At 35.8% G+C, this 72,089-nt stretch overlaps 2 protein-coding genes across 11 annotated transcripts; both read right to left on the bottom strand.

Annotated features, from left to right (window-relative positions):
- Positions 1 to 44,340: 44,340 nt before the first annotated feature.
- On the bottom strand, positions 44,341 to 52,463 carry LOC114284794 (OVARIAN TUMOR DOMAIN-containing deubiquitinating enzyme 6). Of its 10 annotated transcripts, none has more exons than XM_028227745.2 (9): positions 52,126 to 52,463; positions 50,934 to 51,905; positions 50,128 to 50,289; positions 47,892 to 47,969; positions 46,141 to 46,219; positions 45,891 to 46,036; positions 45,628 to 45,693; positions 45,365 to 45,521; positions 44,341 to 44,721 (listed from the first exon to the last, which is right to left on the bottom strand). In XM_028227745.2, exons 2-9 carry the CDS (start codon positions 51,603 to 51,605, stop codon positions 44,501 to 44,503), a joined length of 1,581 nt encoding a protein of 526 aa, XP_028083546.2. In that variant the 5' UTR covers positions 51,606 to 51,905; positions 52,126 to 52,463; the 3' UTR covers positions 44,341 to 44,500. The 10 variants fall into 10 exon arrangements, with proteins under 10 accessions (XP_028083546.2, XP_028083545.2, XP_082753612.1 ...); XM_028227744.2 differs by having other exon boundaries at positions 45,825 to 46,036; positions 50,934 to 51,796; positions 52,126 to 52,377; XM_082897486.1 differs by having other exon boundaries at positions 50,934 to 51,796; positions 52,126 to 52,377.
- Positions 52,464 to 54,371: 1,908 nt separating this feature from the next.
- On the bottom strand, positions 54,372 to 67,617 carry LOC114284793 (mitochondrial fission protein ELM1). The gene is made up of 10 exons (XM_028227739.2): positions 67,236 to 67,617; positions 61,164 to 61,402; positions 59,730 to 59,826; positions 58,959 to 59,108; positions 58,695 to 58,821; positions 57,361 to 57,473; positions 57,202 to 57,265; positions 57,017 to 57,110; positions 56,808 to 56,916; positions 54,372 to 54,797 (listed from the first exon to the last, which is right to left on the bottom strand). The coding sequence occupies exons 1-10, from the start codon at positions 67,419 to 67,421 to the stop codon at positions 54,696 to 54,698; spliced, it is 1,281 nt and encodes a 426-aa protein (XP_028083540.2). The 5' UTR covers positions 67,422 to 67,617; the 3' UTR covers positions 54,372 to 54,695.
- Between the last annotated feature and the right edge of the window lie 4,472 nt (positions 67,618 to 72,089).

Raw genomic sequence — 72,089 nt, 5'->3', positions numbered from 1 at the left:
CCTCGAAAGAATCTTCATGCATTGATTAGCCACATTTATCTGTGATAACCCTGTTTCGTATATGCTAATTGGTCTTTATTACGAATATGATTATGTGTTTGATATGTTTATGTGTACCATTTATGTGAAAATATGTAATTTTGAATTTCTATCTATTCACCGTAGGAATATCTGTTTGATTATTTGCTTTGGAAATTAAATAGAAGGCCTTATCGGTCACGAAACCCGAAATTGACTACGCCATTGTGATTAGCGTAATATTTAGAGCCTATGGTGAAATTTAATTAAAAATTTATTTGGATCAAAATAATTAGATTCAGAACAATTAATTAAGTGCCATTAATTGGCTATAATCAAATTTGATTAGGAGGGGCTATATAAGGGCCTATTTACACTTAAGACCCTCATTTGGTGAACTCAAAATCTGAATTTGCTCTCTAGAGAGAGAGTGTGTGTCGATTCTAGAGAGAGAAAGAGGGAGAATTGTGCATTTTGATTCAAAGATTGTGGATTGGGAAGCTACACTCAAGATTAACAAGAATTTATGAAGTTTGAAGCCCTTGTAGCATGGTACACATCTTCCATGCCCACGAAGATAGTACAAGATGTCCGTCGTCTAGAAGAAGCTCAAGGGTATAGCTCGTTATTCTTAGCCCATAAGGCAAAACTTTGCTTTTTTGACTGGCTTGATATTGTCAACAACTCCCAATCTCCTCCTTCTTTCGGGATGGAAGCTTCTACACCTCCTCTTCCGCAAAACCCCCACTGGATGGAGGAACTGAGAAATACTCTCTTTGAGGACCAGTTTCTCCCGTCCTGCTCATACTGAATATCAGCGACAGCAAGCCCAACTTTTGCGTGTGGCCTTTTCTCACTTGTCTTTCAATGTTCTTAAGGACGATATTCCTCTCAAGAACTTTTGATGGGCTTGTGATGTTATGACTCAAGGTCATGTCCTCAACCCTATCGCCCAAGCAGAGCTCCAGATGTTTTTAGACCAACTCCCATTGCTTCTTCATTGGCATCACATTTATGTGGCCTCCACTCTATCCTGGGATCAAATCTCAGCCCGTCGAGTTCATACTAAGTATGAAGCAGAAGGCCTCATCGATGAATATGATGATTTCAAGAATAAAGACTCTGCATACTGGGATGACTTGGACATGGATGAAATAGAACAAGGGTTGAATGAAACAGAGTTTGAAATAAAGGCCGAAAAACTTTTTTATCAAGTAAGAGCATATCAACTTCAGCAGCCTAGCCTGGAGAGGATAGAAGATAGAATAAAGAAAGAATAGAAGTTCATTGACCATAGTTGGAACAAATTCCATGACCTTGTCATTTATTCTATTCCTTATTTTTATGAACTTGAATATGTAGCCAATGAAGGCCTTTGACGTAATTGCTTTTGTCTTAATAAAGCTAAGATGTTTTCTCTATATTTGGCATGGTCTGATTTTACCCCATTTGTCAAAAACAAACAAACTTAAGGCTTTGAATTCGACAATTTCATCTTTCATATCTCGATTCGATCATATCCAATGAAATACTGGAAACCCAATTTGAACTTTTCCAACTTTATGGAGTATAATTGACAACTTTTGCCGGTTTCCTTTCAGAATTAGAGTTTCGAATTCACCAATTTTATCCTTCGAAACTTGATTTGATCATATCAAATTCCCCAACATATGGTTAATACAATCGAGTAATTTCAAATCAACTAATTTTGCTTTGAACAAACAATCTATATTTTCCAAAATATGGAAACCTCTTTTAAGGACTGCACTGTTTTATTCTAAAAAAGTGATTTCTTTTGCATATTACCAAACCAACTATTGGTTTGAAACGTAGAACAAACAATTTTTAACCGTAAGGTATTTCAAATTCTGCTTCGAAGGATTTTACTTTCATCAAGAAACCTAAAACCAACAGGTCTTTAATCCTTTTGAAGTAAACAAATACCTGGACATTCCTACACCCTTAGGTGGGGAATGTGCTTCAAAGTTGACTTCTTGTTTTTGAAGCTGATTGTCACTTGATTTTGGTGCCAAAACTTGGCTTTAAAGCCAAAAGTTTGATTTCAAAGCCAACATTAGTATTTGAGATACATTTCCCTCCCAAATTATCACCATTGAGGGGAAGCTTTTGTATATGTACTTTTAACACTTTTTTATGAATTCAACCCACTTAAAATGATTGGGCATATTTTTCAAACATAAAGATTTAAAAACCCTTTTTATTTTGTGCTTTGAATTCACTCATTTGCCTAACACACAAACCTTTCATCTTTACTGACCCTCTCTTTCTTGCTGCTCGTTGCCAATGAAGTCTTCTTCCTTGAAAGTACCAACTGGCGAATGTATAATCCCAATAATGGCTTTGAAAAGATGTATTAAGGAAGAAATTGCTAAATTTAAAGTTGGTGGATCGAGTGCCATAGATTGACGTCTCTTTGTCCCTCGCCACAGCGAAAAACAAGAATATGTCCTAGGTCCTATCTTTCGAGAGGTTCCCACCCAACTTCCCACTTTGTACCCTCGTTTGGAGGACTGCTTTCTTCTCTTTGAAGGGGGACTTGACTAGGATAATTGGAGGATGAACCGACCTTATCGTTGCTAGCCAACATTGAGGGTTGAGTGGGAGGAGTGGTATGACAGAGTTATGCCTGCAAGAGAATGGGACCTACAAGAGCTCTGTATTCTCGATGCCCTTTGTCTTTCCAGGTTTATCATTCCTAAAGACCCTTTTTTGATTCCTGCCGCTTTTTGTTTTTGGAATATGGCCTTTAACTTTTTTCAGTTTCGGTGTGGTATGATGGCTCCTACCGTTCTTGATATCTGCCATCTCTTAGGGCTTTCACCCCTCGGTACTCCCTTTTTACCCAGCTATCCAGACCTTTCGGTTAAATTTTCTCTTCCACATTTGAATTCTTCCTTCAGTGACTTTGTAATGGCTGAGAATAAAAATAAGGGCCCTGTGAGTGATCGAGAACTTTTCTCCTTTATTTTATATTGGATGTGTAAATTTCTCTTTTGTATATCATCTCAATGAATCATGCCTGAGTTTGCCCCACTTGCAAAGGCCCTTGTTTTGAAGAAGCGAATAGCCTTGGCCCCTTATCTTTTAGGCCATGTCTATAGAACCTGCTCCCAATTCTGTGAGAAACCTCTTGATATCAACCAATGAGGTCCTCTTTGGGTGCTTTAACTCTGGCTTTTTGCATACTTCACTTATTTACATCCCAAGTGCTTGAAGTTCTTAGTTCAAGACCCTAGCACTTTTGGAGAAAAGTATGCTAGAATTGCTCGTTATCCTGCTTCTTTCATCTATTATCTTATTTTTTTTTATCAGCTTCCTATTTCCCCAGCTGCTACCTTCTTTTACCCCTTCGATGCCAATAAAGGACCAACTTGGCTAAAAACATTCTTGGTTGATAGAGAGTATTCCATCCCATCGCATGAAGATATGTAGGCCTCTATTTTGTTGTCGAGGGAACTTTTTATTGGTACTTTAAATCCTCAAGCTTATAAGTGCATATCTGAGGTATACTGCCACTCCCAGTTTGCCAGGCAATTTGGGCTAACCCAAGGAATTCCCATTCCACTTTGCAGTCTCTCGAATATCCATTTCACAGCCAGAGACCTGAGAGTATCCAAATCCAAACTAGAGGAGGCAACATTTAAACTATTGAAAGACTTGAGTGAGTTTAAATTTACCCCCTTCCTCCCCTCAAAAAGATTTCAAAATTGGTGGACAGTTAATATGGAGGTGCATCTAGCAATACATCCTCATGATTTACTAATAGGGCTAGGTGTGCCTTCTAAGACTAAACCAAAAGAAACAGGGACCATCCCCTCTCCTTCTACAGCTACCAAGACTATTCTTGCAGTCTCACTCCCTCCTTCCAGAGTTACCAGAGCTGCTTCGAAAAAAGGTATGCATTTTTACGTTTCCTTTTTTTCAGAATTTTCTGTTTGTTTTCTTCATATTCATACTACTTAGTGTAGGGTCTCCACAAGAAGAATCTTCCAAGAGAGCTGAAGCTCTGGCTATTTTCAAGGATAAACATCAGCAGAGAAAGAAAAGAAAACTAATACTCACTCCTGAGGAGTCTGAGCCCCAGATTGAAGAGAAAGAGACAGAGAAAGAGCAGGAAATACCACTGCAGAGAAAAAAGAGAAAGAAAATAACCGTCTCTCCTTCTGACTTGGTCGAAGACCCTACTCATGAGGCATTTGTCAAAGCAGTAGAGAAAGAACACTCTAAAGAAATAATTATTTTCCAGAGGGCTGAAAAAAGGCGACAGCAGCAACTACTAAGGGATAAAGCAGCTGCTGCTGGTACAATCCAAAAGGAAACTGTGAGAATGCAACACACTGCTGAGCATTATTCCCTTTGTAGTTCTCCCATCATTGCCACTACCTCTGAAACCAGTAATTTCCTTTCATGTCTCCTCTTTCCTTTCTCAAATTCTTGATACTGAGACTTAACATTATTTTGTATTTCTTTTTTTGCAGCAACAATTACTTTGTTTTCTCCTTCAATAAGGATTCCTTTAGTTTCATCTGAAGTTGAACAACCTCAAATTGTAGAGCCAATTCAAATAATATTCCCACTCCCTGCTCCTACATTTTTCATACCTTTCTTGAGGCAAAGTATTCCTGCATCCCTATCCTTTGGCTTGACTCCATACTTTCCTCACCTATCTTTCAACTCTATTGAATTTGCTCTCCCTTTAAGCCTTGTTGTTCCTTTCTCTTCTAAGGAAATTCCAGCTATTACTTCAGTTATTACTTCATCTCCAGTGATAGCTGATTCCCGTAGAGAAGACATTGGTAGCTCACCAATTCCTTGTCCATTATCTCTACCTAGCTCCAGTCCCTCTTCTCTTGACCTACTGGTAGCTAAGACTATAGATACTGGTAGGGATACTTCATCTTCTCTTCCTATCCATATGCAGCCATCTCTTACTCATATCAGAGCCCTTTCTGTGCCAACCATGTCAATAGAAGAAATGGACATTTTTGAAGCTAGGCTAGCTCACCTTTTTGATGTGCCTCCCACCACTTCAACAACTAGCAATGAAACTGAGCCATTAGTCCTAGCGGACTCTCTCTTAGAAATTTTTGAGAGCTCTTCCTTCACTAGTAAGACTTATTTGCCTTCATTGGACTTGGACAGTTGTTTGGAATTGTTGACATCCTTCTCGAGGATCCCCTTCAAAGCTTTGCAAAAGCCTATTATCAAGAATGGCTTCCTCCAGTGCTGCAAAGTTGTTGAGCAATCCAGCATGACTATTTCAAGTCGTTTATCTCAGGTGGTAGCCACCATTGACTTTTATATCAACATCTGCCATGTCGCCAAGGCTGCAAAAGAGAAACTACTGAGGGATCAGAGTTTTGTTTCCAAAATACATGCTGAAGTGTCAAAATTGAAAGAGCAACATTCCTCTGTCTCCCAATTTCGACCTTAACTATTGGAGAAGAAAGCTCAGCTTGAAGAAGAGTTATCAGCAGTCAACCAAGCTTTAGATCGAACTGCCACCAAGCTGCAAATCACTAACCAAGGACTGGTTGATTGAAAGGAGGAGATGACTACAGTCATTCAGTTGTTCCCATCTCTTAGGAGTAGAGAGTCTATTGTAAAGGAACAACTAAAACATTGTACTGACTTTTGGGCCAAGCTATGGCTGCATGTATTCAACTCATTGTGAAATAAAATCCTTATTTATCATTTGAGTGTTTTGATGTTCTCTTCATTTAGCACTTATTATATTCCTTGTGTTTCTCACACGGTTAGATAATAAGGCTTCAAATATCTGCTATTAATCTTTTGGGATGTACATATCCATTCAAAATTTTCAAATGATATGCTCTTGAAGGCAAGACTTTATGAATTTGATATGGTCCTTCCCAGTTAGGTGACCATTTTCCAAACTTGTGGCTTTTAATCTCTATTGGGAGTACTGTCTTCCATACCAAATCACCTTCATCAAAACTAATGTGCTTGACCTTTTTATTATAGTTTTTGGTTGCTTTCTTCTTTTGGAAAAGAATGCTATTTAATGTCAAAATTCTAACTTCATCTATGTTCTCTAATTCCAAGCACATGCTCTAATAGTGCTGCTCAGGAACTAACTGGTCTTGACCTCTCACCCTTAAGGACTTAATGTTAATTTCTACAGGTAACACTGCATCATGCCCATATACTAAGGCATAATGAGTAACTCCTGTACTTGATCTTGGAGAAGTCCTGTAAGCCCATAATACATCCAACAGTAAGTTATGCCAATCCCTGGGATTGTCCTCCACAACTTTCTGTATTCCTTTCTTCAAAGATTTATTGGATGATTTTGCTTGATCATTGGCTTGTGCATAATAGGGGGTAGAATTAACAAAGCTAATTTCAAACTCTGCCACAAAAGACTTTACCATCTTCCCATCAAATACAATCCCATTATCAACAGTTATAGTCTGTGGGATGCCAAATCTGTGGATCAGATCTTTAATGAATCCAATAACTTCGGTCTGGTCTACAGCCTTATACAGCTTAGCTTCGACCCACTTAGTGAAGTAATCTGTGGCCACTAAGATGAAATAATGATGCTTCGAGAGGTTGGGTGTATTTTTCTTATCATATCCATAGCTCATTCTCTAAATGGCTAAGGCTTCACAACCGCATGCAGATCAGTTATGGGTACATGCCTTATTGTGCCATGCTTTGGGCATGCCTGGCAACCTCTAGCATATTCTATGCAATCTTTGGATGGTTGGCCAATAGTAGGAATGTCTTCGAAGCAGCCATCTCATCTTCACACTAGGCTGATGAGCACCACAGATGCCTTTATAAACCTCAGCCATGGCTGTCAATGCTTCCTTTAGACCTAAGCACTCCAATAATAACCCATCTGCCCCCATTTTGTATAGAGCATTACCATACATTATGTATTGCATAGATTGCAATTTGATTTTTCTGCTAGTTCTTGAAAATGGGCCAGCTAGATACTACATTATTGGATGCCTCCAATCTTGTTCTTGTAAGTCACTATGATTGACTTCTAAGATCACATTCCTTTTATTTAAGGGTGGTATTACCTTTTGATATGTTGTTTAGCTTATATTCATTTGAGTGTTATCCCTTCTCTTGAAATTTGAAACTTTCTGAGCCACATCATTAACTTTATTATTCAAGAATCTTGGGACATAAGTTATATTTGCTATTTGAAACTGAGAAAGCAAATGTAATGTAACAACATAGTATGGCAACATGCTTACACTTTGACATTTGAAAATTCCTTTCACCTGGTTAACCACCAATTGAGAATCTCCAAATATATCAACTGCATGAGCTTGTAATCCAATAAGTATTTCCAGTCCCATTATTAAAGTTTCATATTCAGCTTGATTATTGGAACAAGTAATTTTATCAACTCTGAAACTATGTGTGGTTTCTACCCCTTACGGTGACTTAATCACCACACCAATTCCAGTTAGACCATTGGCTTTTGATCCATCGAACCACATTTGCCATGGTTCAACACTAACCATACCAAGTTCCATTATCTTTTGGCTTTCTGTTTGACATGGATGGTCTGTCAAGAAATTAGCCAAAACTTGTCCTTTTACTGCCTTTTGAGGGACATATTCTAGATGAAATTCTGATAAAGTTAGTATCGATTTGCCAATTCTTCCTTTCAACATAGGTCTAGATAACATATATTTAACCAAATCTATGGTTGCAATTACCAAGCAAAAAATAGTATCTTAATTTCATTACAGCAAAATACAATGCAAGGCACAACTTTTCTACAGCTGAATATTTACATCCACACGAATTTAGAAACTTACTAAGGTAATAAACTGCTTGCTCTTTGCCTTCTTCATTGTCCTGGGCTAAGAAAACTTCCAGTGAATCTTCTGCTGCAGCTATATACAACTTCAAGGGTTTATCACCCTTTGGTGGCATCAGCACTAGAGGGTTGACCAAGTAGGCTTTGATTCCTTCGAAAGCACTTTGATGCTTTGTTGTCCACACAAATTCCTCTTCATCTTTCAACCTTAATCAGGAAGAAAATACTTTAGTTTTCCCTGCAGTATTAGAGATAAATCTTCGAAGAAAATTAACCTGCCCAAGAAATTTTTGTAATTCTTTCTTACTTGATGGAGGTCTAGCTTCGATGATAGCTTTGGCTTTATTCTAATCAATTTGTATTCCTTTCTTGTGCTCAGGAATAGCAGATGGCAAACACTATAACTTAAGCGCACCAATGCAAATGTAAATGCAAAGAAACACATAAGTTTAAATAAAACAACATATCATGAGTTCGAGTCAAGTTCTCTAAGTCCCCAGTAGAGTCGCCAGAAACTGTAGACTCGACTTTCTTCGCGCCCCCCTTTCGGAGAAGCTCGAATTGGTCCTACAATTTGGACTCCTATCACGGTTCTGAATCTAGTTTCACAAGTGCAATGTGAAACTGATAAACACCAAAGAGTCCAATCCAACAAATCATTTTGGAAAATCGATTTTGAATCAAATGATGCCAAAACTGGACTTTTTTGCCAGATTACAGAGTCGCAACCTAAATATTTTGTTTTTGAGAAATTTAGAAAACCTTAACTTGTGCCAAATGCTATGTGTCCGTCATCACCAAAGTTGTCTCGGCTCGGGAACTTAGGTACGAAAGGGGAAGGTTCTCAAATGAGCATCCCCGCTCGCCCGATTAAAGATCGGCCTCTACTAAACATGGTATGTTGTTTTATAAACACATGTGTTCTTATTCCAGTTATTAGCTAACTTCACTATATGGCGCACACACAAGTATAAACTAAGTCGCAAGACTTGGAACAAATCAACTTATGTTTGTTTTCGAAAATGGTTTGAAAGTGCCACCCTCAAGTGGGCTTAAAACATGATGATTTGCCACTTCGCAAAGTGGGCTTAAAACATACATTTGATGAATTGTCCCAATTCAAGCAACAAAGCCTTCATTCACAGGCATTCATGCAGTTTATCAAATAAAAACATAGCCTCATGGCAAGCATGCAAAACATAACATCACTTACACTCATGCAAGGATGCTAAAGCGTAAAACTTACAGAGTACTCCAAGCCAAAACAAAAGCTAGTTAGAAATATGCATGATCATAACTATGCCAGATGCCTAATGCAACACATGCAATAATACAATTAAATAGGCTCGACTATTTAAGAAGGCATATGAATGCAACAATTTGATACATATATTCAACGAAGTATTGAAATACAATGCAATTTGAATGATGTGCCGAGCCTCGGTGCATGCAAGACAAATGAATGATGCACGCATGCGAGCATAAGGTATGCTAATTGAAAATGTCCATAATTTAACCATCGAAAACGGTTAAATAAAAGGGAGAAAGAAGTGGGGTTGGAAGACATGCACACATGCACGCACACTTATTACAACATTGCGCCCTTTCGAAGGAGGGTCCAAATGAATAAGCTAAGCTAAGCTACACTAAGTTAAGCTAATTATTACAAAATAACTAATTAACTATTCTAGCTAATTAATTATTACAACACAATTGAATAACTAGCTATGCTAAGCTAATTAAAACATTACAAAACAAATTGAATGATTAATTACAACACAGGTAATAATCAACTACAACTAGCTAATAAAGCAATGAAGTGGCCTCGCGGGCAAGGGAGACATGCATGCTCGGTTGGCTTCCTCCCGAAAATCCATCGCATTGCCACTGGTTGCCTCTGTTTGCACTTACTTGGATCACAGAACATTGAACCAACCTCCAAACTGCTTCTGCTCTAACACAGGAACTCTTTTGCACAAAAAAGGACTGGTGGTCGGCCGGCCACCTTAATTGGCCGGTCGACTAGTTTAGGTGGCCAGTCGGCCACCTGCTTTTCCAAGCTTCTGGTTTTGTTGCAACAGAGAGCAACAGAGGCAAAGAAATGCATTTGCAAGGAAATGTGTGTACTGCCACCCTCCTTATCATGTCTCAAGCTCAAAGAAGTATGGCACTTGGCTCTCAAGCCACCAATCAAGCATTTTCATGCATGATAGCCAAAGAACCAAGCTTGTACAAGCTTAATAAATGCACAAATAAGATTCGAAGGGCCACCACCCTATCATGCATGATTAAGGATGATGGCGACCAAGAAACGTGACACGTTTCATCACTTTGAGTACGAAACGTCTCACATTTCTTGTGTTTAGATTAACGTCCGATCCAAGCACATGCAATGCAACACACATGTTTATCTTGCTCAAGTTTTACTTGATTCATTTTGTTTACACATTTTAATTACTGATTAATCCTTTAACCGATTAAGTCCAATGTGAGAGTCCTCTAATGAGAGAGAGGGTTAACCAAAGGATGGTTTAAGACATGAGAGAGTTCATGCCTTTGGCTAGGAGGAACCCTCAATGAGAGTTAAAGCCACTGAGCACAAGCTCTATCTCAAGCTTAAACACAATCATAAGGTTAACCAAACCTCAAAACAAATAGAAAAATGAAGAAATGAGGGAGGTTACAAACTTTTTAGTGCTGAAATGGCATGCAAAATAATACGATAACATGCAAGCAACATATGCACAACATCTTAAGAGCCAAAAGCATTAAAACTAGTGAAGAGCATTACACTAGAGGCATGCAATACTAAGCTCAAATGACCAAACCAACTCAAAAAAGAGCTAAAACATGCCAAAATAGTGGCTAAAACATGCTGAAATTTAGGCACAAAAGGCAAGAAAATCATGCGCACATGTTGGCTCGCAAGCAAGACATAAACCACAACTCTCAAAAGCAATGAAAGAGTGAAGTATGTGAGAGTGTGACAGAGATATATGCACTGAGATCACATGCTAAATGATGCTACAACATGCAAACAACTCAAATAAAACATGGTAGAGACCTTAAAACACAAAACTAGTGAAGCTAATTACACTATAGCTATGTGAAGCATGAGTCATATGACCAAGACCACTCAAAACAGAGTTACATCATGGCAAATCAGTAGCTAAAACATGCTGAGATCAAGTCACGAAAAGGTAGAAAAACATGCTCACTTGCTAGACCATCTACACTTGCAAACAAGGCATAAGGAGGGGAGGCCACCCCCTTGTATTTTAGACCTCAAAACAAACTTTTTACCACTGAAATTCCCCTGAAATTCAGTGGTTAAAAGGCCAAGAAAAGAGTGTTTCAAAAGCCTTGAAAGATGGCTCAAAAGGCTTTACAAGCCAAAGAGCAAAGGGAGGACACCACCCCCTAACTAAACAAGACTCAAACCATCATTTTAAAAAAAAACAGAGTTTTTTAGAGGTTAAAACCAGCCTCAAAATAGCATGCAAAGGTGGCCAAACAAGTAACTAAAGCGAAGTTTAAAAGGGGTGAGGCTTTACCTTTGAAGCACAACAACAAAACAGCAAAGATTCTGAGCTAAAACCACTTTGAGAAGCTCAAACAAGGCCTCCAAGAACCTCAGCTCCAAGGTAAAGGTGTTTGTTCAAGGGTCTTAGAACAAATGTGTAGAGAAAACTCATTTTCAAGCACAAAACAAGAAGAGAGAGAGGATTTTAGAGAGAGAGAGGGAAAATTTGCTCTTCAAATTTCTAACCCCTCAAACGGGGGAGAGACCTCCCCTTATATAGAAATACAAGCCTAAGACTTGTATTCATCCCTCCATACATGTGTATGGAGATGGCCTTCAGTGATCAACAGCTGGCACAACTGGCAAAGAAAATACCTAAAAAATAAGAAAAATGGCCGTCGGCCACTTTAGGTGGCCGACCGGCCACCTCCCCTAGCCGACCAACCACTTTAAGTGGCCGACAAGGAGGAAAAGTGGCCGACAAGGCCTTCCTCCCTTCCAGGCAAGAGGCATCAAGGTTTGGTCTAAAAGCAAGCACAAAAAAAGAAGGGTTTAGAGGCCCAAAGACACGGCGTCCCGCCGAGAACTTCAGGTACTCAAAACGAGCACAAACATGCACAATCATCGAGTGCACAAACGATGACGTCTGAGTCTTAAGTTCAGTAAAAAATGGGATGTCTACAGTGTACTACATAGCCCAAGAAGTTTCTAGCTGATACGCCAAAAGCACATTTGAGAGGATTAAGTTTCAACTTGAACTTTCTCATTCTTTCAAAAGCTGCTTCCAAGTGAAACAAATGTTTCTCCATGGATTGGGACTTTACTACAATATCATCAATGTAACACTCTAAATATCCTCCAATGAGATCATGAAAGATAGTGTTCATAGCCCTTTGATACGTAGCCCCAGCATTCTTCAGGCCAAATGGCATTTTAACCCATTCGAAGGTGCCAATGTTCCCAGGATATCTGAATGCTGTCTTATGAATATCCTCTTCTGCAATGCAGATTTGGTTACAACCAAAGTGCCCATCCATCATTGATAAAATCTTATACCCTGCTGAACTATTCACCAATAAATCTACTACGGGCATGGGGTACTCACCTTTTGGAGTTGCTAAATCTAGGTTTCTGAAATCGATGCATACCCTTATTTTACCATTCTTCTTAACTACAGGCACAATATTGGATAGCCATTTATAGGGCTGGGCATAGGGTCATCCGACCCGCCCAAACCGCCATACCCAATCCGAACCGCGCATGTATGGGCGGTTTTGCAAGCACATTAGGGTAGGGTGCGGTTTGGATTTTATCTAATTTTCAAGTTGTGGGCGGGTTGCGGGTTTGACTAGCACCCGCCCAACCCGCCCGCATAAAACTTTTTTTTTTTTTTAAATCTGACTGTTCAAAAAAACCCTTTTATTTTTATTTATTTTTTTGCATTTTGGATGAATGTAAGTTAATGAAGAATAATTTTTATTTTATTTTATTTATTTTTTGTATTTGGGTTAGGAATGATGAATGTAGGATTTTTTAATTTGGGTTAGGAATAATGAATGGAGGATGAATGCAAGTTAATGATGAATGTAGATTTTGAATGATTTGTTTATGTTACGAATTGAAATGAATGCAAGTTAATGATGAAGGTAAATTTTGAATGATTTGTTTAGGTTACGAATTGATTTTGTTGTGTTTTTTATTTTATAAGTTTTTTATAAGTTTTAATTCATTAATTATTAATGTTAGAGTATTTTAGAAAATGGGAGGAAAAAGGTCTAAAAGAAATATTGATAAAAAATGTGAAAAAAAAGGGTTTAACAAAAAAAAATTGAAAAAAAGTTCAATCCGCAAACCACCCGCAACCACCCGCGCAATTGCGAACCCTATCCGCACAAACCTTAAACCGCATTGCGGGCGGTTGCGGGTTGACTTTTTCTCAAACCGCATATATGTGGGCGGGTCCAAACCGAACCGCAAACCTTCCCAAACCGAACCGCGGACACCCCTAGCCATTCAGCATACCTAGCTGTCCTAATAAAGTCTGCCTTAAGCAGCCTAAGAATTTCTTCCTTAACTTTCTGAATCACTTCAGGACTCATCCTTCTTGGTATTTGTTTGTATGGCTTGAAATTAGGCTTCATGGGGAGCCTATGTTCTACTAATGACCTGTCCAACCCTGGTAGTTCATTGTAAGACCATACAAAAAAATCTTTATATCTCTTTAAGACCACCAACAACTGGTCCTTGTCAAGAGTACTTAACTAAGCACTAATGTAGGTCGGTTGCTGTGTAGAACCTTCCCCTAAGTTAACTTCTTCCAAGGGGTCTTGTATCTGAGAACTTATTGATGCTCCTTTTTTGATTTCTTTTGTCTTTGAAGCAATTTCCTTGCTTTGTCCTGTTCTCAATTTCTTTGATTCAACATCTTTACCCTCCTCCACATAGACAAAGTCTGTCCATAAGGCTTCTTCTTCCTGTATCTCCTAGACTTTTGTTTCAATGTCCAAAGCACAGTATTTACCAAAGGCCAAAAACCTGACCTGTCACTGCTCCTGCCTACAGCCAATTACCATGGCTTCTTTCTCTTGCTCTTACATCCTTTGGACTATTGATTTTATGTCCAATACTGAGAACTTAATTAAAGCCAAAGATCTGCCCTCCTGGGTTCCATTTTTTTGCCTACAACCAGGCATCATTGTCATCTTTGACGACAAAATCTTCATCAACACTTTCCTGGACTGAGTGCTTTAGGTGTGCTAATTCCTCATCAGCCGTCACTTCGGCTGATCCATCAGGTTTTCTCAGTATAATGAGTGGTGTCACTTCTTCAGTATACAATTTGGCCTCTGCAAAATCTGCATAACTATGAAGGGTTTAGGGTCTGCATTGATCTCCTCTGTCTCTCCATTGCCCAAGGCCATCATTATCTTCTGATGCAGAGAGGAAGGCACACATTTGTTAGTGTGAATCCAATTCCTACCAAGTAGAACATTATACTTAGCATTACTGTCGATAACGAAGAATGCCGTTATGCAGTCCCTGGTTCTCATACTCAGGTTGATGGGTAATATGCCCTGAGCCATCTGTTTGTCTCCAGCGAAACCAGCAATGGTTATGCTGGTTGGGATTAATCTGGGGTTCTTCTTTCCTAATTTCTTCAAAGAAGATTTCGGAAGCAGGTTTACTGCTACTCCATTATCCACCAATACCCGGTTCATTTGTATCCTATCGAAGAAGGCCTTGATATACAAGGGTTTGACATGTTGTGTCATGGATGTCGTGGGATACTCAAAAAGGTATGAGAGGTTGATACGCACCTTTTCCTCACTCTCATCTTCAGTTTCCATTGGTGTGGCTACTTTGGATTCGTCTTACACCATACTCACTTGTGAGTCTTCACTAGAAATTGGAATTGGGGCAATCTCCTGACCTTCTTGGTTTTTATCTTCAGCTTGGAACTCCTGTGGTAGCATATGCACCATATTCACTGATACTGGAAGAAACGAGCCAAATTGGACGACTGATTGTATCTGTTTCTTTTCCTGGCCAACTTGTTCAGTTACCTCAGAAGTATCTTCCATGCTGCATTCTGGCACTTCAGTACTAGTAACTTTCTTCGAATGGTCTGTTTTTGTTGGTTTTTTGACCAAAAATGTCTATTCAGCCATGGAGGCTTCGAACATTTCCTCCTCAACCATTTCTTTCCTTTGGCCTAGGCCAACTTCTCCCCCTGTCTCACTATTACTTTTCATCAAAGCCCTTTCAAATCCTGCTAAACTAGATCTTTCTTTGGCTTTTAGTTCGAAGTGAACTTTGGCCAACTGCTCTCTGCTGCAATTCATTTTGTCTTGAGGAGTCGATTTTGGACTATGATCTAACTTTGGACTTTTCTTTCCCTCTATCTGGCCCTTTGGCTGGACCAATGAAGAGCTTTCTCCACTTTCTTTCAGGTCCTTCTGGTACTGAGTGTACCTTCGTTGGATCTTCCTTCTTTGGGACCTATAAATCACTGGGACCATATTTGGTTCATTTGTTTTTGGATGCTTTAGTAACACCCAATTATTTGGAGTTATCAAGGGAGGTTTGACCATCCTACCTTGGTCTCCAATAACATTTCTTTGAGTAGGTATTTCCTTAGGTTTGTTCTGCATAACAAACCAATCTGGAACTCCAGATACCCATGAGCCTACTGACTCAGTTGTTGAACTGTTCATTTCCTCCTTCGAAGGTAATTTCGAAGCTGCCTGTGAAGGCCACTACTTAGCCCTGACTATCTATTTTGGGCCCAATTCAGGCCTTCCATGAAGGTGGCTACTTTCCATCCTGTGTGAGGCTGGTCTAGGGAGCCAATCTCTGGCTTTGATCCCATAACTTGAACTCCCTTCAGGTCCCCTTTTAGGATAATTGCTCTCAATTCTGTAATAGTTGGGTAGTCTGAATTCATGTAGAGGTCTCTTGCCCTTAGAGTGCACTCTAGTGGCTGCTGACCTAGCCACGAATGGCTGCTGCCTAGGGCCAGCTAGATATGGCCTTTTGTTATAGGCACTGGTTGGTTTAGGACGCCTTTGCACATTTTTGTAATATTGTTTCCCATCAATCGGAAGCCCTTTCAACCACTTGCAGCTCAATCTGCACCTGGGACACATTCTTTGCATGACAGCTGCTTTTAAAGAATCATCATCCAGTGTCTCTTCATCAAAGTCTTCCCTCTGGTCTGGAAAGCCCTGTCCAACAGTTGGTGAACTTCTAGCATCTTTTTTTTAGTAGTCTGACTGGCAACATGCATTTGCACATTGACCTCTTCTAATTCCTTCAAGGATAAGTTCTGGAAGTCTGGCACAATAACATGGGTTGCGACTTCTTCAATTTCTGGGAATGGATTAGTGTCAATCCCCATAGCCTTTTCTGCTTTAGCTGTGAATTTTAAACTCCCTTTCCGAATCTATTCTTGGATCCTATCCCGAAAAATAATACAGTTTTTAGTTGAGTGGGACCAAGAATTATGCCATTTACAATACACTTTTCCTTTAAGTTTCTCTGGAGATGGAATTTTGAATCCTTTTGGTAACTTCAGGAAGTTTGCCGTAAGCAAATGATCAAAAATGTCACCTGCCTTTGTTAAATCGAAAGAGTATTTCCTATGAAGGTCTTTCTTTTTAAATTGCTGGTCTATTGTTGTGTCTTTATGAATTAATGCCTCACAGATCACATGTTCTTTTCCTACAATCTTTGCTACATCAATCTCATAATTAGGATATCTATAATACGTCTTGTATGATGCATTAGTTCGATCTTGTTCTTCCTCTAGTAATGTTTCATACCTAGACACCTTATAGGTTAGTTCCACTAAGTCTTTAAACTCAGTTGAGTCAAACTTCTTTCGAAGCCTAAACTCTAAACCATTTTGAGCCAATCTCACAAATTTAGGCTCTGGTAAGATGATCCTACATTTGTTTCGTGCTCTTTTGAATCTGGTAATAAATTGAGCGGCCTTCTTATCAGGCCTTTGACTCAACCTTGCCAAGTCTGCCATGGAAACTTCCAGCTCCGTTTGGAAGAATTGGGCATGAAATGCCTCCTCCATTTGCTACCAAGTTTGGATAGAGTCAAATGTAAGGTTAATATACCATACAAAGGCTGCCCCAGTTAGAGAATTTGGGAACAGTCTTAACTTCATGTAATCATTATTGGTAAATTCACCACATTGAACAACGAATCTAGCAATATGCTCCATTGTTGACTGGTTTCCATTCCCATAAAAAAGAGTAAAGTCTGGTATCCTAAATCATCTTGGGTACTCATATATCCTATCTACCCATTCTGGATATGGTTTCCTGTACACAAGAGTTTAAACCCCCCGAGCCATTGGTCCACACATCTCTCTAATAATATCAATAATTTGGTCCATAGAAACCATATTTTGTGCTTGTTGAACCACTACTGGAGGAACAAACATAGGATTTGGTGGATAACCTTGTGCCTGAGGCCCTCTTGGTCCATAGGGCGGTATATTTGGGATTGGTTGTCCCTGTGGTGCTGGCTGCTGTTGAGTGTATGGGTGACCCCTCTGAGCCTGTCCTGCGAAAGGTTCTAGAACAGGTGCTGTGTCTTTTTCAGTCGCAGAAAACCCTTCCAACACCCCAGGTACAAATTTGAATAAAGGATTAATGAACCCCCTTGTGCCAGGTATGGCTTCGAACATGGGATTTAGAAGCATCCCTATGCCATTTTCTTATGTTGGCCAGGATCCACCAATTTGCATGGTTTCATTATTAAGTAATGAGGCATTTTGATTTGCCACAAGCCTCGAAAGAGGCTCATACCAAGACTGAGGTGATGGTCTTTCATAGTTTTGGTTACTAGTCTGACCATTAGTATGTCTATTACTCTGCATAGGCTGTTTATCTCTAGTCAATCTTTGCTAAGGGACATTTGAAATTTTCTCTATGTGCCTTGCATTAGTTGGTTGATGAGTATTCATTCGATCCAAAAAGGATGTTGCCCATCTTTCCATTGTGTTCATTAACTGCTGTCCCATGGCATCTACTAAGCCTCCCCAAGGATTCATTGGCTGAGTAGATGGAACAGTGGATGGTCCAATTCCTTGGCTGCGTCCAATATTTTGAACATGTGGTACTTGCTCCGAAGTGCTGGTCTGTTCGACCATAGGTTCTGATAAATCAGGTACTTCCACAGGATGCATTATCACATTATCCTCTAGATTATGTATTTCTACCTCTCCTTCCACGCATCCTTCAAAGTGTTCATTTTCTCCTTGTCTCCTACGTCTAGCCATTTTAATTAGTCCCACCGGGCGTGCCAAAAATATATGTTGGCTTTTTTACTTTCGAAGGTTATTATTGTAATTTTAAGTGTGCCAACAAGGATCAATCAGTCCTTACAAAATATTAATTGCCAACCAATTATCAGATGATTGTGTTTTAGTTCTTTCAGCCTCAATGAAGAGGATTTTTACTGGTGGCTTTGTTTAGGAGAATTAAGCAAACAACGATTAAATGAAGAACTATTGTAGCATTTCATTAAGTATAATGGAAGATTTACAACGATCCAAATCAGCCTTGTAGAGGTTTACAACAACAAACTACTTGAAACTACTCCTATGAATGAAGTGCAGTGCAGGAATTTGAAGTACAGAAGTGTAAAGAACAAGAAATGTAAAAACTGAAAGGAAAATAAAGTAGATAAAACTCGTTTTTTGGATCTGAGTTTGGGGGCTTTTTCTAAGGCCTTCTCTGCTATTTATACTTCTCAATGACAACCGTCGAAATGAACTTCTAACTGTCGAACCATCCTTCCATGATCGCTGATGTTTCCTTACAGTTAGCTCCATTATGCCATATCTGCAGTTAGGTGTCCCTCCTGATTTTGAATTTAAATATATGTATAACCGTTAAAGCCACGTCATCTTGCATCTCCTTGTTGATCTAGTGCTATGCAGATCTACAATAACCAATACTAACTGCCACGTGTGTGATTATAATTGAAGTTTTGAATTGTCTACCCGTATTACCCTCATTCTGCCACGTGTTGAATTGTGATTTGGCTTGTACAAAATATGTAGCCAACAATCACAATGCGAATTTATCTAAAATACAATTAGACTTCATAACTTGCTTTTGCAGTACAAAGAAGAAATGACTAATATCAGTTGTGGCCACAACACTTTGTCAAATAACATTTCTTTAGCCATGATTAATTTCTTTGTTTACTGCAACCCTTAATTCCAATCTCAATATGAAATATAAATATCGCTGTATAAATACATTTACATCTTATTTGTCTTATCCAGTATTGGTGACTACGTCGACAATTACCAAGTGTCTTTTATCCATGAAATATTTTAATTCATATAATATTTCATTACGGATCAGTCACCACACCAATTTTAGTCATTATTCCAAAGAATAGTTAGAATTCTTCTTACGTCGAAACACATAGGTTCACATTTTTATCAACACTTTGATAAATAATTGATATCCATTTATAATACACTACATACCAAATTGATATTAATTGTCAACTCTACAACATATGTAGACATGGACAAGATTAACAAGTCAATCATACTGCATAATTTTCCTATTAATCTCCCTCCCTCACATTTGTGATAATACATAAATTAGCACAAACAACGTGATTCATTTCCAGACAAGTGACACAATCACAAATAATAAATCATAATATATATATATATATATATATATGGGACAAAAATGGAATGATCTCTTTTAATTCAAAAGATAAACTCCCACATTAAGAACATGATTCATGGTTAAACCAAGTTTACCACACAAGTGAAATAAAGATTGAAGACATCCTATCTCACAAAATTTAAAGTTACTTTAAAAATAACTTTCAATTGATTATTAAAAAATAATAATCAATACAAAAGATGCCTCAAACTACTTCCAATTAAATTGTGCTTGTATTTGTTTTGAATCATAAATTGACCAATCAATATAAAATTTTCATTCAAATACAAATTACATAAATTAGAAATTCTAATTTATTTATTCAGAAAATTTACCAAGTATATAACATATACTCTATATTTTCTCAACTTCAAGAGATCACAAACCAAAAATAATAACTTGACTTTTATAATTTGATTTTAAAATACATTCTTGAAACTTTCCCAAATAATAGATGCTAACTCTTGTGGGTCTTTTCTTAAATGCAAAACAAGGATTTTAAATTAAATAAACATAACAGTGGGGCCAACCCATAAGGCTTTAAACCGGGGAAAAAATTAAACCAAAAAATTCAGATTCAAAAATTAAACCAAAAAGTCAAAGTTGGACCAAAAAATTAAATTGTACCAATTCAACCATAAGTTGGCCCATAGATATAACAAGGCATATATTTGGGCCCATTTGCAGTTAAGTTTTTTTTAAACGAAATCTAGTTGCTTGCCAGGTTAACGTTATTGCCAAACAATACGTTGGTCTTTGACAGCACAAGCGTCCAAACAAGACCATGCACAACAAATAGTTGATTGAAATTACTAATAATGACAACTAAAATTAGAGATTTCAATTCAACAGCATTCAAAACTCATGGGAGTCATATAAAAATAAGATTCAGATTTTCAAAATAAGAAAATTTCCTTAATTTTCTATTCTAACTTCAGAGTCATATTAAGAAAAGATCATGCAAATCAAGTTAGATATATGTACACAAACATATAGATTAACTATATAACCAATTTAATAAAACTTTCAAACGAATCATATTAACAATATTCTACAAAACTTAAAAGTTTAATGTAAATTGATAATATGTAAATAAAATAACATAATCATTTGTTTCACAGATAACATGTAAAATGTTACAGAAATAAAAGTTGACTCAAGTTCAGTCACCAAACACTGAAAGTTGCTAAGATTTTACTTTCTGAATTACTCATTGATTGTAAACATATACTAACAAAAATTATTTCTATTATGCAATAAAGAAAGCAAAACTTAAAGTGTATAACAGTTTCTTTTATGGCATAAATTCAAAATTCATCAATAACAAAATAATTTCAAAACATAAAATACTAGGTGCCGTTTGGTAACACTTACGTTTTCAGTTTTCTGTTTATATTTACAAAAATTTTAAAAACTCAAATAAAAACTTGTTTGGTAAAATTTTTGATTTATAAATCAATGGTCTCAGTTTATAAATTTGGCCAAAAAATGAAAACACAAAAAATGTGTTTTCGTTTGGAGTTTTGAGTTTTTTTTTTTACCACCCAACACTAGCCACCACTCGCCACCATTTTTCACCACCGTCTTCCGCCACCACCACCACCACCCACCACCCGCCACCCACTCACCACCACCACCCACCCCTCGCCACCACCATCACCACCACCTACCACCCACCTGTCATCCACCTACCATCACCCACCACCCGCCACTACCATCCACCGCCCACTACCACCACCCGCCACCTACTTGCCACCACCACTTACCACCTACCTGCCACAACTAGCCACCTACCACCAGCAGCCACCTGCCACCCACTCGCTACCACCAACCACCACCCACCACCACCACCACCACCACCACCACCACCATCACCCACCACCCACCCGTCACCCACCTGCCACCACCCACCACCACCACCACCACCACCACCCACTCGCTACCACCCGCCACCGTCACCCACCCACCCACCACCACCACCACTCGTCATCCGCCACCCACCTGCCACCACCACCTACCACCCGCCACCGTCACCCACCCACCCACCATCACTACCCACCACCACCCGCCATCCGCCACCCGCCTACCACCACCACCCGCTACCACCACCACCACCACCCACTCGCTCGCTACCACCCACCACCCGCCACCGTCACCCACCACCACCACCCGCCACCACCAACCACCACCCGCCATCTGCCACCCACCATCCACCTATCACCACCACCACCCACTCGCTACTACCCACCACCCGCCACCGTCACCCACCACCACCACCTGTCACCTACCCGTCACCACCACTCATCACTACCCGCCATCCGCCATCCACCTGCCACCACTACCACCACCTACCACCCGCCATCACCACCACCACCACCACCACCACCACCACCCACTCGCTATTATCCACCACCCGCCACCGTCACCCACCCACCCACCCACCCGCCATCGTCATCACTTTCTACCACCGTCTTCCGCCGCCACTTGTCGCACTTGCCATTTCTCACTTTTTTTATATTTTTAAATTTTTTAAAACATTTTGTCAATTACCAAACGCGTTTGTAGTTTATGTTTTTCTAAAATAAACAAAAAATAAACAAAAACTAATTTATAAATTTTTTATAAATATAAACTGAAAACGTAAACGTTATCAAACACACCCCTAATATCTGACAATTTGACTTTCAGCAAATGCATATATATATATATATATATATCTTGTTTCATGTTGATTAAAATTTAATACTTTTATATTAAATCACCAAGTCAAACCCCCTCACCACTAACAGTTACAAAAGCAAACCGTTGCGTCCTCTTATTAAAAATCAAGAATTTGAATTCAGCCCAACCTCCCTGTTCATTTGATAAAACATAGTGACGATTCGCAATCGCCTACTCCGGCACTAATCCGTACCCACGGCAGGTGTGACAACCCTCACTTCTAATTAGTGCTAATTTATGATTAAGCATGATAAGTAACTGATAAGAATGAAATTCTGAACTGATTGTATGAGTGTATTGTTTTGAATGCATTTCTATCTGTTTGATTTCTGAGTGAAGCTGTTCATGTTTTAACTTTGAACTGTGAATTGAAAGTCTTATCGGCGACCGAACCAGAAATTGATTAGTGTTTTATGCTAATTAGAATTTATGTGATTTTATGGCACGTTTAATTAAAATTTAATTTGGAATGATTAAATTAGATTAAATAATGTTAAATCACATTAGTTGGATTTATTACCACTTTTGCCACTAAGTGGCCTAATCCTAGACCAACACTCCTTACACTTTACATATGTTGATGCACCACTTCTCTTCCTTTTCCCCAGAAAAAACCGTGGGAGATAGAGAGAGAGACTTGGTAGGAATTTGATTTTAACAAGAATTGGCTTGGAGAGTTAGGAGAATTGAAAGGAATTTGCATAATTGAACTTCCATACTTTAATTCAAGACCTAAGGTAGGGAGTTCATCCTCTTATTCATGTGTTTAAATTGTTTCTTGCATGATTCATGGAAATTTGGTGACTAGAGTCAAGAATTGAGTTAAAGAGTTGATTTGAGTAGCTAATCCATGCATGCATGTACATATTTTTGAATTTTGAGGTTGTTCTTCATGAATTTCCACATGCATGTCCACAATTTGGGTTGTAGTCCATGAATTCATCATGTTTTGGAGTTCAAACTTGCATTTGGTTATGTTTTGGAGCATTGGAATTCATTAGAACTCATGCATGTTAAGTTCTTGTATTGTTCATGAAAGTTCCTTTGAATTTGTGTTCAATTGACTTACCTATGGGCTTTGTTTACAAATTGATCTTTGAAACATGTTATACTATGAGTTTCCAAGACTTTTCTAGAAAATTAGCCTAAGGGGATCGAATTTGAAGCTTTAAAAGTTGAATTTCATGCTTGAGGTTCAATCTGAAAATTCCAAATTTTAGACCCACGCTCGAGTGTAGGACTTCACGCCCGAGCGTGCACTCTGAGTACATACACTTCCGCTCGAGCGTGGAAAGTCACACTCGAGCGTGAAATCCATATGCCCAGAAGTTCATGTGTTTTACAGTCCGCTCAAGCGAGAAAGTTCACGCTCGAGTGAGGACCTGAGTCTCACGCTCGAGCGGGGGTCGAGCGTCCGTCGAGCGTGAATTGCATGCATCCAGCACTTTTCATGAAGTTTGCAATCCGCTCGAGCATAGGAAGTCACGCTCGAGCAGAGCTCTTTTGTCTACATGTCCGCTCGAGCGTAGAAGCCACGCTCAAGCGTAGACCCCTGTTTCAGTAAATTTTGAAAAGTGTTTTAAAGTGCATCCTTCCATCCTCTTTCCATCCTAGGCATTCCTAGGCCATGTTTAAGGCATCTTAATGAGGATATTGATGTAGAACCACACTGAGTCAAGATAGGGACTAAGTTGTTGATTCCCGAGTGTGTAACTTAGTGTGTGTTCGTTCTGTAACTGTGTAGGGTTGGCACCCGATGACGCCCACTAGCTGCTTATAGCCCAGTGCTCTGTGAGTAACAATGTTGTAAAGATATGTTCAATTATGATTATTTTCTGAATGATCAACTGTTCTGCTTACTGAAACGTTATTGTTTAATGAATGAATGTTTGTCCTTTTTGTAAACTGTATTCGTGGCATCCATAGCAATTTACTGTTACTGTACTGTTACTGCTACTGACACAAAGATCTCTGTCGGTTCCCATATTTGGAACAACTACTGTTACTATTGTGATGGCCATCGACTGACTGTTCGGTCTGTTAAGACCTACTGTACTATGACTGTTATGGTTTCTAAGTGACTGATATGCCTGTTTAATTACTGAAAGGACATTCATTCTTAACCTCTTTACATTACTGTTATTCACTAGGCTTTAGCTCACTGTTTACATATATATGTAGGTGTCCAGGCACCGGACCGGAGCTAGGAGCGTCGGGTTAGCTCTTGTTTTGTCAAAGCCAACCATTGTGTCTCACCTCGAGGTTCCAAGTCCGTCCAAGCCAAGGCTGTTTTGGGGTGTTCCAGAATCACCATTTTTGTCTCTATTTTGTATAGACTGAATAAGTTTGACTGTACAGTTATGGCATAGGGATTGAATCCCTAACTTGTATGTATGTATATCTGATATGTAAATGTGTTTTGACTACAAATGTGAATATGTTCAGAAAAGTCTTTTTGCATACAGAATATCACAGCTCATTGGACATCTTTATTTACTGTTTTGGCTTCCGCCAGCCCCTTTACTCTGTATTACTGTCATTACTGTTAAGAAGGCCTTTGGTAATCACGGATTACTGGCCGGTTACAATACCTAACCCATAGGGGCGGGTTTGGGTCATGACAGCAAGCTACTACATTTTATGGTTTAAAAAAAAAAACCAAATGTATATATGTTTTGAACCCATATAATAAATAATCAAAATCATGTTTCATTTTTCTAATACCCATAACAAAACCAAATTCATGACCATAGACAACAAATGAATTATCTAGAGGAAAAAATTTCCTATTCTTTTCTGAAATTACTGCAATTGTTGTGTGATAGACCCTTTGATTGCCATGCAATCAATCGAATTGAAATTGAATCTTTTTTTTTTTTAATCTCCAAAATATATATAATTCCATCTTTTCAAAGTGTCTGTCTTAAGATTGTTAGGAAAATAATACCGAACTATATGGAAAATATAATTTAAAATTATGCAAACAATTTTTGGGCAAAACCAAAAACTAAAATAAATCGACATAATAACGTGATAAAACTTACAGTACATAAATAGATAAAACCTGATCGAGTCGAGTGTGTGACACTCTTTCCTTAAGACAGATTTGTCCTCCCACCGGTGCTTAGGATTCAATGGACATCTATCTCCCAAGATACAACGATCAATATCTTGTACTAGCAGCACTACTATTGCAAGACTAGTGAATTTCGCTGTGCATGTACTCTCTTTATAGGAAATTAGACTTAGAAAATATGAAGAATAAATACAAAGTGAAGAAGAAAATGACAATTTTCTATCCAAATTGAAGTGAGGGAGATGGAATTTATAAACTTCTATGTGACTCTTCAGAAAGGTTATGACCCTTCAAAAGGACACACCTTTCCATCTCAAGAGACACAACCATTGGAGTAATTGAAATTCAAATTTTCCAACAGGTATTGTAAGGAGAATCACCCTATTTTTAACGAAGATAAATTCCGTGACTAAACGAAATATAAGTTTATTTTGATGATAAATATTTTTCATTTAAAAAAATATAAAATAATTTTCAAATTAAAATGTTATATGTTTAAGCCCTACAAAAATAATAATAATAATAATAATAATAATAAAAATATAGAATTCTCACAGTTATACTTACAATAATGTGGTATTATGTGCCAATTTTTTATGGGAGCTTTATTCATAAATCCCATTTCTAAAACTTTTATATCATAAAACCCAAATCATTTTTTATTATTCCATTAGGTCCCATTTAGTGTAGTAAGACCAAAATACCCTCATTCTATTTCTCTCGGGCATACTCCATTCTCGTCCTTCACCGTCAACCATCGCTGACCACTACTATTCCACATCAATGCACCACTGCGAAGGTTTGCATCAAAAGGATTGAGGTTCGTTTTTCCTTTGGTTGTCGCCGGCCGTCGATTTACATATCCCACCCACAATGAGGACCAAAGGTAAGCACCATCTTTCCACCCTCTAGTTTTCAAACAATGATAATATAATCTAATCACAAATGTATATGTTCACATTGCCCTTGTTATTATTGTTGTTTTTGGATTTCATCTTGTAATGAACTCCCTATTTTCACTCTATCCATGTTGGTGATGTTGATTTTTTATTGAATATGAATAACATTAACAAACAAATATATAATTTACATTCCTTTGTTATTAATGTTTGTGGTTGTGATTTGCTAATGAACTTTGTTTTTTTCCCTTTGTCAATGTTGGTATTGCTGATTGTTGATAACCATAGAACCCCCAATTTTCATGTATTATTGTTTTATAATACACTCCCTATCTCCTCCCTTATGTCAATGTCAGTACATTCTGAACATAATGCCAATATTCACATTCTGACATCAATGTCAATATTTACCTTCTGATATAATGGAATATGATAGAGATATTAACAAAATTGTTAGTATTGTTGCTTGTTGATGTAGAGCCCCTAATCTTGGATGGTTGTCAACCCTTTTTTGATTCAATCTGAATTCCATTGTAAATAATGTGAATATTTACATCAGATTGTTAGATATTGGTAATGACTACAAACCAATGGCAACATTAACAACACAAGACTGTACCCATCGCACATATTTATATCATGTTTGATTTTGCTAGTTTGTTATTGTATCATGTTGGGTTATCATGTGCTATAACCTATTCATGTGAACATGTACACCAGCTATTCACATAATATTTCACCATGATCATCCCATTATTCACATAACATATAATTTATAGTTATTATCACTATTCATTTATGAACAATAACATTAAATTTGTTTGTATTTGAACAAACAGGTGTCCCCGTAAATTTCAAGGCAAAAGAAAGAAAGAGGAAGCCTGTGTCATAGGCAAACCCGATCAAACAACTAGTCCCGAACAAGTGAACATGAAAAAGGTCAACTATCGGTCTAATATAATTGGATTGGTGAAACTATTGAAAGGTATAAAATTTTCAAATGGTCAATTAAAATGCTATAGGAAAACACCATTTTGGCCCTTATTTGATTGTTTGATTAATAATGAAATTGACCTCAATCATTGCATGAAATACGATGATGTCATTGTACATATTGTGCAAACATTCAAGCCATCCAGTGGGAGGTTTTACATTGGGGAGAAGAACATTCAGATTTTTAGAAGTGATGTATCACTTATTTTTGGAGTGAACTGCGGCACTAAGCCAATGGACCTCTCTTATGGCGCGAAACCAACTACCGGTATCAGACACCGAGCGTGCAAGGATATTAGTCGATCAAGTGCAGCAAAAATACGTGAAATTCTGAATTAAGCATTTAATGGCACAAAGAAACAAGACAACAAAGAGGTTGCAAGATTAGTTTGCATGTATGCATGCGTGAAACTATTCTTTTCCACATCTGAAGAAACATTTGGATGGGCATTCTATTCATACATGGACCCATTGGACAAGATGATCAAGTATGACTGGGCTCAGAGCATCCGGGTAACTCTCATGGGGTCAGTGGGTCAAAATTGGGGAAAACCAGGACGAGTCACCGGATGTGTTATGTTGTTAATGGTAAATCCCATAAATCTTATTATATATGTAATATGAATATTCACAGGGCCTGTTCACTCCTGTTTATAAAAAAACAAATGTGACACACACATCGGTAGACACTAGTATAAATGTTGGCATCATTATAAACTGATGTGAATGTTCACAACAGTATGCAATGGTATGAACATTCACAATAAAATGATCTAATGTAAACATTGACACCAGTGTTTTGCTTATGTTGGCACGAAGACAAATGTAGTACACACATTGGTAGACAATGATGTCAAGGTTGACATTAATGATGTGAACATGCACATTAGTGTGTATTGACACAACCATTCATTTCAATGGCCACTGGTGTGAACATCCATATCAGTGTGCAATGATAGGAACATTCAAAACAGTGTGTACTGATATAAAAATTCACATAAGTAGTGTGACGACCACCACCTTAATTAAGTAAATTGATTATATATTGATTACATATTACGTGTTTAATTTTAATTATGCGATTATGTATTGTTAAGTGTTATCGATTGTCATGTGATTTATTGAATTTGTTATTAAGAACAGATAAGTTAGAATGAGAAATAAACTTGTCTAATTCGTAAATTTTAACATGCTAGAATTAAATTATTGGATAGGTAATTAGAACCTAATTCACACTTATATAATTAAATTTAGTGTAATTGAGATCATAATTTGATGAGGAGTAATTTAATTTGAGTGAATATAATTTAATTTAATTTAAAGAAAATTAGGAATTAATTAAAGCCATAGACAAATTAATTAGTGAATAAAATAAAATAAAAAGTAGAAGTATCCTATTTATAATAAATGATTTAATTAAGTGTGGTATGTATTGGGACATTTAATGATGTTGAGTGTGGGAGATTATTTTTTGGTGGGTGTACTGAGAATCTGGGTGTGTGCGAAGAAATCTGTGTGGGTGTGGGTGTGTGTGTGCTCAGCAATCTGGTGGGTGTACTGAGTAACCATATTTGTATGTATAATTTAGTAGTGAGAGAAAGATAGAGAGAAGCTTGGGTGGAAGAAGAAGAGAGCTAGGGAGATTCATCTCCTAATCTAAAATTAAACTCTTGGTATGTATTTATCTTTACATTTTGTATCATCTAATCCATGGAATTAAAAGGATTATGGGAGTAATTGCATGAACTAGCTTGAAGATGATGAATACGGAAGTTTTGCATATATATATATATATATGCATATATGTATATATGTGTGTGTGTGTGTGTTGAATCAACATTTATGAGCATGAATATGTAATCTATGTTGAATTTCAGAATTTATTCTTACATATATCCTTGATTTAAAGAGTTTTGAAGTCTAACCTCATGTTTTGAAAGCCATTGTTGTGAGTTTGAAACTAATCTATACATGCATGAACATTTGAGACCCATTTATGAAAGAATCATGAGATTTGTGCAAGAGACTTGAGAATAATTATGTATTTGAATTTCCTGAAGTATTTACAAATTTATGAAAGTGTTTTCATGGATTAATGCAAGGCAAACTCCATTTTTGAAGCTTGAACCTAGTTTTGGAAAAACCCAGAAATTAGGAAGGAATGAAGTAATTTGAAATGGATTGTTGTAAATTGCGGGTCATAAAGGCGACAGAAACCGAAATTAATTACTTTATTGTGATCAGTGTAATTTTTAGAGTCTATTGTGAAATTTAATTAAAAAATTGATTCAGGTCAAATTAAGTAGATTAAATTCAATTAACTTAAGTTATAATTAATGTACTTAAGCTTTGATTAATTAAATAAACTGATTGAGCCTATATATATATATATAATAGCTTATATTCTTGAGCTCAAAATATGAGGGAATTAGTGGGCTTTGTAGAGAGAGAGAGAGATATACAACTCGAAGAAGAGAGTTTTTTTTTTAGAGAGCTTAAGGAAGACATTGGAGAACAAGCTTAAAGCTTCATAATTCAACAAGTTACGATAGGAATTTCTTAAATTCTTGAATTTAATGTTAGACAATCTTCACTGTATTTAAATAGATTAATTCTGTTGTGTACTTAACAACAACTAGAATATAAAAGAAATAAAGGAAATGAGAGAATTTGTTTGATTACAAAAATCAAACTAGAAATAAAAATAAATAAATAAAAACAGATTTTATTTTGTTACTAAAACAAAATTAAAATTTGATTTAAATAAATAATAGTAAAACATAAAATAAATAAAAAAATAACTTACTTGATTAATCTATTGAATATTATTCTGATCAAGTCTAGTGTTTGACACTGTGTCCTTAAGACAGATTCATCCTCTCCACGGTACTTTCAGAATGTGAACGTCTATCTCCCAAGATGAAATGATCAACTACAAACAATAGCAGCACTACAAATTGTTTGCCTTACGAACACACTTAGTGTTTACGCTCTTTCTTACAAAAATTAAATGCAGCAAAATGAAGAATAAATTTGCAGAGGTGAAGTACGAAACTTCTGAATGTGTTAAACATCAAATAAGGACTGTCCTATTTATAGTGCTGCATGTTTTGAATTAAACAGGTGCAAATCTATTTGAACAGGTATGAAACCTGTTTGGTTTTGAATTTAAATAGATTTGAATCTGTTGGGTTCACAATTCAAACAGATAAAAACAAGAAGGGCCCTGTTTAGGTGTACAGTAAAATTGGACTAGTTTATTTCTGGAATTAATTTGAATTCTGGATTTTATTTTACCAAAAAATAAAATTAAATTCAAATGTTTTTGACCTAAAAAGATAGGTATTGGGCCGGACAAGCCCAACCCAACCTCACACCACGCACCCGCGCCCAAGCCCAACCCGGACAAACGGCGGCGGCGACGCGCGTGTGGTGATTTTTGAGTCCAATGGGTCTAGCCCATTTTGCCTATAACCTCCCTCTCTAAAACACTTGGGTACCCCTTGGGGCACCCCAAGTTCCAATCTCATGCCTTATAAACCCATTCAAAACTTCCCATCAAATCAATGTGGGACAAGCCTTATTCAAACCTTTAAGGATTTTCCACAAAAACTCCATTTCCATGGAGCATACTTTGGCTTCAATTTTCCATTCACTCGGTAATGGTTTTGAGCAACCAAATATACCACGTGAATCACAACGCGGCATAGAACGCGTTACCACTTTGACTCGCGAAAATCAACGCACGGGGCCCACCTAAATATTAGACCAAAGTTAGGAAAAAATCTGTTTTTTACCCAGATTTTCCAAACCATTTCCAACATTTAAGACATCTACATTCATATCTTCTTGAAAGTAAGCTTAATTGAGAAAGAATCATGCATGATTAAGAATATATTGTGATGTAAATTGAAGTAGGACACCTACATGAGTTTGTATGGTTGGATTTGAAGAAAGTAGTTCATAAACATGACATGCATAGTATAGCAAATCATGTTTAATTGAGAGTTTTTGGGTTAAATTAATGTTAAGAATTCATATCAGCATAAAAGTGAAGAATTGAGAGAATTGAGTTCGCATTTTGCACACTGTCCGCTCGAGCGCTCAAGCCTTTTTAGCATATTTTGACATGTTGTTCTGTGTTTATATCTTTGCTTCTGTCTTCTTCTAAGTATTTCTAAGCATGAATTATGACTCATTAAGATACTGATATGTAAAGAAACAACATGTATGATTGAATTAGAATGAGAAGATAAAATATGAGATTAAAACAATGCGGTTCAATGTGTCTGGTAAATGTGATATGTTGGTTTGAACGTTGTGCAAGGACACCAACCTACTCGAGGTGAGTAATCTCTTTGTAATGGTATTTTTGTATGAATTACTTTGAAATTAGTTTCGCTAGACGAAGAGTTATGAAATATGACAAAGTTTACAAATAAATCCTTTAAAACTAAAAGTTATGCTTTGAAATATCAAATTGTCTACAATGTGATCTGTTTCTTGAAAGGAAATTTGCTAAGGAGTGAATGGATTCCCTTTGAACAACTAATAAGAAAATATGTTTTGATCATTTAGTAACCACTGTTTTGTCTATGATCCGTAAATGACGTTTTGTATAAGTTATTGGACCGTTGTAAATATTTTGTTATAAATGACAAGTTTTAACTTCCGTTATGTTTATGTCGATCCCTAGTGGTTGTTATGTCTATGTTGACCCGTTGCGGTTGTTATGTCTAAGTCGATCCGTTGCGATCGTTATGTATATGTTGATTCGTTGCAATCGTTATGTATATGTCGATTCGTTGCAATCGTTATGCCTATGTTCTCGTTCCATTGTGGACATTCTACTAATTTGCTAACCAGTATTATTGGATCATATCACGAAATGAAAGTCGCACTAAATGGTATGAAGAACTTTATGACTTCTGAATGTATATGTTTGATAAATACTTAGTTTCGTCATGAACATTTTGTACCATATTTTGCTAAAGGTCTAGTAATGCTTTTGACAATGTACTACGCTATGTGTTGATCTATGGAAAGTTTACTGAAGGTTTATGGAACTTTATTCATTAGTACAAGTATTCAAAAAATATTTTGAACATTGTTTTGCTTATATAAGCTGTGAATCTTTACATTGGGATTATTCACTGAGCTCTACCTCTCTGGTTAATATATGTATGTAGGTGATCGGGCACCGGATCAGAGTTAGTAGCGCCGACTCAAACTTTCTTTTTGTCAAGCCAATTATTGCGCCTCACCACGAGGTTTCAAGCCAACACGTGTCAAAGCATTTTGGGTGGTTTTGATTCACCCTTTTGAAATCAGTCTAGTGGCACGAGTGGTTTATGACTTTTGTTTGTATTGTTTTGATTATGGGATTTAATTCCCTAACTTGTGTTTCATTTTGTATATAAGTGTTTATGGACTTAAGTGTTGTGCATACATAAATCTTTGAAAGTGGGTTTGTACATTTAAGTCCTCACAGCTCGTTGGACGTTATTTTCTATTATTGGATTGGCTTCCGCCAGCCCCTTTTATTGTGTTATTATCATTATTGTTAAGTAGGCCTTTGGTAATCACGGATTACTGGTCGGTTACGACGCTAAACCTATAGGGGCGGGTTTGGATCGTGACAAGTAGACATTGGAGTGAACATTCACATCAGTGTGTACAAAGAAATGTACAAATGTAGCACACACAACAATATGATCTAATATAAACATTGACACCAGTTTGGCATCATTACATTCAAATGTAGCAAACAAATGTACAAATGTTGCACACACATCAGTTTGGCATCATTACAACCTGATGTGAACCTGATGTGAATGTTCACAACAGTATGCAATGGTGGGAACATTAATAATAAAATGTTCTAATGTAAACATTGACACTAGTGTTTTGCTCATGTTAGCACCAAGACAAATGTAGAACACACATTGGTAGGCAACGATGTCAAGGTTGACATCAATGATGTGAACATGCACATCAATGTGTATTGATACAACCATTCATTTCAGTGGACACTGGTGTGAACATCCACATCAGTGTGCAATGATAGGAACATTCATAACAGTGTGTACTGATGTAAAAATTCACATAAGTAGACACTGGTATAAACATTCACATCAGTGTGTACAAACAAATGTACAAATGTAACACACACAACAATATGATTTAATGTAAACATTGACACCAGTTTGGCATCATTACATTCAAATGTAGCAAACAAATGTACAAATGTTGCACACACATCAGTTTTACATCATTACAAACTGATGTGAATGTTCACAACAGTATGCAATGGTGTGAACGTTCACAATAAAATGTTCTACTGTAAACAATGACACTGGTGTTTTGCTCATGTTGGCACCAAGACAAATGCAGCACACATATTGGTAGGCAACGATGTCAAGGTTGACATCAATGATGTAAACATGCACATTAATGTGTATTGACACAACCATTCATTTCAGTGGACACTAGTGTGAACATCCACATCAATGTGCAATAATAGGAACATTCACAACAGTGTGTACTGATGTAAAAATTCACATAAGTAGACATTAGTGTGAACATTCACATCAGTGTGCTGCTGACGCAAACATTGACAACAGTGTTTACTGATATGAACATGCAAGTGTTAATTTTTTTGAAATCAACATTGATGTTTGTTATTTGTTTCAGTACTGGTTGTGTGAGCACACAACCATCTTATAACCCCGCAAACCCAATGTCATTCCTCGGTGTGTGCAGTGGAACCTCACAGCTTTACATACCAACATGAAGTCCATATATTTGCCGAAGCTTGGTTTAAATGAGGTAAAAGTACACCTCAAAATGTTGTGAACATTCACGTACTGACACAATGAACTATGTAACTAACATAATGTTTCCAATTCCAGGTATATGACGGCGAGCTAATGGCATCTCCAATAGAAGCAAAGATGTACCATCATACCAATTTGATGGTGGATCCCAAACATGAGGATTCGTCGAGTGCAACATCCAAACTAGATGAAAGCAAACAAGATGAAAGCAAAGACAATGACGGCAGTGACAACTGTGATGGAATTTCTGAGGATGTAGTTGACCTAAATGATGTTAATGATGACATGAACACCAGCTTTAACAACCCCAATGCTAAGAGAGGGATCATCGTAGCACAACCAACTGAATCGGATATCATACATGTGTTTATAGAAGAAAATCGAAAAGCTTGGGGTCTGGTACGACAATGGGAAGCAAAATACAAACACTTAGAAGAATCATGAGAGTTGAGGGCAAGGGTGATCGCTATACTTGAAATCAAATTATTCGACCAATTGAGCCCATCCAATGTGGACATGGAGATCAAGAATTGCATGGAGCGGAAAGATGCAGAAATTGAGCGGTGGAAAAAATTGGTCATCAACCTAGAATGTGAAAAAACGATTCTTCAAGACCTTTACGATGATCATTCCATCCATATTATCACGTAAGCCGAAGCACAAAGGTTCATGACATACTTAAGAAGTATCACATTGCACCACCAGCCCATTGCACCACTGAAAGACATTCTCAGCCCACCATCTAGGGAGAAACATATCAAGCAGAAGGTACAGAGAGAGCACCACTTAACTAACTTTCAATACCCCGACATGTCTGGCCAAAAGAAAGAAAAAGAGAGAGCTAAAGACCAATCCCAAACAGTCCACATTGTACAAGATGTGGCCAAACAACCACAAACAAAGCACCCAACAAAATCTAAGAAGTTAACATTGACCAACAAAATGAAGGTTTGGACCAACATGAGCAAACTTAACAGGCAAAAAGTCCAAAATTTGCACAAGAATGATAGTAATGAGTAAGTGATTATACACATTGAGATTGTATTTATTTTAATGATGATATAAAGCTTCACATCTGTATGTAATGGATTAGATCATTTTATAATTATGCAATGTTAACATTCACATTTTTTGGTATCACAATGCACAGGTTGCTTGTATGGAGAGGGGACTCAAAATCTAGAAACATGTATTTTGATGACATTATACACATCATCAAGGAAGAATCAATACACAACAGCGTCTGACACTCGCAAATTTATACAAAACATATATACACACAGACACACTGTATAGACACTAGAAATAATGTACTGCCACCCCTCTGTTTGTGCAGGTGATAGATGTATATAGCGAAATACTACTCGAACTATAAAAGCTGGTCAACCAAACTTTGGAGGATTCAACATTCATCTTCATAAGCACATGTTTGGTAATAACTAGACTATTGGTTTGTCTATGTACAATGTTTATGTGAATGTTCACATGAACAGTATTTGAATTGCATGTTGAATAGATGTGAATGCTCACCTCAACATTGTGTGATTATATTATTGACTTACATCAATATTATATAACTAATTGAGAAGTTAACAAATGTGAACATTTACAACCATAATACATTATATGACTGATTGACAAATTAAAGATATGAACATTCACATCTTTAACAGTGAACATTGATATAAATACTTGGTACATAATTATATGTCCATTGTGTGCAAAAAGTCATGCCAGAGTACCTCCTCCACAAGAGAAGTAAACTGATTGATGTACATATCATAACTATCAAGGTCAGAGATATTTCATCTTCCCAATACACCACGACTTCCACTGGATGATCGTTGTCTACGACGCCAAAGACAATCTATGAAGGCATTATAACTCATTATGACCAAGACCCGGTATACATGACCCGTTTATTGACCAAGCACAAATAGTCGTATGTGGCTGACACATATCATAATTGTCATGATGTGTAATATTGGAACTTGAATATATGCACTATGTTGCTTTGTGCCTAATATGAAATTTCATTCTTCCCTCCATGACAGAGGGACTACATCAAGGCAGTGGTGCGCACTATTAGACCATCATCACCACTATGGACCAAGTTACCAGGCCAAGATCCAGCACAACCAATCATATTAGTAGACGTCTGTCCTCAGCAAGCATCTGAATCGTAAGCCTCACATCAATTTGTACACATCTTCTACAACCATTATACGCACCTAAATTTCAAATTCTAACAATAATAACTTTGCATTTTCAGGGTGGATTGCGGGCCCGCAGTGTGTTACATCATTAGGGCACAGTATATTGTGAGGAAATTGTTGACAGCCTTAATCACTTTTAATGGTGTCACATAAGAGACTCATTAATACACATTTTCCTAAATCACACAAAGACAGTGCAATATGAAAACCTATAGATGGGGGTGTCCACCTATAACTGTTATCTATATTTAAGACAGTTTAGTATCAATAGTTTTGACATATTGGAGCAGACTAGCTTAAGTGTAAATCAATTCTCTATCATTGCTTGTACTCCAATTTTTCATTCAATATATGTATATGCATTTTGAGGCTTATTTCGTGTTGATCATTCGCATTAAGATTGTATTTATTTTTTGCCACACACGACATGATGTGAATTTCCACAACATGAAACGATCAAACACATTCTTATATGTTAAAAGCCTCACTCCATGGATGTGAATATTGCTTAAAGTATTATTGTAACACAATATGACAGGTGTGAATATCATATTTCTTAACACATAAGTGAATATTCGCAGCAAATAATTTGATGATGTGAATGGTTACAAATGATGTGAATATTCACATCATATGTTTTGATGTTGTAAATAGTAACAAGCATGTCAATATTCACACCGCGCCCATGCATGCATCATAATATACACAACAACATTTGGTTTTGCTAGGAAAAAACACTCACAATGACAATTCGTAATACAAATCTGAATATTCACATCAAATGATTTGGTAATGTGAATGGTTACAGTGATATAAATATTCATGTTAACTACTTTGATGCTGTTAGTGGTAACAAAAATGTGAATATTCACACCACACACATATATGCATCATAATATACACAACAAAATCTTATTTTGCTAAACAAAACCACGCATAATGCTACTGTTTTAGGTACAACAAACAAAAAAGATAAACAAATCAATACTAAGGAAATTAGAAAAAAACATAGTATTATGTTTGGCAAATACACAAACTTGATTCCAACACACTTTATGCCCGTTGTCACACAAAACATAATCTTATTCCAAACAAGAATAAAAACCCCACACATACAATGTTGAAATGAACTTTGCATATCCTATATCGGCTGCTTGCATGATTTCCGATTGTGGCTACCCAACTTATCATATCTCCCGCACCTTATTTGCTTCAATTTCTCCCCCCTTGATGGAATCTTATTCTTCTTCGGCCTACCGGGTGGTCTTTTTACAGTTGGTGGGTATATGGTGAGGTCCGTGGGATCGAATGATGGTTTTTTCACCAATGGTATATGGAATATGGCACCTGAGTATGCTGCATGATACGTCTCGACATGAAAATAATGTTCAACACAATCGCTGAGATTGTACCGATTCTTCTGAATTGCAATAACAGCATGGTTACATGGGAAGCCGTTGATCTACCATTGAAAACAAAAACAGGTACGCCTCGCAATATCAACCGTGACAGATGGTATCAAATGAACCTCCAATACATCCTCATTGGCCTTGCTAACCTGCCAAGACCTACTGTCATTGAACGAATCAAGAAGCATGGTTTCAAATGTAGAACAAATAGCCTAATTTCAATTGTTCTCTTGGTCCTGCCGCGCCAACATTTTTCGCATCAACTGAGTATGAATAATATCCACCGTTTGAGTGATAGGAAGATTACGTGATTTTATGATCCAATTATTAAACGACTTCGCTGCATTGGATGTCATCTTTTCATAACGCATGCCCCTGCAAAATATAACAACATTACACAATAATTGAAATGAATTTTCTTGACCTGAATATGACATTTCACATCAAATATACATTAAGCATATAAACCTACATGAAATATGAATTTGCCCAGTGCTCAGGTGCCAACTCCTTCAAGAAACTATGTGTTCGTTGCTTACCCTCCTCCTTTAATTTCTTAAGTTTTTTTATGAAAACCCACCACAGTTGGCTCATATGCACGATCACCCAAACTACTAACCAAGTGGTCCCTAAATTGATTACCAACACCCTTCGTCCAGTCCCTTAAATTGTTCTTCAAGTGTTGTAAGTAATAACCGTGGTGAGCTGATGGGCATACCTTTGGCATCGCTTCTAATAACCCAATATTATGATCACAAATGAACGTAATTTGTTGCCTAGTATCAACAACCTTCCCAAGCTTGTGCAAGAACCATGACCAATTGGTCGTAGTCTTTGAATCAACAATCGCAAATGCTACAGGAAATAAACCTACGACAAATACAACACAACAACATCGAACACATGAACACAATATTCCAATGTGAATATTAACAACAAAGTGTTAAATTAAAAACACGAATCAAACAGGTGTTGTGAAGATCTACATCATGTCAATATTCTATTACTCTATTTTGCTTACATGTGAATTCTTGTTGGCATGTTGTAAATAATAACATCTTATTATTTCACTTGTTAGTGTCAATATTCACATTCTGACATGAATAAAATGTAATGTAAATATTTACATCAGTTAAAAACCAATAAATACTAACCATTGTTCCCATTTTTCACCGTTGCGGCAAGTAGTTGACCTTTATACCTTTCTTTCAAAAACGTCCCATCAAGGAATAACAACGGTTGACAAAAATTGAACCCCAAAATACACGTAGCAAATGATATAAAAAAAGGGCTAAATTTTTGAGTGCTCGAGTCGTAGTCAGTATTAACATAACTTCCCGGATTGTAACGCATCACGACATCCGAATACCATCGTAACTTGTCAAAAGATAATGAGTGATCCCCGTGAATGACTCCCCTTGTTTTCTCTAAGCCCAACCACACAACATGGTGGCTTACATCCAACCTATAGTCCCGCTTCAAAATACTGACCACCTCACACGGGCGAGTTAATGGCTTATCCCTAGCAATTTCAAAGATAATAGTCGATACCAAATCAGAACTGACTCTCGGATTTTTCGACGTTCGGACATCCCTACCACAGCTATGTACGTTACTCAACCTCTTAATATAGAAAAATCCATTTGCTGGTTGTGCTCTACAATGTATAACCCAAAGGCAACCCCTATCCTCACGCATCGTACATACCACAGTAACCCTCGCTCTCTTATTCTTGACATACTTAAATTAGAACCCACATTGGATTGCATACTTGTATAAAACATTACAAAATTCTTTAACACTCCTATAAATCGTTGTCCCACGTGTGTAATACCATCGGCCCAAGGGCTGACAACAATTTTTTCTCCTTATAGTGGCAAAATCTCTGGAGTGCATCCATTTCATCCCCACCCCCCACACGCAGTGAACCAGAGCTACTAGACTGACCAACTTCACTTTTCAACTCAACAACAACCTCTATGTGTTGAACCCCCATTGATTTGGCAAGTAATAACATACTTTGAAACTCATCATCATTGTCCAAATTACACCTATTAATCCCAGGTAGCCGATAGAACAATGAAACACAATCAACAGATAATTCGCTCCATTTTTCACACACACACATGCACTCCACGAAACGTGTATAAGACAGTACTCGCACCACATTTATTACAATAGTATTGCCCGCATATGAGCACACCAACAACGTAAAGGTATCTATCTGTTGCAAAGACATAAAAATAAAGAAGTGAACAACCACATTATGAACACACAAACACCACAAAAAAGGTTTATAACAACTGTATATGAACATTGACATCATACCAAAAAAAAAAAATCGTTAAGTCTATAATTTGCACAGCTAATCCCAAAATCGAACACTTTATGAACATTCACATTATTCATGCAATGTGAATATTTACCACATTCAAAAAAACAGGGACATAACTCAAACACATGACTAGCCAAAACCTTAAGACAATGAAGTTGCATGTCCACCAATACCAGAAAATGAAGTTGGAAGCAAAAAACAGAGCATACAATCCTTCATATAAATACAATCACAAATGGCATGCATCCATTACATACTAACCTTAAGACAATATAATCAAACAGAGCACAGTATTCGTCTTCTTCAAACAGAGCACTACTCGTTCTCTCGTCTGATCAATGTTTGACTTCGCAATAATGTAAACAAACAGAGCACACTGTTTTTCTTCTTCAAATATAAGAGAAACCCTAACACAACCAAGAATCACACAACACATCAATTCACAATGACAATGAAACTACATGACAACCAACATGGGGAACTACCAAAACATAATGATAGTGTTTATTTTTTCCTGTGTAATATATAACAATATTAAATATAGGGGTATAATAGTCTCAAAAAGTAGTGTAAAATAAGAAAAAAGACTTTATGGAATAAAACTATAAATACATTAGACTAAGTGGAATATAAATTTCCTTCATGGACATCTTGGGTTAAAACACTCCTAAATGGAATTTATCAATAAAAACCCCATTTTTTATTTGTAACACATTCAATGATATATGACCAAACTCCCTTATCACATCATTATGTTTGTGGATAGATTTGTTGATCTCTAACATTGCTTATATTTTTGGTTAAATGCTCTTATATCACTTAATTATTTCACTGAATTATTTATTTATTTTTATATGTGATGTTTACGTGATAGGGTGGGTTCTACTTTAAAAAATATGATCACCATTGAGTATCTCTAATGTTTCATCAAATTTGATGTAAATTTTGATCTAATATGATACTCTCTATTGGTAATTTAAAATTTGTATCAACTCTTTCTACAAAATTCCTAATTCATCCCCAAAACCTTCACAAAATGAAGTTGCACCCTATAGAAGATAAAGTTACACTCTACACAAGGTACTTGCACCCTTCACACTGTGACTAAATCAATGACTCTTTCCCTTCATCCTGTTCTCTCTCTCTCTCTCACAATGAGTTTTGTCTCTCTTAACCTGAAAAACCTAACATTTCATAAAAACTCATGGGAGCTCAAATTCGAGATTTCAGTATTGAAGTTCAAGGTCAAAATGACAGATGAGGACATAAAAGATATTTCGATTTTATAAAAAATATTATCGTTGAGAATTTAATGAAAGAATAAAAACTCTATTGAGAGCATCTCTAACGGTAAACCAAACCTAACATCAGATTTCAATTTTGGTGAAAAAGTCACTTTTTGGAGCTCCAAAAGTTTCAGCAAATTGGTATCAAAATGAGAATTCACAAAAAAATTTATGAAAGTGAGAACAGGGTACAGATTTCACTACTTTACTGTACGTGACCGTTGGAGGAGACCAACCGGTCAACCAATCAGTTGACCGGCCGGTTGACCAACCGATCGACCGATTCCCTTTCAAATAGGTAGTTCAAACCAGTCAAAAAGGTTCACACAGGTAAAAAATAAATAAATAAATAAATTTTTTTGCCTTACCGATCGACTCACCGGTCGACCCTCCCTTTTGATGCACGGTTGGAGGAAGAAATATCAGATTGAGAAAATTAATTTTTTTTTTACTCAAATTTGGTGAAAAATTTGGTTCACGATTGGAGATGGTCTGATTTGATGAAATTTTGATCTCGCCCCATAGTAAAGTCCCCTGAACAGAACTTTCTCTCTCTAAATTTGAGAGTTTCTCTCTCTACACTTATCTCTCCCTAGGGTTTCAAGTGTAAGTGGCGGCTGGGGATGGGGGAGGGGGTTTCCGACAGCCTTTGGCCTCCTTTCTCCTCCTTCTACCCCTCCTCTCTCTTTCTTTTCCATGCTTTTTATTCAATAACTTGGAAGTTCTTGGCTTTCCACCATTCTTCCTCTTTTTGTAAGGTGTTTATCTCCGCTTTTACCTTAACTCCGGCCATGGCCTTTACCAGATCTGCCGTCTCTCCTCCTCTTCGCTCCACTCCAGCGTTGCCTCTATGTTCTGCACTCCTGTTCAGCCACTATCACCTCTTGTTCGCCTCATTTTTCTATCGAATCTACTACCTTCCTCTCCTAGATCTGCAGCCTTCCACCGTCAATTCGTCGTAGCCACTGCCTGGCAGTTATGGGTTTGAGGGTTTTGTGTTTTTGTTTTTGTTTGTTGGTGTGTTCATAGCTTACTCACACAGTTTAGATATAACCTGTGAATGTATCTTTGACTTATTTTAGCGTCAAGCTCTTATGATCGACATATGTTTTGCAGTATGAATGTTATGTCTTAATATATCCGTAGCTTATTTTATGTGCCTCTTCTGGGGATTTTCCTTTGTTTTGAACAAGGTTGTTTTTCAATTTGGTGTAAGCTTGTTAATGATTTCTTTGTAAATGTCGTTTGGCAATCTTTACTTTAATGAAAATTTCTTTGATAAAAAATATACATATATATCTCCCTTTATTTGACATGAATTTAATAAAATAGTTAGAGCACCATTTTAATTAATTTTTTATTAGATTTAAATTTAATGAAACATTAATAAAGGATTGAAGACGACCTCGTAAAGATAAAAACATATGAGTAATATTAGAAATATCAAATTTTATATCAAACAAATATAGGTGTGGGGTTTACAATTTTGTAGACCCTACACCCATGTGAGACAATTAATCATTTATTACTCATGTGAGACATTTAATCATTTATTTAGTAAAAAATTTGAGACCTATAGTATTTTTCAAAACATATTCCTTTTATGACAAGATGACCTCCACATCGGGATTCCTTTCATAAAAAGGGTTGGGCTTCCCTCTAATCGGTGATCTAATTGGAGGGAACTGTTAAGTCTGTGGGAGCCCATTACGAGTCTCGTTTTAATAACCTGAACCGTTCAATGTAGACTCCATCGAGTACTATATGCCTGTAAAAAATTACGTTGATCGGATATCGATTGCTATTTCATCGTATCAGATTTTTGTCAACTGTTTATTTTTTCACCGTCTATTTTTTTTTATACAAAATTGATTTAAGCACATAACTATCGATATCCGATCAATATGATTTTTTACAGACATATAGTATTTAATGAATTCTACACATTAAATAATTTAGATTATCGAAACGAGACTTGTGGTGAACTTCCACCGCCCAACAGTACCCTTAAGTCGCGGACTAGAAGGAAGCCAGCCCCTGATAAAAAATAATTTTGCTTCGTTTATTTTGCTGGACTTTCTGAATGGTTAATCATATTTTTACAGTACATATTCATCCTGTCCTTATATCATACTGCTTAGCCATTCATTCATGTCTCATGTTTGCTTGCTAAGGCGCCCATCCCTTTTTTAAATCAAACAGAGGTAGACATTTGATAAAAATTTTATATGGGTATAAGACTCACGAAATTCACATAATGTGAATCTCACATTCATATGAAACATTTGATAAAAATTATAAAAAAACTTTTAAAATCTTTAATATTACTCTTTTAAGCCTCCTATCTTTGGATGAAAGATACAAATATAATTTGTTTTAAAAAAAATGGATCATTAAAAAAAGAGTGATTTTTTTTCTTTTTCGGTCTCTATTTGATTCACTTTTCCTTTACATTTTTCTTTCTATTCACAAATCACTGATCTAAACACATTGGTCTCTATTCCGATGTACCTAAAAAAAAAAAAAAAAAAAAAAATTCACTTTTCCTCTACTTTTTTCATTCTATTCACAAATCACTGATCTAGACACAGCCTAAAATTCAACTTATGATTATATTTGAATCAAAGATTTGAAGAAAAATTTACCGAGGGTAAAAGAGAGTTTACAGAGAAAAAAGATTGAAATAATCCAAACACAGTATGTGCCCGGTAATTCTCACTTCTCAAATTTTCAATCCAAACACAGCCTAAACATAAACACAATAAACTGGTCCAGTAGCATCCAGTCAACTTATATATAAACAGACTTCAAGTTCCATTAGTTCCATTTAAGCTTAAGCTCTCTATAATGTTATCCTTACAACGGTCCAATATTTGGGCAGAAAATATAGAAGTTCCAACAGAGCACCTGCGTCACTGAATTTAGATAATCAAACACTCTAAACAAAACACCTAGCTCGTTTAATTTAACTCAATATCAATGCATTTGAAAATATAAACTTGCAAGTCCATCTTATTAAATTTATTCAAATACGTTCTTAGTCCCAAAAGCAGCCATAATTATCTTCAACAAGGCTAAAAACCTCAACCAGCAGAGGCAATATGATCAAATCCACATTATCAGAGCCTATTATAGGGATTTTGCTCATTCAGCTGCTTTGCCTTTGCGTCTGCTACTACTTCCTCCGGTCTCCAAAAGGTAACAAACCACGGAATCGACATCATCCCCAAATATGTTGTATGCCTCAATCACCTGCAGATAGCTGAATCCCATCGACAGCACTATCTGCATGCTGCTGCTAAGGACAGTATCCGACAAACCACGCTCCCTCCCACCATCCACCTGGGTTTCACTTCCTGAAGGTCCTGTTTTCCGCATTCAAAACATTAGGTCAAACATTGGAACAAAAGCATAATGCAAAAAAAAAAAAAAAAACCAACCCTTTTTCATATCAAGACAAGAAACAGTAAACTTCAATCTGTTTCGATTGAGTAAAAAAAATACATTTCTCTTGCTTCATATCCTTTGTTTGGATTAGTAAGGAGAGAGAAATGGAGTGAAATGGGACAAAATAGATAGGAACTCATTTCTCTTATAACACCCTCATTTTGAATCTTTCCAAAAGTACAGAGATTTGGAGAAAAGAAACCAACAAATTACTATTTTTTCATAATACCAAAACTGCCCCTTTAGATATAGAAGAAATTGAAATACTGACACCTATAAAAGGTCATATTGATAATATAACATGAAACAATTTCTTTTCTTTTCTTTTATGTAGTTTAACCAAACCAAACAAGATAGGATAGAAATCATTGTTATTCTCCTATTTTCTCTCCTATTTATCCAATCTTTTCCCTTATTTTATTCTCTCTCCGAATTTATATGATAATTTCTTTTCTTTTCCCTGCTAGGTTCCCAAGCAGACTGGAAGTAATAAAAGCTAATAATCTTAACACTATGAGAGGGCAGGTGAGATTGTGATTTGACATAGTAAAAAAAACTCACTAGCTCCAGAAGATGATGGTTCAGCACCAGCAGTTGAAGATTCTTGCCAACCCAGTTGTTGATTGAACTCAGCCCGAGAAGTTTCCATCACCATGCGTTCAATTTCCTTCTCAGTTAGCTCAAGGTCCGAGTAAAATCGTCCCACCGCTAGGAGTGCCTTTCAATAAAAAAAAGTTTTGAAAGGAGTCAAAATTGTGTTAGTACATCTTGTTAAGTCATGGTTCATTTGGACATGCCCTATAATCATGAAAAAAGACATTTACATTATCTATCTGTTGGTCTTGTTGAGCTTTGATCACAGCCTTGATTTGATCCTTGTCAACATTTCTCTGTAGAGAACATAACAACCATATTGTCAGTGAACCAACCATCATGTACAATGTTGATACAAGCAACAAAACTAGCAAGGCTAGGCATACTTTAAACTTATAGCCATCTGCTAATTGATGACATTTCAGACCTTAGGGTAGTTCAGGAAAACCAGTCGAATGAATCCAAATTTGTAAAATATTGCCTTAGAACTCACCCCCTGCAGACAGCTAAATCCAAGCCCTGCACCAATTGTCAACCGCCCTGGATCAACAAGTGAGTTGTAATGATTCCCATGATGATAACTTAGTCGTACAGGAGGTGTGTCAGTACCATAGCTTCCATGAAATATGTTGATAGGTTCTGCATTTGTACAATCCAGGAATGAAAATGGCTTTAATGGTGAAAAACCAAATATTCTTCATAATGAATATCACAATCATCTAGAATTTAAAATAGGCCAGCACCTGTGCTATAAGCATAAATATGGATAGGCCGATTGTACATCTCAGCCAATGCTTGGATCTCCATATTGTTTCCATAAACCTGCAAAACCAGGAGATGTACATATAATTGTAAGAACTGAAACAGAAGGAACTGTGCTCTCAAACACAAACTAGATCAGAAAATTGATGAGCTATTAATCTGAATAATATGGAAAGAATGCATAATTAATACAATGTGAATCTGGGGCAAGACATCTTAGTTTAAGATTTGCTATACAAAAGTACTATTTTGTCAATCATAAACCATTATACATCACAAGCGTTGAAAACATATAATTTATTAATGAATTGATCATCCATCAAAAATAAATAATCACAAGTAAATACTATTTTATCAATCATAAATCATTACGTCACAAGTGTAGAAACAATTTAATTTAATAATGCATAGATCATCCATCAAAAATAAATAATCACAAGCTGAATGTGCCGCAGGGTGCTGTGATTTGTCCCCAATGTGTCCACTGACCAAAGTCAAATAAAAAATAGACATGCCATGTGGCACGTCTGACATGTGTCCTAGAGTGTCGGAGGTGCAGCTACTAATTTGAAGTGTCCGTGCTTCATATGTCCCCACTCAGTGGAGCCAGATTGACAAACATGATTTAACTACCCAATAATCTTTATATAAAAAATAATAAATAAAAATAAACAAATAAAAAAACACATTTTGAAACCATATAGACAATTTTGAAGCAGCCTGATTACATTGTCTTGGTTTTCACCTAAGATATCTGATTAAGTTCCAAACTCGAAGAATCGCACGAATCAACTTTATAACTTATGGGCTTGTTTGATTAGGTGGACTCTAGCATAGGATTGAGATTATTAATCCATAGGGCTCACATTCCATTGTTTGATTGCAAATTTTATTATTCAGATTAGGTTCCAATAGTCATTCTATCCAACAAAATTGATAAATTTTTTAATCTTACAACTAATAAGACAAACCATACATATAATTGGGATTATAAATTTTATATCTATTGCAAAATAAACTTGGATAAGAAGAAATTATGTAGCTCAGCAATCCAACTGGATAACTAATCCTACACTAAACCCCTTGATTGTTAATCCCTTCGCTATTAATCCTTGCTAATATCAGAACAAATTTGAGAGAGAGAGAGGAGTAGGAACTAGGAAGGACTAATGCCATTGGATAAAGAAATACCCAAACACTAAAATAATATATCAACCATTCAAATGAAATCCTTTGGTGAATTCCAACACAGGAAATTAAGGTGCTAAATTTCAATTGCTAATTGCAAAAAAAACAAATAATGTCTATGGATAGGGAAAAAATTAAGGATTGATGTAAAACTTAATTAGCTCATTCATCAAAATAGATGATGCCAGCTATTCTATCTAGTAAGGCCTCACGATAGCTGTATCATAAATGTCATCAAATATCATGCTCCCTCCCATCTTGATTGTTTGGGGGCTGCAGGCCACCACCACAATGTAGTACAACTCACCATTGCCCCCCTTTTTTCCCCCCAATGGTGCCCATCATTGCCTTTGAACCACCCAAAAAAGAAAGATAATCAAGTAAATTCTTCCACTAAAATTTAAATTTGTGGAAGCTTTGTTTTTTCCTTAACACAGAGAACTAAAAGATCACAAAGTAAAACAGAAGTAAATTCAAGTTCAACTTTGCTTTTTGAAAATGTCATCTAGAAGGAATGAGCAGAAATCCAACTAATATCACATACCTTATCCCTTCTCTTCCTCTTGCAATAGGATGTGAAACCTTCAGTTATAAATTGAGAAAAGTGGTCTCTCTCCCGCTCCTACAAGGACAAAAAGGAAAGGATTATTTGCCTTATAAGTGCTTGGCCTTCACAAGCATTTCTTCTAGCAACTTTAGAAACTTGCATAGTGTTGCCTGCAAACACCTATTTAGTACCTTTTTTAAATAAAGAATATCATAGGGTTACAAATAATACCAAATTTTAAAGAGATAAAACATGTTTCTATATTAAAATGGTTAATTGGTACTACAAAGATGATCCTCAATTTTGGGCCACCATAATAGACTTATCACCCTTGCTTTTGCCTATGCGTAGTGAACTTTTTTCTCATGCACAAACAAGCAGCCAAATTTTTTCCATGGATGTAGGCAAGAAATATCATAAGATTACTATAACACATCAACTTCAACGCATACCTTTCCAAAATGATAGTACAAAAGTACATCCAGTCTCCATTAGGTGGTGGTTTGGGAGAGGTAGATTAGGCACAAACTTAACCTTTAGCATAATTTGCACAAAGAGGTTGCCATCATTGTTGAACCCACGACCTCATCTTTAATAGGCCAAGTTTTAACGTCCCTCTTTTAGTAGGCATTCCAAAAATGAAATTTTGGAATATCATTTTGTATTGGGTAACTAGAGCAAAATTGTTTTGGGTCTTTGATCAATCTTGCTTTTCTCAATCATTTGTTAAGAGTTCCATTGTATTATCAAGTTGGCTTCATGCAATTCCAAGTCAAGAGTTTTGGGTTTGAAACCAAAACTATGTTGGACAAAGCATTTACTAAGAAAATTAAGGCTACCTACAATTAATCAAGGATAACTAGAGCATCAAATTATAAAGGATTTATGGATAGTAAGGTGAGCTTAGATCTAGGATGGAATAAAGGTTAATTGGTTGATTGTTATACAGATAAATAAAAAAAGGGAGAAAAGCCTCGAGAGATTTTATACAAAATAGCCTTGGGTTTTAATCTAAGAAGCATGGATACGGAAACGCGACGCGACACGACACGGACACGCCGACATGCTAATTTTCAAAAAATGCAGGACACGACACGTAGAGGACACGCATGAAATATATAATTTTATATATTTATTATGTGTTATATATACAAATATATCATTCAAAGATAATAAAAAATACAATATGACACTAATTCTTATAAATTTATATAGTTTTTGTTTTATTATTATATCTTAAGTTGTTTTGTTCAAACTTATAATTAGTTTCAGTTGTGTCTAATCGTATATTTAAGCGATAGACATACATGTCCTCCAAGTGTCCAGAAAGTATCCGAGTCTTTAAAAAAAATTAAAAAATATGACACGTTTTGAAGAGTGTCGGACACGTGTCAGGGAAGTATCCAAAGAGTCTCAGTGTCCAACACGAATACGTCACCTTCTTAGAAGTGTCCGTGCTTCTTAGGTTTTAATTATCAAAGGTCATGGCTAGGTGGATAAAAGGGGGTGAATACTTAGAGGGTAATTATGAATATATCATATATGCATTTTTCACCGTGGTACTGGAATAAAAAACGAACACGAGTACAAAGGAAATGAGGACTAGGAGGAAGAGAAAAAAGAGAAATACTAAAAGTTTATTAAGGATTTCTAAAGTACCCCAACCCCCTTTCTTAGTAGTTAGCACTCATAAAGTTCCAATCCATCCCAAATGGTAGAATCATGGGAACCCAAATCACATTCTTCTTCCCCTCAAGATCCCTGCCATATGTGATTCCTTCCAGGTTGAGTAGGTAATTAGAAATCACTTCCTCATTCCAATCGGAGCCAAGTGATGTAATCATGGGAACCTAGAATCACATTACTATTCCCGCTTAAGATTCTTACCATCCAAATTGCTTAGAATGCATACTAGTCAAGAGCATTAACAACTGATACAATACAGCTCAATCAACCAATCAAAAAATTCAAAAAAACAACTCATCATCATCTCTGGTCACAATAAATATCACCCTAGAATGTTGTCTCACAAGGAAATTTCCAGATATACCCTGACGATAAATCAAAGTCAGTCTGCTTCGAATTTCTCTCTCTCTCTCTCTCTTGTGGTGTCGGGGAACAAACAAACAATAACAATTGCAAGATGAAAGACAGGAATTCACATAAAGATGCAAAAATGAAAGATGTATACTTTAGCTTTCAAGGATAGGAATTCACATAAGAATAGTCATACCATATAATCAATGCACATTTGTCTAACCAAATCATATGCATCAGAGTCCCCATACACCTGATCTGCAACAGCACGAAAGAGGCAGTTCCCATCCTCCAGCATTCGTTTGACTTCTAACCCTTCTGCTCTTCTTATATCAATCTCAAACTGGCGTTCTCTCTCCTGAAATAAAAGCAACAGGCCAATTTTATAATACTGAATTTGATGAAAACCATGGACTAGGTAAATGGCTAAGATTGAGTTAGGATCAGAATTCCAATCATAAAGTAGAACATCATGAGCGTTAGCAAGTTATAAACTTTATTTACCTATGATGCCTAGATGCAGCAGGGAAGCAGAACAGCTTTTTAATCTTATCATGACTTGTAAAATTCATTTAATCACTTTACTTAGAAAAAGTCAGGATGTTTGAATTTCAGAGGCAATATATATATATATATATATAAATGTTCAACTGGAGAAGGATAACTCAATCCTATAACATTAGTAATTAAGGAACATCTGCTTGCTGAAATAACTGATTGGAAAAAGTAGTTACAATCCAAAAAAATATAAATGTCAAAAGGCAAAAAAGAAGAAGAGGAGATTTTGGCTCATATGAAAATAATGAGCAATTACATTTAGTACAACAATCTTGACATAATCCGTAGTAGTAACAAAAGAAACGCCTCCACATATCATCATGTTCATTGCTAAGTGCATGAATAATCAATAACCAGCAAGGGCATGTGGATGAACAATTTACTTGTAAATAAATTAAAAATAGAAATGAAAATAGAAAAAAGGAAAGACAGAACAGATCTTACTGCATCTCCGTAGGAGGATCCAAATGAAGGGCTCTGCTCATCGGAGCTGTTGTAACCCTCACTTTCACAATGAGACCTGGGTGAAGAAGGCCTAGACCCGGTTGGTAAAGTCCTAGTTGAAACAATAGGCCATGCAGCAGCCCTTCTAGACGATCCACTACGCAGAGAATTTGAACTACCCGATACAGACCTCCTAGGAAATGAGTTTGTTGAAGAAGGTTTAGGAGGTGGGACTGGAGGGGGAGGTGGATATGAGCACCCGGTAACTGTCTGCAAAGGTTTACCACTGGAACCATCATTTTCATTGTCCATAATCCTCAACACACCTACACCTTTTGTCAAATCACCAGAACCCACATCATCATCCCCAACTTTCTCACTGTCAATAGCTTCATCATCATCATCCTGATCACCTTGGAATCTCTCTGGCAAAAGATCATCACTTTTAGCTGCCTTATTATCACCACTATCGAAACACTCCACAAAATCATCCACAACAACCTGTTCTTGCACTTCTTCTCCAATTTCATCATCTTTCACAGCAGAAGCAACTTGAGGAGTAGTAATCTGAAGCTGGGGAGGAGCTGAAGAAGAAGAACCGGGCAATGACGATGGCTTATTCGTGTTCGACGACGAACCAGTTGAACCACGCTGAACCAAAATCCGAGTCATCTTGTCTTCTCGTCAACCTGAACCCAAGCCCGTACCAATTTCCCAAAAGAACCCAAAATTAGAGGTACAAAACCCTAATTTTCAATTTGCCTCGCGTCCTCACCTTAGGCAAAGTCACGCCAATCCCACGGCTGAACGATTTGCTCCAGCCCAGTGCCCTCTGCTCCTCGCGAATCGATCTCTGCATTCCCCTAACAATTCTCATGAGAGCTTGACCTCCAACTTTTAAACAACAAAACCCTCTAAAGTAGTCCAATTTACCCGAAATTTTTTCGATAAATCAACTCCTACAGGAACCAACTGCAATAAAAAAAACGCATATCCCATCCAAATAAACCCAAAAAATCCCTAATTCAACACACCAAAAAAAAAAAAAAAAGCTAACAAAAGTCGGAAATTTTCAAAATCAAACACAATCGGACATTGATTGGCGAATTAAACAAAGAATATCAATAAAAATCGGACTATAAGTCCAAAAAAAAAAAACTAGAGTTGAGACAGTTCGAGTTCAGAGACTCACCTGAGTGACCTCTCGAGTTCGTATCTGAGGACTACAATAACTGAGATATATCTGAATTTGTTGTTGAGAGAGCGAAGAAAGAGAGAATGAAGATGATAATTGTCTAGGGTTTTTGAGAGAGCCAAACACAATAGCAGTGTAGAGAGAGAGAGAGAGAGAGAGAGAGAGAGAGAGATGGGAATCGGCGTTTGTGGGAAAAATGGGAGGCTGGGTTTTAAGGAGGGAGAGACGGCCACACGTGCGTGGACTGTTGGGTATTTTTGGATAGTGAAAATGTTTATATAAACATTAATTAATTAATTTTATAAAAAAATATACTTACTAATGTTGTGTGATCTATCATGCATGTGGTTCTACATCTAGCTTTGTAGAATTTGGATTGTTTGCTAGTCAAAATCATTAGCAGGCATTGAGAACAGGTAATTTGGCAGTCGAGAGGCTTGATTATGGATAAATTAGGAATTCGAACATCTTTAATTTGATTATTTTGAAAGCAATCTAGTTGTTAGTATTTTGTATATTTAGGTTAAGTTTGGCAACTTAAAAATAATCTATCTTTTTATTTTTTTTTTATCATGTCATCTCTTTATTTTTCTGCACGTCTTTTCATAAAAAGACAAAAAATATATTTATTTAGGTCATTTCAAACAATCCCTTAATTGATACTTGTGTCAAAATCATTAGAGACCAATCAAAATAGATAATTTAATAGTTGAGAGGTTTTATTATAAGATGAATCATCAATTCAGACATCTTGTATTTGACTCTCGTTAGTATTTTGTACGTTGAATTGATATTTGTGTCAAAATCATTAATGACCAATTAAACAAGCAATCTAGCAATTGAGATGCTTAGTATTTTGTAGATTAATTGATACTTGTGTCAAAATCATTAATGGCCAATCAGAATAGGCAACCTAACTATTGAGAAGCTTCATTATGGGATTGACAATAAACTCAGACATGAGTTTGACTCTCACTATCATAATTATGGGATAGATAATAAACTCAGACATTTTAAATTTGACTTTTGCTACTATTTTGTAAGTTTAATTGATACTAATAATTTACAAATAATTATAAGTATTTAAGATTTACTGTACAATATTAGATCCGATAGGACTATCAGTTTGAAATTTTATCGTCATAAAGAATAAAAAGAAATTTTATTACCAGCCTATTACTAGATTTCCCTTCGGTTAGGCCCTTCAATCTTTTTGAATCTGCTAATTTCATATTCACAATACACTTTTTATCCTTCTTTTTATTTTATTTTTTCAATTTTTTATTAATCCCGAAGCTCTTTTTGTGAAGATATTATATAACAAGATGCATATACTGCATCAAAGCCACGTAGACGTGTGTCATGCACTACTAGCACTCTCTCTTTGCACCTAGATGTTCCACTAGTCTTGTAAATTTGTGAACAGGTATAAAACCCTTTTAGGACAAGAATATTCTCATACATACACATAAAGACGAAAATATCCCAAGTACATGGCACGACGAGTCCCTACATTTGATCCCAAGCAAAAAAAAAATTAGGAAAATGGTTTGTAGCCCCACTGGGAGCGGAAGTTGATTGGCCCATATTTCTTTTCTTTTTTTTCCTTCAATGATCAACCTTTACGTGTGTATGGAGTGGTGAGGGTGGAAAAACAGGGAGTCTGAATCAACACTCTTTTTTTTATTTTTTATACTAAAAATAAACATATACATATTTAATATTTTTTTTATAAATAATAAAAAAACTACAGACGTTACAAACGACAATGATGGCCATGTTTGATAGAGTTTATTTTCAACTTATTTCAACTTTTAACTTAATTTAAACTATTTGATGTGTTTGGTTCAACTTAACAATACAATTTATAACTTTTTGTAAGTCAAAAATCAACTTATTCTTTGAGTGGTAGAGGAAAAACTTAAGTCAAAAATCAGTTTATGTTCACAATTATAAACTATAAACTGTTAGGTTATAAGTTATAATCACTTTTCCACAGTTCTACTAAACGGTGTATGAAAAAGTTGGAAGGTCATCATAACAAACTTGGAATGGGAAAAACTGCGTGAATAAGAAAGGAAGTGCCCAGATTGGCTCGGAGTTTATGTAGGGATTGAAGAGAAAAACCAAAATGAATGAATGAATGAAGTACATCCCATCAAGTTTAATCAAGTTCTTATTTCATAGGGGCATTAAACTTGATGCAGAGAGTTCAAATAAAACAAAATTTAGGAATGACTGAGTAACAAGAAAAGATGAATTTGCCCTGTATTTCATAGTATTGAGTTTCATTAGAGAAAAACTCCTTTCCAGTAACCACCCATGTTTTTTACACTGTTGAATACATACATGCCTGCCTCTTTTCTATCTTACAAGCCACAATCATGCCGCTCGACATTTATTCTACATATCTCAAAATCTCCCAAGGGAAAAAGAATGAACAACTATGGTCGACCCATATGTTACCAATTAGTTGTGTAATTTGCCTTACCAGACATGATTTTGAACAAACAATATAAGACAGTCTAAACATTAAGCTCACTGTAACAATAAACAGAATAGTTTCCCTATGGCCGCAATCTCCATCCGCGCTCCGCAAGTGCTTGATGCACACGATTGGCTGCTTCAGTAGCATCATTTAGTGGAGGGTAACTCCAGCTTTCTGACATCTGAATATTTTACATGGAAAATAAAAATGTTAATTATAAATAGATGGAAAAAAAACATAAATCCATTACATCTTGACCAATGGTGGATGGGGAGAGCTACTTCAAAATGGTTATGGCGTTCTTCCATAAGCCATGGTCGAGAAACCAACAAAACCTTTCTAATCATTGTCTAGTAAAAAACATACACACAATAACTGACAAGCAATTCATGGTAAGGGAAAATAATTATACAATTGTTTCCCAAGGGGTTGCCTCAACATCTTCTAAATTTATGCTCATTCTTCACAACCTTTTATTTTTTCACACATTTAACAGGTGTAATGAAGCTGCACATGATAGTTGCAAAATGAGCTATTTTCTCAAAGGTTTTTGGTGTTCTCAGTCATCCGTTTGTACAGACCGTTGGGTCTAATGATGAATAAAATTTCTTCCTTCAGCCACCCAAAAAAAAAAAAGTTTACACATGTCCTAAGTTGGAACAAAAAGAATATTCAGGTATGCTTTTATTAATATAGGGTAAATTACATTGACACCTCCTAAGGTTTATGTTTATTACAGTTCTCCTCTCACCTTTTGAAAATTACATCTCCCTCCTGAGGTTTAAAATTTCATTACAGATTCCCCCTTCAGCAATTTAATTTTTTTAAATATCAATTTTGCTATCATTGGGTAGCTTACATTGGCGCCCCTCACATTTTAGAAATTACAATCCCTTCCCAAAAGTTTAAAGTAGCATTACCAATTGTCCCCTCGGTTAGTGTTAGTTGAAAAAAAAAATTCATTGAAAAAAAATTAATTGAAAAAAAATTTTGTTAGTGAAGTTTTTAAATTTCTGTTTAAAAACCAATTTTGAATTTATGTTTTTTCCTCAAATTTACAAACTACAACAACTATTTATAAACCAAAAAAATTATCAAACAAGTTTTTATAATAATTTTTTAAATTTTTGTAAATATAAACTGAAAACGAAATGGTTACCAAACAGGCTTCATGGTAAAAATGTCGTAAAATTAACAAATAATTAAATAAGTTAGCAACGTAAGAAATGACTTATCAAAAGATTCTTAAACTATGTATGGTTTGATTTTTAGAATTTTTTTTAAAAAATTAAAAATTAATTTGGTTAAGAAATAAAAAATAATTATCATTTAAAGGTAAAAAATAATTATCATTTTAATCTTTGGACAGGTTATATACATACATATAACTGTTTCAATTTAATTTGTAAAAAACTATTTCTAACCACTCGAAAGAAAAAAATTATATAAAAATGATAATTATTTTTTATTTTTTATTTCTTAACCAAATTAATTTTTAATTTTTAAATTTTTGTTCTAAAAATCAAACCATACATAACCTAAAAATCTTTTGATAAGTCATTTCTTACGTTGGTAATTTATTTAATTATTTATTAATTTTACGACATTTTTACCATCAAGCCTGTTTGGTAATCAGTTTGTTTTCAATTTTCAATTTATATTTATAAAAATTTAAAAAATTGTCATAAAAACTTGTTTGATTATTTTTTTTGTTTATAAATAGTTGTCTCAATTTGTAAATTTGAGGAAAAATCGTAAATTCAAAAAATGAGCTTACGTTGGTTTTTAAACAGAAATTTTAAAACTTTACTAATAAAAAAACATTTCAATTAATTTTTTTTCCAACTAATTTTTTTTTCAATGAATTTTTTTTTCACCTAATACTAACAGAGGGGGCAATTGATAATGCTATTTTAAACCTTTGAGAGGCGATTGTAATTTCTAAAATGTGAGGAGTGTCAATGTAATTTACCCAATGAGGGCAAAATTGATATTTAAAAAAATTAAATTGATAAAGAAGGAATCTGTAATGAAACTTTAAACTTCAGGGGGGAAATGTAATTTTCAAAAGGTGAGAGGGAAAACTGTAATAAATATAAACCTCAAGAGGTGTCTTACCCATTAATATAATATCCTTCCACCATTTCTTAATCTAAAAATCAGGACAAAAATAAGTAGAAGTTTAACTTACATCCTCAAGACCAGTAAATGGACGAACCAAACCTCTTTCCCTCAGAGATTTGTGGAACTCCACAAACTTCCATGTACAACGCTCAGCTCCTATGACATACACAGGCTTACTGTAAAAACAAAGTTAAAATAAATAATGAGAACACAGTAAATCAAAATGAAAACCATTTTAAAATGAAAAACACCAACACGCTCTAAATATGAGGATACCCGGTACTGCATGCTACACTCAACATACTGACAGAATCAGCCGTAATGACAAAAGCATCAGCCCAAGCTAGATGCCCCATGTGTGGATTTGGCTCTGTCAATGATAGCGTAAAATTCTCAATGGGTGACTTTACAGATTTAATCATATATCTTCATTGCTTTAAATTGAAATAATCAAAAATTACCTTCACCATCACACACGTAAATTTTAGGATGATTTCCAAGTTCTTTCAGTATGATGTTGGAAACCTGTTGAAAACAAATCAAGAAAAAAAATAAATAAATAAGAATATTGAACCAAGCACACATTGGAAATGTAAGAAAACTGAACGATGTTACAATACCTTCTCAGGGGTTCTCCTTGAGAAAGATATTCTCACAGTTCCACAACTCAGTAGTGCGTTGTCCAGTGAGGCTATTAACTGCTTTGCTAAGTCCACACCATACCGACAGCGTCCTACAACAAGTTTTAAGAGAAGATATCAAACATGCATAACTTTTAATTACAAAGAAGCACAGTGAACCATTAAAATTCGAAACTAGAAGCCTTATTTCTGCTTCTCAGAAGTCAGAGTTCTGTGTATAATAACGAGGCAAAAAAGTTAATAACAAATGTTTTTTAAAAAAACTCAGACCTTTTAACAGTATCAGCATAAATTTCAGACTAAAATGTTAATTGTAGTTAAAAATGTTCAATTTCAGGATCTTATAAAATTCAACTGGGACCAAATGATACCCAGATCAGACTCCTTTCTTACTTTAAGAACTAATCCCTAAATACTTCTTAAAGGCAGGCCAACTTTCTTCAAGATACAAAATGCAGAGGACAATATGGCACCCCAATGAGCAGAGGAGTTGGTTTTTTTTCATAACAACCTCCATCTTTTATCAAGGAGAAGCACAGAATACCATGAAGGAGAGACTTAAGTTGTGGGATATTACGAGTAACAAATTTGACTCATTTGGTGATGTTAGGATGCTTGAGTTTGCAAACCTCTCACTTGATGAGCATGAGATGGAGGTTGTGTATTTACAGATGATGTAGGTGCAGGGCAAGGAAACGGTGGTGGTGGTGATGACTTGGTAGAAGTTGGATCCACTCTTTTTTGGTGCTTTTGATGGATTTTGGATGTTAGAAGTTGAATGTTTACCAGTTTTTGCTTGGATTGTAATGATGCATTGGATGATAACTTCTTTATCTTAACTCTAATTGTTTATGCTTTTTCTATGGATGATCTATGAATTATTTACATTTAGTGGTTTTTTCATATTGAATTAGTATTAAATTTTTATTATTATTTATGATTGTTTGTGGATGTAATATTTATATATATACATAGCAAATAATTTATTTATTTTTCCGTGTTCCCACCAAGTGTGTTATTTATTTTATTCTTTTGAAATCACCGTGTCCTGTGTTCGTGCTTCTTAGGCCTGTACCAACACCATTATGCACTAATGATGCTATCACAACTATGAGATTATTTATGCCCTGACCCACATTTTAATAGCAACGCCACTGAAAAAGGAAGTTAAAGCAATCAGGCATCCAACAAACTAGCATTCCAACAAGAAAACCAATTCAAAAATGTACATTGAAATCAAAATGAAAATGTTAACATCTAAAATCAAAATCCCCATGGGGTAAATCTAAAATAAATATAAGAAAAAAAATTACTTGTAGGCCCTCCAATGTTAACTACGAGTAAGGGCTTTGGCAAAGGTGCAAACTCGTCATGCCAGGCACTAGCTGCATTCCGTAATGCAGCAGAATCAACTTGATGAGGAGCTCCTACGGTGAGGACCTGAACAACTTAAAGCATTCAGCAGTGAACAGAACCAAAGCTCATTTAAAGGAAAAGCTTCTCATATGGGGAAAAAAAAGAAAAAAAGAAAGAAGAGAAACTACTTCTAGAAATTGATTAATGGTCAAAGCATGTACCACATGCCTATCAGGAGGTTCACGTGGAGTAATCCACCGACGGAGAAACACAGGAACCTGCTCCTGTGCATGAGGAGTTAAAGGATAATAATCATGATGAGGAGTGATGACCATGTCAAACCTATTCAAATGGATCCTTGGGTGCTGAATCTGAAACCAAATTTTGAAAAAAAAAGAGAGCAGAAAGTCAGGCATTTGATATTTATTAAACAAAAAGAAACTCTATTTTCGTAAAAAGCTAAAAAGTTACTAAAATAACTTGTTCTCAAACGAGGTCAGTTTCCAATCCGTACATATTTCATATTAAGTTATCCAATCAACATGAAATTATAAATTATGGTATCCCTATAAGCCCCTGAATGTTTATGACATGTAATAACTAATTTATAAAGCATTTGTAACATTAAAATTTAAAAAATAATACTAAAAAAAAAAATTGGCAGACAATGAAAATGCCTCTAGCTCCATGCTATGATGTAACATCAAGTGGCAAAGACATTTCTAAAAGAAAGTCATATCAGCATTTAAATACAAAGGGAAGTATACAGCAAGGCCATAACATACTGCACAACACAAGGACAACACATTTTTCTAAGAGCAACACTACTTATTTTTAACACAACAACAAAAAAAGTTGTTAAACCAAGTTCTTTACAAAAAGATCAATAATTGCCCTTAATCACCCAAAAAACAATCTTGTTTCAACATCAAGTATTTGCAAAAAGGCACCAGCATTGCCATCTGTAAAAAGACAAGGTTCCAGTCACAAACCTGAACAACAAACACGTTGTCAGATGCTAATCTCTTTATGTCACTTGCAACTGATACTGTGTCTCTGCCAGATGCAACCACCAGTAAAGGGCCATCCCTGAAAGAAATTACATGATCATTTATCAGAGAGCCAAATAAATTCATGAAAGGAAAAAAAGCATCATATCTTCAGTCTTCAGCTATACTGCTATAAATGCATTTCAAATTATAAGGTAGAAGTGTTGTATTTTGTTAATTAAAAAGCACATCAAAAAAGAAGCTGTTTCATTATGAAAGTGTTTACATAGAGAATCTTCGCAAACAGAATCCATTAAATGCGTGTGTGTGTGTGTGTCCCTCCTTTTTTGTCTTCTGGGTGGTCCCTTTATAACTTATGTGATAAAATTACATTGAGCTGCAAAAGAAAAGTAAGCTTGGCAAATACAAGGACATTAAAAAACTACCTATGGCCTTGCAAGCCCACAGTCCATCTGTCCCTATCTAATTTACTGGTTTGATAACTAAGCTTCACGTGAATCATGAAGATAGTGATGCCATTGATCTGCCTGATGGCACACCGTCATAGAGAGGATTCACACGTCAAATATTTCCAAGAACAATCATGCACCCCTAACCTCCAATCAATTTCACCAATTGTCTTTTCTTACGAAATTTTGGCCAATTATCATACCCAGAAACTTGTTTATACAGGCTGGAACCCACCAATCACTTTTGATTTACAGAAATTAAATTGGAATCAAATTGATGAAGTTATCATCCCTTCTTTAATTAAGGGAATTAAACTACAAACCCAAACTACCTTGGCACACAAATATAATTACTAAGCATATAATTGAGTGTAACGCTCAGCTTACTAAGAAATTATAGTCTAAAGGATTGATACAATTATTACTCCATCCGTCAGTTTGATGTGAATAAGCAAACACATTAACCAATATATTTAGCAATACTGGCCTGATCTATAACAAATAAAAAAACAAAACAAAACTGGAGCATCACTAATACTTCAATTAATTATTCAATAATGAATACTTTTGATTCCTAATATTTTTGGTTTTAACTTTAATGATATGATTATTCAAAAATGTTGTTATTTAAACAAATTCTTGTTTGCAGCATCATCAGCTCTCCATGTTCCACAATAGTTTCTACCAAAATAAATGGAGTAATAACCATAACATCTTAATACGTCTATTTTTGTTTAACAAGGTTTACATGCGTTTCAAATTTTGACAGCAATCACATTTGATTTCCATTGTTTCCATTAAACATAAACCATAGTACTTACCTTCATCAGATGGGTCTACTTACATAAGCAAAGTGAGCACAATGTTATCTGCCGGAGCAGAAAGCATTATAAAAGGTTACATCTACAACATATATAAATCAAATAACAGCTCAGTCATGATATATGCTGGGGAGAGAAAAATATACTTCTCAAATGTCTCACGAGCCATGGCAACAATCTTCTTTACATCTGCTTCTAAAATGGAGGATAAGCCTGTACTGCCACCATTTTCTGTATGCAGAGATACAAGTTTCTTCCCTCTACCTACTAACAGAATTTGCGTGTAACCATAAATCTGCCTGAGGATGTAATCTAACTTTTTGTGGAGAGAAACTGGGAGCCAGTGAAGCCATTCATTGACCCCTCCTCTTGGCCTTGTAACCCGCTGCATGTGAATACAGACTACGTGAAACAAGCATACATAAATCAACATACAACAAAATCTACGAATACAGCTCTCAAAAGGAAGTTTCCACATATCATGTAGGAACACATTGTCTTGTAAACACAGAAATGTGTTATACATCATCGCCAAGCATACAGATTATTACAGTGTGTTCATAACATTTAAGTAGTATTTTCTCTTTCAACATCAATTCCCACCACAAAAGAAGAAGAAAAAGAAATCATTCCAGAAATTGCGAACATGTCTTAACACACACATACACAGATGTGCACAAAGAGAGAGAGAGAGAGAGAGAGAGAGAGTAGAGAATGTTTGGTTGTTATTCTTTCTTTTGTATCCGGGGCAAAGGATTCGAGTACATATACATAGACTGCAACCAGAAGACAAACGAGAATGTTTCATTGCCTTCACACTTAAAATCCTTAAATGCATTTTAGTCGAATAATTGTCAATTTTTTTCCTGATTAAAGTGCATATCCAACTCCAGAAATAGTAGTTGTGAATATATACAACAAATTGCACAGTCCATACAAGCTTCAACTGATGAACCCATCCACTATTATAGTTCAATAACGATAGTGCAATGTGAAGCTACCAGAATAGATGATAAACAAGAGATTATATTTTACAAAAGGTTCCTTGGTGCATATTGGCTAAGACGAGGTGAGAAAATAAATGTGCACATATTGTGGCTGCTTTTAAATTCAATAGTCACAAAGAAGCCTAGATGCAATGCACCTTGGACATTCAAAAATTACTTATTAAAAAAATCATAATTTTATGTTGATCTATTTACCTATCAAAAAATGTATTATAATGTTAAACTATTCATATGAAAGATGGGGGAAGGGTGCATCTCCGTTATAGGAGTTGGAGTTAGAGATCGAGTGGGAGGAAATAGGAGAATAGGATAGATGATATTGTTATTAGGATCCTTATGCAACTAAAATTCTTCTTTGGAAGGATTTCAAATAACCCCTCTCCTCCCCCATTGTTATTTCCATACAAGGCTCTCAATGCTTTTCATGTATCTGGCTGAAATCTAAATCTAACCAATTAATTCCAAATCTAAGTTATACTCATGTATTGTTTTATTTGAAATCTGACAGAATATGCTAAAACAAATATGTTAAGAGGCTAAGAAGCATGGACAGGGAAAGCGACGCGACGTGACGCGACCCGACCCGGACACGCCGACACTCCAATTTTAAAAAAATACAGAACACGACACGTAAAGGACACGCATAAAATATATAATTTTATATATTTATTATATGTTATATATATGAATATATCATTCAAAGGTAATAAAAAATGCAATATGACACTATTTCCTATAAATTTATATGATTTTTGTTTTATTATTGCATCTTAAATTGTTTTGTTCAAATTTATAATTAGTTTCATTGCGTCTAATCAATAGGCACGTGTGTTTAAGCAATGAACACATGTGTTCTCCAACTATCCAAAGAGTGTCCGGGTCTTTAAAAAAAATTAAAAAATAGGAAATGTTTTGAAGAGTGTCAGACACGTATCGAGGAAGTGTTCCAAGAGTGCCAGTGTCTGACATGGACATGACAAGAATACGTCGCCTTCTCAGAAATGTCCGTACTTCTTAGGTTAGAGGTTAGATAGTGCGAGACAAATGTTCATGCTCAACAAAGACTATAGATCAAACAACGGAAAAAAACAATAAATGTCATGCTAGCGGTGGCAAGGCACGACCAAAGAAGAAAATTCAAAATCACAATCCATGATAGATTTGAAAGGCACGACCAATAAATGTCATGGATCGATGTAGATTTGAAATGCATGGATTTGACATTAATTATTCAAGTAGAATAACTCAAATTTAAGTTTGATAGTTTACCTCTAAATTTCAAGATTGAATTAAACAACTCTATCATGATAGATTTGAAAGAAGTATATGAAAGTAGTTATTTGAAATCATGCTAAGGATTATTGTAGAGACCTAAAAATCCAAATTAATTTTTTTCTTTAGTTTAATGACTACACATGCCTATGTGGCATACTGTTGACTTAGTTTGAACATTGGGAGTTCAGCTTGGACAACTCAAATAATGTTTATTTAGACATTTAATAATGTCCAATTGATCATAGGAACCTTTGGGTGCAGCTTAATCGGTATTGACAAACAACGAGTTTTTGGCTGAGTCAATGTTGTCAAACCGTGTGACTAAATGAACCCAACTTTAATTTTTGGACTATGAATAAATGTTTTAATCATGTTTATAATGTTTGGGTTTTAAAATGGTGAATTTTAACTATCTCGGGACTTGATTTGGACTTTAAAGCCAAATGAAGCCTTAATACTTCATCTAAGTGAAATGGAGAACCCACCCGTTGACTTAAAACCTCTCTTCCTCTCTTTTTCTCGCTCATTTATGCTGTTCCAGCAGAGCGCTCTCTCTCTCTCTATATATATATATACATATTACATATACGCTCATATACGGGGCATTTCAAGTTTGAATCTCTTGACGTCGAAGAAGGGACTTTTGATCTACTCAACAAGGGCTATCTAGACATGCAAACGGCTTCAAGATTGGAGCACCTTGTGGTAGGAATCTTGACTAGCACCTCTTAATATGTGTTTATATGTGATTTTTAGTTTGATTTAATATAAAAAAAAAATTGATATGTTCTTGAGGAAAATCAAACCATGCTTTTGAGGTTTGGAAACTACTTGTTACCAAGGTTGTTGAAATCGGAATTCTAGGTAGGATTGGTGAGAGGGTCTCGTGGATCGAATCGTAAGATTGGATTGAGAATCGTACGATCCTATTTTCTATTAAAAAAAGATAAAAATACAAATTAGAATGATATGTACTAAAAATAAGTTGAAAAACCACAAAATTTACAATCCTACCTACAATCCTGCATGATCCTACCTGCAATCCTGTCATAACATCGATCCTACAACGATCTAGATCATTTTAGCAATGTCGGATTGTCGCATCATACAATCCTATGATCTGGATCGCGATTTTAATAACCATGCTTGTTACATGTTAAACTTTTGTACAAATCTAGTTTATATGAGGTGTATATTGATGCGCTTGGAGTAGAAATACTTGATGTATTTGAAGAACCCATGTGTAGAATAATTATCTACTAATTTAATTGCTTGACATTGAAAGAAATGGCATGAATTGATTTAAGTTTAAGTCGTGCATGCCGAGTGTTTGAGTAAATGCCTAGATAAGGTGTTTTGTTGATTTTGGGTCACATCCCGTGAATGCAAACTTGATAGCTAAGTGTATGGTGCATTGTAGGTGTTTGATGAAATGCTTTGGAGAATTTGTGTTGGTTGGAATTGAGTTATTGTGCACAATTTAGATGTTATGTCTAAGGTTATGTTTAGGGTATTTGTTGGAGTGCCTAGCATTTAGTAAGTGTCTAGAAATGGGACATTGGGTGTAAATTAGCTGTTGAGGTCATTGTTGTATAGAGTGTGTTGGCTATGCGCTGAAGAGAGGTAAATCCTAGTGAGATGTTTAGGTGATAAGTTTGATCCTTTGATTTCGAGTGTGTAATATCTCTTGTTAGCTAAGTACCAACCAAAGGTAGAACTCTAGTGGAGTTCAATGGCATAAGGTGTTGAGTTGCTTAGACTCGGATACTTGACAATTAGCATTTTGGGTACTTGTTGAGTTGAATGTGCCTTGGAATGGACATTTGGAGTTAAAAGATTCCAGAGTGTTTGGTTGTGAGCTAGGCGGGTGGTTTAGCCTTGTATGATAATGTTGGTGATTGCGCAAAAATGGTTAGTCCTTGTGGGATTATAGTGGCTTGTACATTGGAGTCGGCTTTGTACCTAGAATAATGGTGACGCATATGTGTTCCCTCTTTTGAGGCTAGGTGAGTTTGTGTAAATCAATATATGTTTGTTTGGTTACGTCATGCGCCATGTTTCTCTATGTGGGCTATGGTCAGGAGCGTGATGGTTGGTGTTATGTACACTAGAGAGGAAAAACTATAACTCTTGATTGGGTAGTTTTCCTTATGCTTGAGGTTGCAGATGTGATTATGTTTAGTTGTGGAAATTTGGAAGAGGGTGGGATGTGTGAAATATTGTTTGTAGTTGACCTAGGATGACTGGTTTTGTGAGCTTCAGATAGTGGGGTATGTACTTTAAGAGATTGAGTTCCTAAGATTGAGTTTTGGGTAATAGAACCCCTAGGAGTTATTGAGGTTAATAATGGATCAGTGCTTGGTATTAGTTATAGTATCTTTTGTTAGTTGAACTAGGCGGTGTAGTTTATTGGATTGATGTTAGTTTGCTTGAAACTATTCTTGAATAAATTACCAAATTGAGTAGACGCATGCTTGCTAATATATATATAATAGTTCCTCCCCATCCTATTAATCTCATACATCCCCATATTATTGTTGTTAGTCTATTCCTAGCCGAGCTTCGGCTTATGTAGTTGTTAACAAATATCAAGTTAAGGTGCAGAGCAATGAGTAGTAGTTTAGTTTCTAGGTAAACTACCAATAGGTTCTAATAGTTTGACTTAATTCCCATCAAGTCCTATTGAAAATAAGTCTTGATAAAATTATCGCTAAAAATAAATTTTTTATGACAATTTTTTATATATGTCTCTAAAAATTGACAATTAGTGACTTTTTTGTCATAATTTTTATAAATTGTCACTATAACTTACAATTAGTGACGTTTTTTCATGACAAATTTTTTTCATAAGATCCATTAGACGATAGTCCACTTATTAAGACCTACATGTAAGTACCCCAAGTTTCTAAGGATATATAGCTTTTTGTGACCCTTGTAGCTTTTGAACATTTCTATTAATGTAAGGCCATGAGGCCCCTTTCTTTTCAGCTATAAAGTTTGTAACTTAACTAATTTGTAAATTTTGATTGAAAGACTCTACTTCTACAAATTTTTAAATTTATAGTTTCTCAACTCAAAAAAATTATGAAATTTTTACATGTTCCTATATGAGTCTGGTATATTGGGTAAACTTTTGAGAGTGAACGGATGATGAGTTGATTTTATAAAATTCATAGACTGGTTGGTGCTCTATTAACTATTATAGCAGAATGTGTAGGTTTCAGAGTTTCAATTTTGTGTTGGACATTGGATATCAAACCCATGACATGAGGTCAATTTTGTTGGGAACTTGGCACTAGTTGGTTAGTAGTTGGATCATGTTTAATCCATGAATAAGAATTTAAGTGAAATCTTGTAGTCAGACTCTCATAATAAAATGAAGAATATTAAAGATGATGAATGAGTTTTGACTTAATAAATTACACTTAGGTCAATTTATATTCTGCATAATTAACCTCTTAAGAACCGGGACGTGACAATTATCTTCTAGCTACAAGAACCCTACCACATACATCTCTTTTATCTCAACCTATCTTATTATATAGTTTTTCTCTCCACCTATAATAGCTAACTCTCCAATATTTTTTACAACAAATCCCTTATTTGAAATCCACATCCATCCAAACAAACCCTAAAGTTGCAAGTACAATTAGTGTTTTGAGACCACCAAATGAAGGCAGATAAATATTTCATTTGATCCAATAACTGTAACTTAAGCCCTAAACATTTACCAGTCTAGAAAGAGCACTATTGTGTCCACTCAGTCATACATAAATCAAATAACTCACACTATATACAAATTCGAACAACAACAAATTAAAAATTACTGAATTATTGAATTTTTAAAAATACCCAAGTCACCAAAGACTTGCTAATTCCGTTTGGTTACTGAGAAAATGCACGAAAACACAACATAACTTTTTGTGTTGGACTCACATATAAAGTTTGCTTCTCGGAAAGACCGAGGGCGCGAACCAGTCCGATGCTTTGGTTCTCGGAGGCCGGAAAACCATTTCCGATGACGAGGGCTCGCCGGATAACGCCGTAAACGCCGCCTTCGAAGATGTCCGGCACGCCCATGGGGGTGCTGCTGGGAGGTTCGGGAAGCTTGATTGGCTTCATCTACTACTTCACTGTCAAAGCAAAACCCTTGAACCAAAAAACACAAGTTCCGAATCGAATCGAATACAATTCGACAGTTCGAAAGGTTTCTGTGAAAGAATGAGCACTGTTGTGTGGTAGCGTGAGAGAGAGAGACTCGATTGCTGTACAAGTTCTGATTTAGCGACAGACGGTTTGATTTTTTAAAAATATTTTTAGAATTTATTTTTTTAAAACTAATATTAAAAGACTATTTTTAAATTATTTTTGTTCTCTCAAGGGTAAATGAAGATTTATTAGGAATTTTTTTTTTACATATTTATATTCCAATTAATTTATATAATATTTTTATATTTTAATAAGTCTTATTATTTGGATATTTGATCTATTAAATATTTCTATAAATCTTATTATTTAGACATTTTATTAAATCTTAATTCTTATATTTAAAATAATATACAAATAATTTACACTTAAAAATATTTTTTGAACGCAATAATTTGATGATGTGAACATTTATATTAACAGTGTAAATATTCACATCACAAAATATTCACACGATTAATGTAAATATTATTATTAGGACCATTTTGGTAATTATATCACCTATACAACTTATTGAAATATAAAAAAAAAAATTAAACTTATGAAAAATAAAATAAAACTACAAAATAACAAATTTAAACTTGTATATATACATAGGATTGTTTTGAAAAATTAGTTAAAAATTGATTTTTTTATTTTTTTTTTAAAAACGTGTAAAAAAACAAAAATGTGATATGCCCAAAAAAGAGAAAAACTAAAAAATTGATTTTAACCCGCTTGACAAAGGGGATTGTCATGACCCAACCCACCCCTATAGGTTTAGTGTCGTAACCAGTCAGTAATCATTAGATTACCAAGGCCTCTTAACAGAATAACATAATTAGAGGTTGCGGAAGCAAATATACAAAATATACATAGTCCATACAGCTGTGCAAACATACATGAGACAGAAATTTTCGAAACAAAGTTATATTTATATATAGATATGACGTCAAAAATTGTCACGACCCAAACTCGCCCCTATAGGTTTAGCATCGTAACTGGCCAGTAATCATTGGATTACCGAAGGCCTCTGAACAAATTAACAAGATTAAGGGGCTAGCGGAAGCAAATACATAAATATAATTGTCCAATGAGCTGTGCTGATTTATATGAAATGGAATATTTAAAAACTTTATATACCAGTATGCAATAGTCATTCATACATTATACCCACACACATTATAGTATCTTAAGTCTAGCCAACAGAATTAAAACAAGTCATACATACACATAAAACCAACAGAACTTGAACACAGGACACTTCGGGAAACTCCATGTGAAGAACAATGGTTGGCTGACAACAGAACACAAATCCAGACAAAAGACTTCAGGCTCGAGCTCCAGAATGCTCACCTATGCATATATATACACACAGTGAGCTAAAGCCCAATGAATAACATTAAGGTAAAGGGGTTAGTGAACGAAATCCAAATATATCATAAGCAGAAAACAGGCCAGAGCACAATCATTCTCATATCAAAACATAATAATGGTACATCCCATAGAACACATCACAAAACGTCTTCCGAATAGAGTAATCAGTTCCGGATACCGATTAAACACATATCGCCACAATGAAGTGGCTAACGAGATCTCGTAATTACTTGTATGTCATGGACCCGCATTTTCATGTCGTCCCCTATGACTTGGGACTATCTATGGATGCCATAATAGATTTCAAACTTGGAATATTCGTTCACGAAAACAAATATCATTTCAGAAATCAGAACTTATCATATTTCATTTGGAACGTAATTTATATGAACTTATCTTTACAATAACATTACTCACAGTGGTTCAAGTAAGCGGTCAATCAATCCTCGAGTCTTGACCTACAATCACAAAATACATAACACAACGTCTTATCATTACACATTCAAGTGGCCATTAAGGCTTAGCTTACATTACATTGGTTCTTATTTTTTCTTATCACATTGCCTAAAACACGCACACACTTGCAGTCTCGGAACTTAGTACATTCTTTTCTTAGTGTGTTTCTAATCCATAACCTCATTACTAAGGCTTAATTAAGGCTTAGGAATGCCTAAGATGCAATGAGGATGCCAAAACATGCCTTGGAACACTTAGGCAAAATTCTGAAAATAAGGTCCACGCTCGAGCGTAGCTTTCCTCGCTCTAGCGGACATGCAAAATGTAAATGGTCGCTCGAGCGAACATTCCTTCGCTCAAGCGATCTATAAACGACATGAAACTTCTGGGAGCTTACAATTCGCGCTTGAGCGGAGTGCACGCACTCAGAGTGGTCGCTCGAGCGTGAACTCCCACGCTCGAGCGTAGATGCAAATTCTGGAATTTCTAAATTGCACCTTCAAGCTCAAAACTTGAATTCCAACCTTTAAAACACATCTCTTGGGCCCCAAAACTTGAGATAACATAGTAAACTTGTAAAACATGATGAATTAAGAATTATTTCATAAAATCATGGCCCAAGAGTTTGTTAAAAACTCACAATTTTAACTTAAAACATGATGAATGTTCATGAACACAACATGCATGAATTTTTCTTGTATCAAACTTCTCAAAACATGATCACACACCACAAAACAACTTGAAACTTGATGATTTCCTCAAATGAAGATGAATTTCAAACATGCAAGAGAAGATTCATGGAAATCATGCTCAATTGTAAGAAAATTTACATGCATGCATGAATTGCAACTCAAATCTTTATTCTAAGCTCAATACACACCCTTAAACACATAATCTTGAAGAAATCTCATGTTCAATGACTTAGTTACACAATCTAGAGGTTGTAATCTTACCTAGAGTCTTGAATTACTCTTATTCTAGCACAATCTTGGTGAATTCAACACAAAACCTTCAATCTCTTCCTTCCTCTCTCTAGAATTGTGCTCACTCTCTCTCTCTAAAATGAATTCTCAGATTTTTCCACTCAAGGGAGATGAAAGAAATGAGCTTATTAGGCTCATATAAGCTTATGGTGCTAAAACACATTAATTAGAATATTCGGCTAACCAAACATGACTTAACGAATCAGACTGAATCAATTTTTAATAAAACTTGCCATATGATTCTAAAAATTCCAAATAACACATTGACGTAATCAATTTCGGTTTTAGATGCCGATAAGGCTTTCAATTTACATATTAAAGTGGAATTCTAAACAGATATTTCTATAAGTAACAGATAGAAGGCCAAATATCATACAATTTACATATCAATCCCATAATTCATTTGATCCACTCAATTAGCATCTTTAATCATTGATTAGTAGCTAATTACGGGTCGGGGTTATTACAGTCTCCCTATCTTAAAAAATTTGGTCCTCCAAACTCAAGTTATCTTATATCAAAAGAAATGATGTTCATTGAAAATATAACTGCAATTCTTTACAAAACAGAAGCATAACCATATTCATAAATATGCTCATAACCTAATCTCGACCTTAGCTTCGTACCGAAACAGAATCACAAATCATATATAGAGATTAGGGTTCGTATCAAAACAGAGTCTTATACGCATTCAAATTTTTAATCAGAAACAGATTCATATACATGTTCATATTCACATTCTTGTCCAGATCATACACAGACAGAAATTATAAGTCATGATTAAGTTTACGTGATACATCCATTAGCATTAACCGAACAGAACAAAACGTATACACGTGAGGTTACGAATAACCAGTTCCATAACGGAATCTCTGGATCCGGGCAACAGAGCAGAAGTTGAGCCCCCATGACGAGGCCTCCGGTACGGGTAACAGAGTGCAGACATAAATAAGTTCCATAAAGGAGCCTCCGATACCGAGTAACAACTAACAGATATCACATAATACCAAGAGCCACACAAATGCATATCAAAGATTGGACAATTATTCATTGCACAACACATAATATTTCAGAAAACAAAACTTATTTTGTCACACAGAAAATAAATACAGTTGGACATAACTTACTACGTTATTACTCTCATTACTTATATCAAGTACTCATGGGACGTCATAGATTCACATTGTTTCCCATTATTAAGTCCTAGAGACTTGATTTACTCGGCCCCAAGTCATCAATCCAGTCCTTGTCCGATTTGGTTTTCAATCCGGTAATCTTATTACAGTTAATCCAGGTCATTCTGAAGTTATCATTCATATACTATTCATCAGCCTCAGTTTTCACGGATTCGATCATACTATGTGTCAATACAGAAGCAGTCATACTGATTGCGTATCTTCTAGGTAGTCAGAGTTTATAATCGAACCAGTCTGCTGTCAATAAGTTCCATCAGTTTTGAAGTACAGTAACACAAAAGCGATCATCCTCTTAGTCAAACAAGTTCATGGTAGTACTACCGGAGTAATTAACCACGTGTCATGTATATGGTATTCCCATATTCTCCAAGCATAAGTTACCAAATTCCATAATCTCATTCGCGTGTTTTCCCAATCGATTACAGGCATATGGTAAGAAGTCATCTATAACCATGTAGTCTGCTGTAGACAGTTCACATTCTTCGTAAGTGTTCAAAATTGATTCAAATTCTTATTTGGTTAGTTCCCTTAGCAACACAGCCCTGTCACTCAATCATAAGCAATTCACAAGCCCCCATAACGTAAACAAATCA

The sequence above is a fragment of the Camellia sinensis genome, chromosome 12 (assembly GCF_055761805.1).
Source record: "Camellia sinensis isolate YWXY chromosome 12, ASM5576180v1, whole genome shotgun sequence".
Lineage (NCBI taxonomy): Eukaryota > Viridiplantae > Streptophyta > Magnoliopsida > Ericales > Theaceae > Camellia > Camellia sinensis.
Note: the sequence above shows the minus strand (reverse complement) of the source record. Positions and strands in the feature narration are given on the sequence as shown.

Excerpts from the sequence above, each read along its gene's own strand:
- LOC114284794 (XM_028227744.2), bottom strand. The coding sequence starts at position 51,605 with ATGACTCGGATTTTGGTTCAGCGTGGTTCAACTGGTTCGTCGTCGAAC. Across the intron at positions 45,694-45,824 it reads TTTTCCTGAACTACCCTAAG|AGAAATGTTGACAAGGATCA; the intron begins GTCTGAAATGTC and ends TGTTCTCTACAG. Across the intron at positions 45,522-45,627 it reads AAGACCAACAGATAGATAAT|GCACTCCTAGCGGTGGGACG; the intron begins GTAAATGTCTTT and ends TTTTATTGAAAG.
- LOC114284793 (XM_028227739.2), bottom strand. The coding sequence starts at position 67,421 with ATGAAGCCAATCAAGCTTCCCGAACCTCCCAGCAGCACCCCCATGGGC. Across the intron at positions 59,109-59,729 it reads ACAACGTGTTTGTTGTTCAG|ATTCAGCACCCAAGGATCCA; the intron begins GTTTGTGACTGG and ends ATTTGGTTTCAG. Across the intron at positions 56,917-57,016 it reads AGTGTAGCATGCAGTACCGG|TAAGCCTGTGTATGTCATAG; the intron begins GTATCCTCATAT and ends TTGTTTTTACAG.